Genomic DNA, 69233 nt, shown 5'->3' with positions numbered 1-69233 from the left:
CCCCGGGAGCCCCCCCCCTGCCCCCGCCGCCCCAGGACTATGCAGGAAGGCAGGCAAGTCCCAGCCAGGTGAGGGGGTACCTGATGAGCCATGGGGGGCGCCTTGTTGGTCATCCGACACATGAGGCCCTCGGAGCAAGAGCGGCCGCAGGCTTTCTCCTCCAGCTTTGTGTATGGGTTGCCCTTCACCCCATAATTTCCAGGGCCTGGGTAGTAGTTCTGTGGGGGGAGGGAGGGACAGAAAGGTCCTCAATCCTGCTCCTCATTTGGGGTGTGTCTGAGGAAGAGAAGCCCGTGACAGGGGAACAGGATGTTCAGGGCCCCTGTGTGTCAACCACCCCCCAACACACAACATGGTTGGTCTCAACACAGCTCCGCCACTGTTCAATCCTTCAGTTCCAAGTTCAGACTCTTCCCCAGGCCCCCCTGGCCTGTCCAACTGATTTCATACTGCTCCCTGCCTACATCCCACACTCCAGCCAAATTGGGTTCCTTGCTGGTCACCAAATACATACCATCCCGCCAACCTCCTAGCCTGTGTTTGCTTGTGCCATTACCACCACCTAAAATGCCCTACCTGCCCTCTTTGCCTTGCAAAATTTTAATTCTGGGGCACTTGAGTGGCTCAGTCGGTTAAGCATCCAACTCTTGGTTTTGGCTCAGGTCAGGATCTCCCTGTTGGGAGATTCAGCTCCTGGGTAGGACTTCTCGCTCAGAGGGGAGTCTGCTTCTCCTCTCCCTCTCCCTCTGCACCCCCCCAGCCCCACTCTCTCTCTCTCTCTCAAATAAATCTTTAAAAAGGAAAAGAAAGGGGCGCCTGGGTGGCACAGCTGTTAAAGCGTCTGCCTTCGGCTCAGGGCGTGATCCCAGCGTTCTGGGATCGAGCCCCACATCAGGCTCTTCTGCTATGAGCCTGCTTCTTCCTCTCCCACTCCCCCTGCTTGTGTTCCCTCTCTCGCTGGCTGTCTCTATCTCTGTCGAATAAATAAATTTAAAAAATATAAAAAATAAAAAGGAAAAGAAAAGAAAAACCTAATTCTGCAAAGCCAGCCAAATGTCATCTTTCCTGGGAATGAAATCTTCCTTATTACCCCAGACAGTCCCTGGTAGTCTTAGAAATGTCACCTATTACACCCTGCATTTGCATGAATGGGGTTCTCACTGTGCTACGAACAGTGCTATGACCTGGAAGAATCTGGAGTTCTGGGTTTAAATCCTGGCCCTGCTGCTTCATAGCTAAGTGACCTCGGGCATACCACTTAGTCCTTCTAAGCCTCGTGGTCCATAATTGTAACATGGAGATGGTAATACTTTTCTTCCAGGGTAATGAGGAGGAAATTAAATAATGCCTATAAGACCTCCTGCACGGTGCTCAGCCCATACTGGGCACCAACCCCTAAGTCAGGGAGGGCTGCCTGTCTTGGGGGCCAGGAGGAGAGGTTGAGTGGGTAGGAGAGATGGAGAACGGCAGCTGGAACGAGGGTTTGGGGGTTCCACTGCCAGGGTGGGAAACCTGGTCTCTGTAGGTGGAGTGAGGGGAGCCTCCTGGAGCGCAGGTGGGTAGGTGGGTGGGTGTGGGGAGGTAGTCCTTGAATGAAGACCTGAACAAGGTTTGCTGCTGCGCTGCACCTCTCAGCCACACGAGGTCGCTGTCGCGCCACGGATGGCTCAGCCCTGTCCATCTCCGAGGGGAACCAGCGCTGGGGAAGCAGCCCTACAGGGCCAGATGGAGGGGCAGGGAGCTCTGCTGTGGGAGTCGGGCCACTATGGCATTAGAGGACAGGATGACACGTTGCCTCCTTCCGGGGCCGAGGTTCCCAGTGTGCTCAGGAGAAGAGCCGCCGGGGAGGAAGCTGGGCGCCTGCGCGGTGTGTTAGGTGCTCCAGAAGCCTCAGCACGTTGGTCCTGGAGGTGACCCGATGGGATCAAATCAGCACCATTTGCAATTAGCAGATGGAGAAACTGAGTCTCAGAGAGTCAGACCTCGAGTCCAAGGTCCTACCTCCAGAAAGGAGCAAGAGCTAGGGTTCCAACTGCAAAATCCCAGCCCTTCCTGAGCTGTTTTGCAGGCACTTTGTAAGTCCCCGGAGCCAGAGGGCCATGACCTTAGAAGGGCCGGTTACAGCAGAGAGTGACCACTGCGCCTGGAGTCCACAGACTGTGCCGAGCCCAGAGCTCTGGGCTCATCTCTTCCCTCAAGCCTGCAGGTTTAAAGGTGCAGTAACACACCTGGGCTGATGTGAAAGTCCATGATTTTAACTGGAATGTTGGCTGTCAGCGCGTCGGGGACCCAGGCAGCAGTGATTAATTCTCGGGCAGGTGTGTGGGAATGTAGGAATTGGCACAGATTTTTTTTAGCTGGACCAGTGGAGGGGTCGGCACTCTGCACAGCGGGCATCTGTAGTCCAGAGGAGGCCATCTGGCTCCCAGCCCAGGTCTCACAGCAAGAAGACAGAAAACGAGTCTTGGACATGAGATTGCCTTCTGCACCCCCCGGGGCAGGGCCACCTCCTTGAGCTCGCCGTCCAGCCCTGAGCCCAGGAGGGCAGCTGGGAGAAACCCGGCAGGGCCTGGGGGAGGTTACTGCAGGAGCAGATAGGGGGACAAAGTGGGAGAAGAGCCAGCTGGAAGGGAGGGCAGGCCATGCAAACTTTCACCCTACTCAGACAACACACACAGACACCCCGGGGCTGGGGGCTGGGGACTGGGGGCTGGGGACCCGGGAAGAAAGCATTAGACTTGTCCCTCTGCCACCATCTGGGCCGGGTTCCAACATTAGACTCTGTCCTCCAGGGGCCGTCACGGAAGAAAATGCCAGTGAGCCCGCCTGTGTGTGAAGTGCAGTGCCTACGTGCGGACGCCCTTGGATTCAAATCCTGCTTGTGCCTCTCATAGCTCTGTGACCCCGGGGTGGTTGCTTGAGCTCTCTGTGCTCGTTCGCTCCTCTGTAAAGCAGGGATGATGATAGTGCCCACTTCGCGGGGTTGTTGGGGGGATTAGGTTAACTGGCACACTCCGGTGCTTAGGACAGCACCTGGAGCGCTGCAAGTGCTGCGTTAGGCGTCAGTGGTTCTTACTTCAGATTGGGAGGTAATGACTCAGGTTGAAATGCCTCGGGGCCTCCCCCTCCCTATGCTGCAGTGGCAGCTTCTGTGCCCGAAAACGCGAAGAGTCATTTCCAGGCTTCACGGTGGTAAGGCAGAGAGAAAGGGCCTGGCTTTGGGGATGGACAGTCCCTGCTTGCCAGCCGTGCAGCCTGAGGCAAGGGGCTCCCCCTCTCTGAGCCTCCAGGGCCTCATCTGGAGTGGACGCAAACACTTAGCATGTTTTGGGACAGCAAGTACTTAGTGGGCCTGCGTGTACTTATTCAGTCCACAAATACCAACTGTGCGCCCACTGTGTGCCCAGCACTGCTAAGACCTGGGAATCCCACAGTGAGCCGAGCAGGCAGACGTCGTCTACCCTCAGAGGCTGATGTCCAGTGGGGCAGAAACCCTAGACACACAACCACGATCGGGACTCCTAGGAAAGGGAGATGTCTGTCACCTCGTGGGGGTCAAGCAGGCTTCCTGGAGGAAGTGACCTTGGAGCTGACAGCTGAGGGTTGACCAAGGGGCAGCTGGGGGGCGGGCAGGGGGAGGGAGAGGAAGGACACTACTGGCAGAGGGAATGGCGGGAGCCAAGCCCCCGTTGAAAGAGCTTGGCTGGTTTGGGAGCTGGAAGGAGACCAAGAGCGTCCGGTGCGGAGAGCACCGGGGCGGGGGACGAGGGCCATTCAGTAAACCGCAGTGCGCGGGCTGCTCCAGGACGCGGTGACTTCTGCCTTCTCCCTCGTGCCCTTACTGAGCTTGAACCCCACTCTGTTCTCCCCACATGGGATGATCGCCCCCACTCACACGGATGCCACCCCACCCCTCACCACCATCACCTCCCATCTGGATGCCTCCAAGCTCCACCCCCAGGAGCAGAGTACTCCTCTGAAAATGTAAATGAGGCCCTTCCCCTGTCCATGCACTCCACTGTCTTCCCACAGCGCCCGGAATCCATTCCGAAGCCCCCACCTTGCTGCAAGGTCCTGCCCTCTGGCCCTCACTCCCTTGCCATCTCTTCTCCTTCCGCCTTCACCTCCCCCTCTGTTCACACTGGCCTCCTGCCCTCTGGTCCAACTCCAGGCCTACGCCTGCTGTTCCCGCTGCCTAGAACGCTCTCCCACAGCTGCCGTGACTCTCCAGAGCTCACCTCCTGCAGGTTTTGCTCAAATGTCACCTCCTCCCAGAGGTCTTCCCTGACCACCCTATAAATTGCACCCCCATCACTCTGTACCCCTTCCCTGTCTCATTTTTCCTCACGGTCCTGATCGTATAGGATTTGCTTCTCTGTACCATTGTTTCTTCTACTGGGGCCCCAGTTCCAGGAGGGGAGGGGCCTTGTCTTCATCACAGCTCGGTCCCCAAGCCCAAGAACAGTGCCTGGCACTTAGTGGGTGCTCATGCGTTATTTGCTGGCTAGACAGATGGACATATAAATGGATGAATTTGTTGAGCACCTAATGTATGCTGAACTCCGTTCTGGGGATTCAGAGATGAACCAGACCCATCTTTGCCAGCAGGGAGCTCCTGGGCAGGTGGGGGAGACAGGCACAGGGATATACAACAGTCCCTGGGCTTGAGGCTGTGATACTGAAAAGCAGAAGGCAGAGGGCTTTGGGGGACTCAGAGGAGAGCTTGGCTGAGCCTGAGGAGGAGATGGTGTGAGGAGGGGCATGTCCAGCACCAGCCAGGCTGCATGCTCTGCAGACAGAGGGGAGGGTACGTGGGCCCCTCCCCAGTACATGAGGACTCCTACCCCAATGAGTCCTCGGAAGCGAATCTCCCCTGAGCTGAGCAGCCCCCGGGTGCTGCAGGGTTTCTCCTTCAGCTGTTCTAAGAAGTCTTTGAGGTTGTAGGAGCCGGGCCCCAGCTTCTCCTTCTGCCCCAAGAGAAGAAAGCAGAAGGTGACAACCTGCAACTTGGGAATGTCCACCCGGGAAGGAGTCTGGAGGGTGGAGGCATTCCCTAAGGGAGGAGCTCAGCCGGGCCTGGGAGGACTCACTTGCAGCTGCTTCTCTTTCATGATGGCCTGGTACTGGAAGTGGGGCAGCTGGGTCAGCCGGACGGCTTCCTGCACCCTGGCCCAGCCTGTGCCCACCTCCTTTTTGAGCTTCTTCTTGCTAAAGCAGGTTTCCTTGGAGCCGTAGGTCCCAGGTCCTATGTGGGACTGAGTCAGAGCACGGTCACACCCACCCAGTCTGCCCACAGAGTGACTTCCTCCCCAAGCTGCCACCCTGAGCTGGGGGGGCGGGAACAGACAGTCCGACCCCGCTGTGGCCCCTACCCCTGGTCCCGAACCCGGCACCGAGGGGCATGGCACTCAAGGTACCATCACAACAACCTCTGCCATTGATCCCCTACAACAGGGAAGGGTAGCACCTCGTTGGTAGCCCACAGCCAGTTCTTGCAGGAAAGTAAATGGCCCCCCCCGGGCTCTGTGGCCCCAACCCATGCCGTCCTCACCCAGTCCTGCATTTATCAACACATCTATGGACCTGGCTCTGAGCCAAGCTCTGTACTCCCCACTGGGGGCTTAGAGAGGCATAAGGCATGCCCCTGACACAGCTCAGCAACACCCCAGCTCCGCGAGGCGCTCAGAGGGGCAGAGGGGACCGCAGGGAAGCTGTGCAAACTCACCAGGTCCACAGAATGAAGCCTGGAGTACGGGGCCTCCGTGAAGGTGCTGAACTTCTTCCGGTTGGGGTACACGGCGGAGACATCAAACCTAGGGAAGGACAGAGGCCCAGTGAGAGCCCGAGGCCTGGCCCCGGTCCTGGTGTGGGCAGCTCTGGGGGGTGGCAGGGTTGGCTTCCCAGGGGAGCTGGCCAGTGGAGAAGGAGCAGGGCTGCTCCGACCCCAGCGTCTCTGTCTTTCCGGCTTCTCTCTCCCTGGACACCACCCTTGCTGGTCCCTTCCCCTCTGCTGGGGGCCTTAACTCAAAAGTCACCTTCTCCAGTTCCTCCTCCAGCTTGCTTTCTCTCTATCACTACCCAGCATTTTTAATATATTTTCTTTCTGCTTTATTATCTACTCCAACCACCCCTCCCCACGAGAATGCTAACTCCGGATTACAGAGGTTTGCTGTTTGTTCACTGCTGTGTCCGCAGATGCTAGAACTGTGCCCGGCACACAGTAGGCGGTACACGTCGCTCCTATAAATGTTCGGGTGAAGGACCCCGGGGCTGCGATCCCGCCCACCGCTCTTCCGCGCTCTGCGCGCGGCCCATAGGAGGTGCTCCCAAAATGCTTTCAAATCTCAAGGATGGTGAATGAGCCCCAGGCACAGGTGCAGCAGGTGTGACCCGGAGAGAAAGGCGGGCCCCCACCCCTCACTGCCAGCCCCCTCCTGTCGCTCCCTCCTCCTCCAGGCTCCTGGCCCTCCTGGGGGGGGGGCGCACCTGTGGCTCTGCACCCCGAAGGGCGCCCCGCTGAACCACTTGGTGCCCATGGCCCCCCGCCCCCAGGCGAGGTCCTCGCCCGGGACTCCGGCCACGGGGACTCCTCTGGCTGAAGCCAGCGGCCACCGCTGCCGCGGCAACCCCGCCTTGTGACCTGTGATTCGCGCGGCCTGTGCGCCTGTGCGCGTCTGTGCCGCAGGGGCGCACCCCTGCCTTTGTGTCTCAGCCCTGCATGTTTCCCCGCCACCTTGCGGGAGATCCCCCGCGGAGCCCTGCACGTTTCACGGCCCCTCGTGGTGGTTAATATGGATGCCATTTGGTCGGGATTGGGAGTCGTCTGTGAAGGAACCCTTTCCGATCTCTTGCTGTATCCCGGCGCGCGGCGCGGAGCCTGGTAGAGCGAGGCTCCGAAATGCCTCGTACTGTTAACGGACGCTCATGGGAACCCCGGGGCCCACCGAGAGGGCTCGGCTTGGGCAAAGAGGGCATCCCCGTCCTTTCTCCACTTCGGGGAAGGAAGGAGGACAAAGTGGGAACCAGCAAGGCGAGCCAGAGCCTGGAGGGCTGCAGAGAGGGAGGAAAGGCTTGCCGGGATGGAGGCCGGGCTCATCTGTCCCCCACAGAGCCCAGACACCCACTCTGGGCAGAGGCTGTGTGGGATGACTGGTCTTGGGCCTGAGAGCCCAGTGGGGGAAACAGTGACCACGCAGTGTGGCCAGGCCTATGAGAGAAGGAGGCCTCTGACCCAGCCTGTAGGTGGGTAGGTCAGGGAAGGCTTCCTGGAGGAGAACTCCAAACTCATTAAATGTGTGTATGAAGTGCTAGGTAAAGAAAGGAGTTGAGTCCCCAACAAGGTATGGTCTGCTTTCTTCCCTCCTCCTCCTTTATCCCTGACCAGTGCCCCTTGGTCATGCTACATCTAATATCATCTCATGATTACCTCTGATCCCCCCAGGGGTCTTAGGCTGAGGCACAGCAGAGAGCCACACTCCATTTGATGATGACAGGACAGAAGTCAGAGACAAACGGGACTTGCCTGGGGTCCTACATCCAGTCCATGGTAGAGCCGGGCTCCTGGGACAGCGTGTCTCCTTTCAGGGTCCACCCAGTATCCTTCTGACATCCCAATATAGCACTTAAACAGGAAGTCCAGACCTGGCCTAGTGTAGCTGTGGGCTGGACTCTCAAGCCCCAGGCCAGCCAGGCACATGGCCATGTCTGGCACCATGCCCACCCTGCACCACTGAGCTGAGGGTCAGAGGTGTCCGGCCTGGGGACACACAGCCTTGGTCATCTAAGCACAGGCCCTGCCCCTTCCCAACTGTGCAGATGCGGGCAATTCGCTTTCTTTTCTGATTCTCCACTTTCTTACCTTTAAGAGGAAGCTAATCACCCATCTCTCCAGACTGCTAGCAGGATTAAGTTTGTTCCTGGCATAGCAGAATCTTAGTGAGAGGTCATTCCCAGCCCTTGGAAGGGGCCCTAGCAGAGGCCCAGAGGCAGAGACTGTGTCTCACCCGCTCCTGGTGCCGTACAGGGCACTGCTCAGTAAATATTTGTTGAATGAGAGTGAACAAATAAAGGAATTAATCTAGAGTAACTTCCAGTCCCACATAAACCCTCAAAGAGAGTCATATCTGAATCCTGGCTCTGCCGCTTTCTAGCTGGCAGCCTTGGGCACGTGACCCTGGTCAGAGTTCAGTTCCCTCATCTGTGACGTGGCCATTGACTGCTGCCTCGTGGAGGAGCTATTTAAATGGAGGCGTCAGTGAAATGGGCTTGTGTCCACTAGCAAGTCCTGCGCCCTGGGGAGGCCCTGTGACCAGCCCCGCCTCTCTCCAAGGGTTGTCGGCAAGCCCCAGAACCTGCCTGAGGCTGCTTGGCTGCTTCTCTCCCAGCCTGAGCCCCTCCGCTCCAGGACGCATGGAGGCGTGACCACTGTGTAGGCCAAGGTCTGTTAGGCTGGGAAACCTGGCTGCCAGACAGGCCAGAGCGGGTATAGGCTCCAGGGTGAGTCAGCTTCTCAGCAAGGCGGCCCACCCACGTCAGCCCGAAGCCTCCCATCCCAGCGACTCACTAACCCTAGCGACCAACTCGTTCTCTCTTGCAACCCCCTCCCATCCCATTACACAGGAGAAGAAACCAAGGCTCAGAGAGGGAGAGTAACTTGCCCTGGTCACATCTAGGGAGGTGTAGGGTCACACGGCGGATATGGGATCATCATTAGGGTGGGGAGCTCCCCGACTGCAAGAGGTTCTAACCATCCGGACTGTGGAGCCTGCTGTTAGGTCAGCGGAGTCGAGTCAAGATTCTCGGGATGCAGGCCTCCGTGAGGGTGCTGCCTCTGCTGCCTTCAGTCCCCACGCCCTCCCTCTCTGGCCCACGCTCTGCACAGTTCAGCCACAGGGGGCTGCCCTGCCCTCAGGCACCCCCTGCACCGCAGACCTCTGGCCTTTCCCTGTGCCCTTCCTGCCGGCGAAATGCACCCGCGATCTGCCCTTCGCATCCAGTTCCTACTCATCTTCTCCGGGGCAGATCAAGAGCCAAACCCGCCCATCAGGATGGCCATTACAAATCACAAAACAAAACAGAGAATAACAAGTGCTGACAAAGATGCAGAGACCTTGGAACCTTCGTGCACTGTTGGTGGAAGTGTAAAATGACGTAGCTTTTATGGAAAACAGTGTAACAGTTCATCAAAAAAAAATTAAACATAGAATTGATCTGAGCAAGCAATTCCACTTCTGGGTGTGTCGCCAAAAAGAACTGAAAGTGGGGACTCAAACAGGTATCCGTATACCCTTGTCCACGGCAGCATTGTTTCCTACGGCCAAGGTGCAAACAAGCCGAATGTCCCCTGATGATGAATGGAGAAACACGATGTGGCATATACATACATACGATGAAATGCTATTCCCCCTTAAAAAGGAAGGATGTTCTTTTTTTTTTTTTTAAGATTTTATTTATTTATTTATTTGACAGAGAGATAGCCAGCGAGAGAGGGAACACAGCAGGGAAGTGGGAGAGGAAGAAGCAGGCTCCCAGAGGAGGAGCCCGATGTGGGACTTGATCCCGGAACGCCGGGATCACGCCCTGAGCCGAAGGCAGACGCTTAACGACTGCGCGACCCAGGCACCCCAAGGAAGGATGTTCTGACACAGGTTACGACATGGGTGAACCTTGAGGACATGACGCTAAGTGACATAAGCGAGACACAAATGGACAAATATATTACTCTATTTATATGAAGTCATTAAAGTATTCAAATTCAGAGAGAAATTCAAATTCAGAAATTGGAACGGTGGTGACCAGCGGCTTGGGGAAGGAAGGAACAGGGGGTTACTGTTTAATGGGTACAGAGTTTCACTTTGAGGGAGATGAAACAGTGCTGGAGATGGATGGTGGTGATGGCTGCGTGACAATGGGAATATTGTTTTTCTTTTTTTTAAAGATTTTATTTATTTATTCAACAGAGATAGAGACAGCCAGCGAGAGAAGGAACACAAGCAGGGGGAGTGGGAGAGGAAGAAGCAGGCTCATAGCGGAGGAGCCTGATGTGGGGCTCGATCCCACAACGCTGGGATCACACCATGAGCCGAAGGCAGACGCCCAACCGCTGTGCCACCCAGGCGCCCCTATTCTTTTTTTTTTTTTTAAGATTTTATTTTTTTATTTGAGAGAGAGAGCCAGCACAAGTGGGGAGGAGGGGCAGAGAGAAAGAGAGAAGCAGGCTCCCCGCTGAGCAGGGAGCCCGATGTGGGACTCGATCCCAGGACCCCAGGATCATGACTCGAACCGAAGGCAGATGCTTAACCAACTGAGCCACCCAGGTGCCCCAACAGTGGGAACATTCTTTTTTTTTTTTTAATTTATTTATTTGACAGAGAGACAGCCATTGAGAGAGGGAACACAAGCAGAGGGAGTGGGAGAGGAAGAAGCAGGCTCCCAGCGGAGCCCGATGCGGGGCTTGATCCCAGGACTCTGGGATCATGCCCTGAGCCAAAGGCAGACACTTAACGACTGAGCCACCCAGGCGGCCCAACAGTGGGAAGATTCTTAATGCTACTGACTGTACACTTAAAAATGGTACAAGTGGTCACTTTTATGTTAAGTATATGTTGCCACAATAAAAAGAGGGAAAAAAAGTCAAGCACTCTGAGAATCTATTTCTGATGCCCCCAAGGGCAGAGCCTAAGTGTCATCTCATGATCACCAGCAATTTAGAGCAATAATTTTTTATTAAAAGTTATTAAATTTTATATTATAAAATTACAGGTGAAACATAACACAAGGAAGATATTTTTAATTTACCTTTTTATTGCTCTAGTCAATTTTTTTTCCAGGTTTACTAATTGGCTCTATTTCCGCTTTTGAAAACACTGGCATGTTTGTCAAGAAGATGAAGGAACAGGGTCTGAGGAGCCCTGTCCAGGAGGAATGAAGGGTGGGAGGGTCTCAGAAGCTCAGACTTGCTACACAGCGCAAGCTCGGGAGGACCAGCAGCGTTGCAGCAGGGAGCATAGCCTTGCCTTCTAGAGGGCCGGGAACCAGCACCAGTCCTGGGAGAAGGCTGGCAAGAGAAAGAAAACTGGGCCACGGGTGGGGTACAGGATGAAGTGGGAACCAAGGGGGAGCAGTGGGAGCTGACAGTTACCCAGAGTGACATTCACCAGCTTTACCCTGGATATCTACCCTGGGGGAGAGAATGTGACCCTCATGTCAAAGATGAAGAAAGTATGAAGTGTGAAATTATGAAGTGATTCATAATTATGAAGGTAACGGGTTATTAGGGATGGAGAACCAGGATTAGGACCAGCACATGGAGCCCCATAGTCTTTCCAAAGTGGCCAACTGCAGGACAGAGAGGAGTCAGGGGAACCCTAAGTGGGGAAGCCTGATAAATCATGGCCTCAGGAGGCACAGAGAGGAGTGGCAGCCTCCCTTCAGAGGAAGGAGAACACAGGAACTTCGGAGAAGATGGGAGAAGGGCAAGAGTGAGGGGGCTTCCACAGGCAGCTGGAAGGGCCAGCCCTCACCCGCCTAGTCAGCGAGCTCACACAGAGAGCGTGCGGAAGTGCCCACGGAGACAGGGCCTGGCTGGGGTTCAGCCATCTGGGTTCCGGGCTGCTGGGGCACAGCTCCCGTTCTGTGACCTGGGCAAGTCCTTTCCTCCTGAGCCTGTTTCCGCGTCTGCTGAGCAGAGAATAAAAACAGTCCTTTTGCCATGCGCCGTGGTTTGCGCGCCCGGCAGTTGGCAATGCACCTGTTTTTTTGGCACACCTGGTTGTGCAATGCAGGCGTCTAAGAGCCGCTGAGCAGCGAAAGCCGACACACCCATCGGGCGCTCCCCGAGCCGACGCTCAAACCCTCCCACCAGAGGGAGGCGCCGCGGGACCCGGAGGCGGCAGGACCCTGGGCCTTCGCGCGCGGTGCCCCTAGCCTTCCGCGCGGGGCTCGCTTGAGGGCGCCCCAGCCACGGCACCCCACCCCCCGCAGCCGCCGGGGCAGGGGAGAGGCCCGGGGAGCAGCGGGGCTGCCATGGCGGAGCCGGAGGCCACGGCCGAGGACCTGGGCGCCCTGATCGACGACCTGGACTATCTGCCGGGCCACTTCCACCTGGAGATGCAGCTGAACTTCGAGCCGCGCTCGCCGGCCTCTCTCCGCGCTCGGGACCTGAAGCTGCAGCGGGATGGCTTGCAGCAAGAGCTCGAGCTGGCGGCCGCCCCGCAGCGCCCCGCCGTGCGCCACCTCCTAGGAGCCTTCGCCTTCTACCTGGACCAGCTGGACGAGGCCCGCGAGCGCTTCCTCGAGGTGGCCCGCGAGGACCCGGGCAACCTCAACGCCTGGGCCAACCTGGCGCACGTGTACGGGCGGCTGGGCCAGGAGGAAGAGGAGGAGGCCTGCGCGGGGCGGCTGGCCGGCCTCATGGGCCTGGCGGCGGAGGGCGAGGCACCTGGGGACCCCCAGCTCCGTGCCGCGCGCTGCCTGGCAGAGCAGGGCTACGCGCACGGCTTCGACGTGGGCTGCGCCAGCCCGGAGGAGCGAGCACAGGTGCTGGCTGCCGGCATCGCGCTCTACGACAAGGCGCTGGGCTACGGGCAGCAGGTAGGGTGACCCGCCCCAGGTCGGGAGGGCTGGGGTCGTGGCCCCCCACGTCTGCTGGATGACCCCGCATCCCACACTCTCCCCAAACCCTGGCCCTTTGGCTTCTGGGATACCCTTCTAGGGCGGCCTCTCCCAGACGAGGCCTGTAGCTTTTTTCTGCTAGGGCGTGGACCTGCTTCCTAGCGGGACAGTCTGCCTAGGTTTCTTTTCTGGCAACGCTGCAAAATCAGCGTTGGCCAAATCACCCTTCTCGTCTCGCTTCTCCCAGCAAGTACCTGTCCACGAGCCTGTGCATATGGCCTAAGAAAATGGCACAACCAACCTTACAACCCAACTTGGGCAGCATTCTTACCTCCTCTCTCCCCCTCACCCCAACTGCCACTAGACCCCCAATCCCTGTCCATTCGGGCCTGCCCATATCTCTAAGATCTAGCCACTCCTCCCCAGCCTCCCTCTGCAGCCCAGCCTCCATCATTTCCTGCCTGACTAGTGTAGTTGCCATCATTCTGCCTGGGTCCCTGCCCTCCTGCCTGACCCTTCTGCCTCCTCCTCCACCCTGCTGCCAGCATCACGTTGCTCAGTCTTACTGGCCACATCCCTGAACTGCTTACACCCCTGGTAACTCCCCACTGCCTGCCAGATAAGTCCAAGACCCTCCGGCTGGCACCTGAGACCCTCCATGCTCTTCTTCTGCTCTCTCTCTGCCATGTTCCCCCTTCCAGCCACGCTTTTGCAACAGCCTGAGTCCCTGTGTCCCCCCAGTGGACCAAATCTCCTTAGAGCTCACCTTGCCTCTCTCTTGGCCTCTTTCTATGATGCTCTTCTGCCCTACCTTTGACTGGGAGGTTCTCCCCAGTCTTGGGTTTGTCTCAGGCATCCCCTCCTCTAGGAAGCCTCCCCTGATGTCTGCAGGCCGGGTCAGGTGACTGCCCTGGGCTCCCACAGCACTGCTCACACTGGCCATTCACAAATCTGTCTCCTTAATTCAGCCTTGAGGTCTTTGAGAGTGGGGAAAACATCTGTCTGGTTTATCACTGCAAACCCTATACCAGGCACAGTGCCTGCCACACAGTGGTGCTCAATTAATGTATCTTAAATACTTGTATGCGCAGAATAGGGCCTGGCACTGAGTAGAAAAACACCAGGTATATTAGTTACCTATTGCTGCATAATAGACACCTTCCAGAACTAAGCAGCTTAAAGCAAAAAGCATTTATTACTTCGTAGTTATCGTGGATCAAGAATCCAGGTATGGCTTAGCTGGGTGCCTCTGGGCTGAGTTCTCATCTGAAGGCTTGCTCAGCTGGGGGAAGACCTGCTTTCAAGCTCACTCAGGTGGCACTGGCTGTTGGCCAGAAGTCTCCCTCAGGTCCTTGCCTATGGGTATCCCGTCACTTTCACTATATTCTGTTCACTAGAAGCGAGTCACTAGGTCTAGCTCCCACTCAAAAGGATGGGGCTATACAAGGACATGAATACCAGGAGATCGGGGTCACTGGGAGCCGTCTCAAGGGTTACCTGCATTGGATGACAGATGAATGACGTAGAGGGCGTTATCTTCCTGTTACAGAAGAGGAAACCACAGTTCAGAGAGGTACCAAGACTTTCCGTGAAGGCAGGATTTAGCTGTAACAATGATGTTTTATAATGGCTTAGATTCGTGATATTTAAATAACAACAAGCCTTCACTCAGGGCTCCATTCATAAAGCTTCAGCACACGCCCTCAGAGCCTTTTCCACCCAAAGCCTCTTCCAGCTTCAGAGAGGAAACGTGGAGTCCAGACCTCAGGGAATGCAGGTTTGAGGGCACAGACTTGAGTTCAACAAAGCAGCGTGGGGTAGAGGTTAAGGCGGGAGACTCTGGGTCAGACAGGCCAGGTAGGTCCCTGAATGCCTTCCACCCTCAGCGGGAGTCCTGGACAGCGTAGCATGCGTTGAATGTGGTCCCAGCAGCAGAGGAGGGCCGAAGGGGCCCTGAGCTAGGAGCCAGGAAGCCTCTTGGGCCTTCCTTTCTGGGCTATGGTTTCCCCCTCTGTGAACTGGGGGCAGAGAGGGGGAACTGGATGGTCCACAAGGCCCCTTCCTGCTCTCAGGGGAGGAAGGCTTCGTGGAGGAGGTGAGCGTAGAGGCAGAAGTTTGGGCATAGGAATCAGAGTCCAGCATCTCTCTTCCTACGCTGGTCAGCCTAGCCATGGTGGGGGCCCCCCCACCCTCCTCAACCCCCCACCCCTGGCATGAGCCACCTCCCAGAGGATGGAGTGGCGAGCAGGGTGCCGCCCAGGGCTGCTTCAGGTGGGCAGTGGCTCTGTGCTGTGTCCTTGGGTCTGGGTAGCACAGCTATGGGCAGTGCTCCCATTGCAGGAGAAAGTTGGGGACTTGGAGCCCCCATTTTGCCATCCGAGACTTGGAAGAGACCGTGCCTCTAGGGCACCTGGCATGGAGTAGACACTCAAGAAACAGCCACATCGGGTAACAATGACGATTTCATTGCAGTTAGAGCAGGAGGCCTGGGTTCACGCACCTAGCTCTCTTATCTTTTGGCTGTGCGGCTTTGGACAAGTCACGTTTCGTCTCTGGTCTTGGCGTCTGCTTCATGAACCTTAACAATAGTGATCTCTGCCTCCGATCAAATCATGGGGTGAAAGTGCCCGTAAACTGGCAGATTCTGGGCCTGTCTGAGAGGCAGGTGCTTGGCGTCTTAACGTTTGTTGAACATCTAGTGTGTGCCAGGCCCTGTCTTTAAGAAGCCTGTGGACAAAGGGAGGAGCAAACATTTGTTCTTTTATTTAGCCTTGCCTGAGCTCTCCAGATACTGGAGTCCACAGTCCAGTCCAGGTCCTGGGGGTAGAATGGCAATGACCGAGTATCAGAGAAGGAACACTTCCCTTCATCACAAGTGAGTGACAGAGGCTTCCGGAAGAAGCAGGAGTGTACCGGCAGGAATGAGGCGAGGGCTCTCCCAGCAGGGGTGTGGTGTGTGCAAAGGTCCTGCAGAGGGGGCCTGCAGAGCCTGCGGGCGTTAGTGACAGCTGAGTGGCTTAGAAAGAGGGCGGTCAGAAGCTTCCCACGAAGAGCCCAGGCTGGCCTGGGAACTGCTGACACGGTCTCTGAAATCTGCTTCCCGCCCTCCTCTTCAGCTGCGGCTGACTTCCCAGCAACTGGAAACCGCTTCTGCTCCTCCCAGCACACTGTGCTGTTTCATACCTCCCCGGGCAGCTACTGTTCTCCCTGCCTTGAAAGTAGACTCCATCCATCAAAACCCTGCTCAGATGTCACCTCCTTCTTGAAGCCCTCCTTCACTCAACACTCCACCTCACACAATAATACTTAGGAATGTCTTCTGTGAGTGCCTTCCAGACACGATCTTAGTGCCCACAAGAACCTTCTGATCCCATTTTACAGATGCGGGAACTGAGGCATAGCTGGGCTCAGTAACTTGCCCAAAGTCACAGAGCTAGTAAGTGGCCGTCGAATCCACCCCACTCTGTCTGACCTCAAAGCCTTTGCTCTTTCTGGGGAGGTCAGAGAAGTGGGGGCACGCTAAGTGCAGATGGTGGTGGGTGGTGAGGGCCACTCTGCGTGGACCACCTCCTGCAAATCTAGGGCAGAGGGCGTGTCAGAAGAGAGGCGGTGGGTTGCCGGGTATGGAGGGTAGGGGCCGGGAAGGAAGGGGGCAGAGAGGAGGTCAGGACCAGGGAAGGAGGAGGTGGGACCCCTGCTGAGAATGTCTGCCCCCCTCCCTGGGGGGGGACAGCTGGGGGTGGGCAGCTGGTGGTCTGGCCCCACCCTGTGCTGTAGCTTGGAGAGATGTCCCTCCCACGGGGCCGGGACTGTCTCCGGCAGGGAGGAGCCTCTGGTGCCCAGAGGATAAAGAGTGGCTGAGGAACGAGGACTCATCCGCTAGCGAAAATGACAAGAGAAAACCTTCCAGAGTTAATAATTCAGCCCATAATCCAAAAATAAACCGTGTGTGTGTGTGGGGGGGTGCTTGTGACTTCCGTTCTCAGCTCTTCACTTCCTCCTGTTTTCTTTAAGTCACAACAATGTGAGGAGGCAGGTTGCTCTTACCTGTCATTTCTACCCTCCTGGCAGCACCCCGTTCGCGCAGGCGCGGGTACGCGCACGCACAGAGTCACGGGTAGATTCTTGTGGACGGACCTCAAAGTGGGGGCGGGGGGGAATGTTAGGAGCTTTGGAGGTAAACAGACTGGGTTACAATTCTGTCTCCATCCCAGGTGGGACAGGTAAGTCACTTGACCTCCCTGAGCCTGTTTCCTCATCTGCCAGGTGGGATTCTAAGGCCCATCTCACTGGGTGGCCGTGAGGACTGAGAGACCACGGAAGGCTGCAGGCAGGGTGCACATCGCGTCAGGGCCCAGCCTTCTCCCTGCGCCCTGGGCCTCTCTCTAGCCCCCCACCCCTCAGTGTCCAGCATAGGGTGGGACATCCAAGAGCTGTTTGGGACTGTTGTTAAATTTCATTTCATTGAGTCACTGGACTTTAAGTCTTTTCTGTTGTTGTTGTTAAGATTTTATTTATTTATTCATTTGACAGAGATAGAGACAGCCAGTGAGAGAGGCAACACAAGCAGGCGGAGTGGGAGAGGAAGAAGCAGGCTCATAGCAGAGGAGCCTGATGTGGGGCTCGATCCCAGAACGCCGGGATCACGCCCTGAGCCGAAGGCAGACGCTTAACCGCTGTGCCACCCAGGCGCCCCTGGACTTTAAGTCTTTAAATCCCTCTTTTTTTAAAAATAAGGTAACTTGAACCTCTGTTTCTCCTCAAAAATACCCATGTCCCAAGCTAGCTCGGGTATCTGATTGTCTTCCCCTTCACCCAAATACTGGTGGCTTGACACACACATGCCCACGCACACGTGCACTCACGCAGGCCTTCACCCCTGCTCACGGCCCGGGGTGGCAGCACAATGGGTGCCAGGCCAGAGTTCAGAATTTTACATTCATTAGTGCATTTGATTACTATTCAGATGTCACAGACACACTGCCAGTTGAGAAGTGTGATTCCACATCCCACCAAGGACCTAACAGGCTCAGGGAGGGCAGCGGCTTGCCCAGGGTGACCCAGCGCACGGCGGACGTGCGGATCGCACCCCCGGCCGGGGCGGACAGGGAGGGAGGCAGAGCTTACCGGCCCGACAGACAGCCTCACAAACCAAGGTGTGGACATTCCAACCGGCCACCACACCCAGCGGGGTGGGGATGTGCTAGGAAGGGCCGAGAGGGCACAGCGGGTCAGTAGCCCCAGGATCCCCTGTGCGCGCACGCGCACGCACACCCACCCTCTGTACCTTTGCAGCCACCGGGGAGGCGGGCTCTGGAGCTGGGAGTAAAGAACTGCCCTCCTTGCAGGGCTTCGGCCTCCCACGAGACCCTGGGCCCTCGGTGGGTGCACTGTGCTGGGCAGATGCACTCGTGTGACTGTGGTCAGAGCATCCGCATGGGAGTCCCCAGCCTGCAGGGGTCCCTGCTCAGCTGGCCATGTCCTGGGTGCCCTGGGCCATCTGTTTAGTCTGAGTGTCCATGTCTGTGAAATGGGGACAGGGGTACCTGCCTGACAGGGCTGTGGGAGGTGTGACTGCTCACAGACAGAAGGCCCAGCCCCAGCGACATGGACAGTCACGGGCTTCCAATCCTCATCCCCCGAGGGGACTGCCAGGACCCAGGATGCAAGGGAGCCCCAGGTGCTCCTTCTCAGTGAGTCCCCACCCTCCCCTCTGCTTCCTCCTGCCCTTCCTGCGGTCTCCCTCAGCCTAGCCCCAGCCAGTCTTGGGAAGAGAACAATGGCATTGGGGAGGACCCCGCTCCAAGCTGGGGGCCAGGATGGGGTTTCTGCCCCAGCCCTGCCCCAACTCACTGTGGGTTAGTGGGCAAGTCACCTCCCCTCCCTGGGTCTCTGTTTCCTCCTCTGTCAAGTGCGAGCACTGGGCTAAGGTGGCGGCCAGAGTGATTCAGGGACAGGAAGGACTTTGAAGCAGAGAAGTGGGGGAAAATGAACTCCCGGCAGGAAGAAAATGCATACACACATGCGGGAAACCACAGCTTGGGGAACGTGGGAGACAGTATCTTGAGGACTGAAGAGCTGCAGATCATGGGCAGGGTTTCTGCTCCCATGGTGCTTGCAAACACACACACACACACACACACACACACGCACACACGCACACGACTTCACAAATCTGAGTGGTTTGATTGGGTTCAGCGAGGAAAAGAGATGGGAAACACTGGGCAGTGAGCTAGGTACTGTGCATTCACGTACTTTTCATAGATGATCTCATCTGGTCCTCACATGACTGCTGGGAAATCAGAACCAGTATTAGCCCATTCTACAGATGAGCAAACTGAGGCTAGAGAGGTGTAGTGACTTGCCCAAGGGCACATAGCCAGGAGAGGCTGGTGGGAACTGAACCCAGGTCTCTTGGACTTGAAGCCCAGGCTGGGGGATGGCTTTCCTGAGCTCTGGCTCCAGCCTTCTGAGAGCCTTGGAGCCACTCACATTTCTGAGTTTGCTGCTGGCTTCTCCCCCTCCGTTCCTAGCAAGTTTGGGACCGGGTTTCCCCTCCTCGTTGATATCGGATCTCAGAGTCCAACCTGCCTTTAGCATCATCTGGCCAAGCCACCTCTTTTTCCAGGAGAAAAGAATGTTAAGGGCACACATGGCACAGATCCGTGGGAGGAGCTGAGAACATTCAGGCATCACCATTATTACTGCAGAAGGCAAGAGACTTCTTCAGACCCACCCGGTCTCTTCTGGTTCCAGGGCTAGGTTTGGACCCAGGACTAGACAGCGTCCCTTCTCTCTAAGGACAGTGGGATAGAGAAGAGGCTCAACACAGTCCTGCAAGTCTAGGGAGCCAGTGCGAGGCAAAGATGACCTGCGTTGGTGGCATGACAGACCTAGGACAAGAAGGGGGGTGACAGTGGGAAGCTGTGGTCAATCTGCTCAAATCTTACATTCCATGAAGACCACCCAGGGAAGCCAGGACAGGGAGGCGTAGGTGACTTACTTCCACGGCATAGCACCGCCCCTTCAAATCCCCTCCACCAGTCACACTGACCACGCCCACCAACCTGCCTGTGACACAGGCCGGCCAAGTGGGGTCATTCCGTTTGTGCCTGCAGAAGCTGAGGCCCGGGCTGGGCTGGGGGCCTTTCCAGGATCCCCGGGGGAGGCAGAGGCAGGAATGGGACTCCAACCCCATCCCTCCGTTGACTCCGCACCCCCTGTGGCAGGAGCTGGGTGGGGGGAGGGAAAACCCCAGCCCTTGCCTTTCTGGTGCCTGTCCCACAGCTGGGGTGGGGGCAGGGCTGGGTGTGCAGAGCCGGGAGGCTGCTCTGTGTCATCACAGAGGACATTCCAGTTGTGCAGGAAGAACATATTCCTGAGGCCTGCCACCTTGTGACTTTTATTTCTGCAGCATCAGCCTTCACAGGGTCGGCGTGATGAGGTGGAAAGAACAGGGGCGTTGGAGGGAAGCAGATGTGAACTTGAATCCTGGCACTTCCACCCCGGGCTGTGGGGCTGGGCGGTGGCTTTTTTTTCTTTATTAGGCTCTGTTTCCTCCCCCAGAAAAGGAGGTGGAAGCATTGCATCTTCTCAGGCTGCTGTGAGTTGCCAGTCCGCGGAGGCACTGCCGCGCCCAGTGGAGAGCTGATGCTCAGGAATGTTCCTGCTCCTTGCTCCGTCACATCCCCCCTCTCCTGAAGGAGAACTAGTCAGCTGTCAGGAAGAGAATCAGAAATGGAGAGTACAGTGTCATCAGGGACACAGTTCAAATTGCAAGGCAATTCTTTTCCTGAAGAACCAGCAAGGTCTCTGTAGCCTATCCAGATGTATAAAGATTCATGGCTCATTTGGCATATTAAAAGATCTTCTACTGAAATCCTTTAAAATAGCCAAGCCCCACAGCACTTCCTTCTTCAGGGGCCACCTTATGAAATAAGTGGAATAGTCAAGATCCACCCCTGTACCCACCAGGTTCACACAAGCCTGCCCTGTAATGGTTTATCCTGACCCTCTTCTTTGCCGGTTCTGCCAGGTCACCTATCTTTGTCGTTGACCCACGCAGCTGTAGGAACTTGGGTCTTCGGGCTTTTCTGAGGATCACAATTCTGATCCTTTGGCTCATTTAAAAAAGAGATTCACCGACCAGCCCATCATCACTGGGCTCCCCACAGTGCAGTACCCCAGGATCAGTGCATCAGGGGGCCTATTAAAACCCTGGTTGCCCCGCCCCCAGAGTTCCTGATTCAGTGAGTCACGAATTTGCATGTCTATCAAACTGCCAGGTGATGCTTCTGCTGCTGCGGCTGCTGGTGGTCCTGACCACACATCCAGAACCACTAGTCTAGCCATTAGGTGCGGGAGCTCTGGGGCTGAGCTGCTGGGGTCCCAGCTCAGCTGCCTTCAAGCTGTGCCACTCTGGGCTACAGTCACCTCTTCCGTAAAATCGGGGTAATCATAGTCATGACCTCATAGGTAACCCCATGGGGTTTGAACAGGTTCACATGTAAACCCATGGCTATCTTTGAGTAATTCAAGAGCCTCGTTATGGCTTGTACTACGCATGCAATACCGCCACCTGGTGGCAGTGTGCCTGAATTGCAGGGGTTACTCCTCTCTCCTGGTTCCCTTCAACTTGAAGGCTAGATTTCCAGATTTCTGTCTGGGCTTACATTGGCTGTGTGACTTTGAGGACATAGTCCCATCTCAGTTTTTCCATCTGTGCCAAGAGAGTAATGAGAACTAACTTTACATTCCACACGGCGTGGTCTGAGGACCAAATGAAATCTGTGTGTGTCCACTCTGGGAAGCGCTGTGCAAACACTTGCCGCTAGATGTTGTGGGAAGAACACGAACTCAAAGTCAGAGGAACCTGGCCTGAAATGTCAGGTTAAGTGGACAAGCCTCTGCCTCCTCGAGCTTCAGTTTCCCCGTCCCTAAAATGAAGGAGATAACAGCGCGGGCCTCTGGGGAGCAGGGGAATGTGCTGAGGACCTCTTGCCTGAGGGCTGCGCCTTACTCATTGAGTCCCGGGGTCTGAAGATTTCACTCGCAGGTCAGGGCTGGTGCCTGGGCCTTACCCACTCTCTCCCACAGATCTGTCATGGAGTGGCGGCCTAATGTGAGACCCCCTCCAGCCTGCAGCCTTGGCCGGCCCCCTCTCCAGGCCCCAGAACCCCCAGTTCACAGGGTTGTGAGGAGGACCCAACAAGAAAGAGAAAGGGTGGTGTGCTGCCCAGAGCCCATGCTGGGCAGCCTCTTGGGGAACCCCCCTCCTCTGGCAGAAACCCTCTCCGGGCCTCCCAGGCTGCCTCCCACACCTTGCCTCTGGGAGCTGTCAACTCTGGAAGTGAGAGCCTCGCAGCCTAAGATGTTTCAGGGCGATTTTATTCTTCAGCAGAGAGGTGGAACAGCCTCTCCCTTCTCCAGGAAAGGAGGGGGGGACCAGAGACCTGTTTAATTTAATTTAACGCACCGTGGCTTGCCAGGTTGCCCCTGGTAACAGCCTCAGCTGCTGCTTTAGTTACAACCAGAAGGATTTTTAAAGAGACAGCCCATTTTCAGGCCAGGATCGCACAGCAGAGTGAAAGGCGTCCACGAGCTTCATTGGGGGTTAGAGGATTAAATTTCAAGGGAGGCGAGGCCTCAGACTAGATCTGTTTGGGCCATTAACTCCACTTCGAATCTGCAACCCCATAAGCCCACCTGCAAATGTCACTCTTCAGCAGAATATGAGGAGGGACTGCGTTTGGGATTTGTCATAGAGATGTCACTCAGCTAGCGACTTTTCTGGAAAATCTGTTTTAGCCTTCAAGTTGAAGGGAACCAGGAGAGAGGAGTTACCCCTGCAATTCAGGCACACTGCCACCAAGTGGTGGTATTGCCTGTGTAATAAAAACCATAACAAGGCTCTTGAATTATTCAAAGATACCTTAGGGCTTTAAGCCCTGATACTAACTAGCATGTTACTGGGTAAGTTGCTTCACCTCTGTGGTCTCAGTATCCTCAGAGATAGAATGAGAGTGATCAAGGAAACGGTGCTGAGGACAACTCTTGGGGCTAGCATTATGAAGGCGTGAATTTAAGTGCCAGCTCTGTCTGGTACTAGCTAACTTATTTCCTGTGGCTTGAACGCCAAACAAGAGGTACAGGGAGACCCCTGATTACACCACATAACTCTCCAACACTGGGGGTCTGCGGAGGGGAGAAAGGTGCTTGGGACCTCACAGGGGATCCTAGGTAGGCCCTAGTAGCACGGGGCGGGGGGCGGGGTTGGAGAGAAGGGTGAGCCAGGACCTCTCTGGACTCCTGAGAGATTGTTGCCCCAGAGGGAACTGAAATAAGCCCCATGGACAGAGCAGCCTCCTGGACACCCCAACCCTGCTCAGCTCTAACCCAAGCCAGGAGCAAGGGGTCCAACATTTACGGAGCACTCTGGGCTGGGCACTGCCCCCGCCATGCCTGTGAGCTCTACATCATTATCCCCCTTTGCAGATAAGGACACAGCCTTCTAGAGGTAACTTAGCCATCCGAGGTCCCCTGCCTCATAGGACCAGGCCTGTCGGCCACCTGAGCCTCTGCTCTCGCTCGTGGCCATACCTCCTTGTCCGAAGCCTGATGAGGCAGCAGGCTCCATCTCTCCCTACCAGGACTCCACTGGGCCAGCCTCAAAGTGGGCATGGGGCCAGAGATCATGCGATCATACCTCTAGAATGCCAAGAAGCCTGAGGCACTTATGCTTCGGTCCTTCACACGATCAGGCACTGACATTGCATCCCGGTCTTTGGCCAGCGTGGCCCACAGTAGTGGCCCCGTGAATCTGAGTCCCCCTTCCTATGTCCCAGGTACCGGGTAGGTAGAACAGGTAAGGTTATCCAGCAGCCCATCCTAGCTTTTTTGCTTTGGCTAATGTTCCCCATTGAGCCCTCGAGGATGCCCTTCAACCCTTGGCAAATGCCACCCTCCCCTTCGGAGAGCCCTGTCCCCAGCTAAAGCCCCATACACGTATTCCCCTCTAACTGACAGGAGGGCTCTCCGTGCTGATGTGAATGTAAAAACATACTGGATCTGGGCACTGCCCTTTCTAAGGCTCCCCACTGCCCTGCACATGAACCCCGGGGCCTGAGCCAGGCCCTTGGGGGCCTTTCCTGATGTGGCCCTGCTGGCTCACCCTCCTGCCCCTGACAACACACCATGCTCCCTCACCTCCGACCCAGCTTTGGCACACGATGTCCCTCCATCTGACGCCTTCTCTCACAGTGTCCCCCTGGGTGGTTCCTACTTGTCCTGGAGAAGCCTGCTCCAGCCGGTCCTCTGGAAGCTCTGTGGGCACGCCTGTATCATGCAGGATACTTCCTCCCATAACCCCTGGCGTTGCCTCCACTCATACTGTGATACGATCTGGCTTTCGTGCCAGACTGGGAGCTCCTAAAGCTGGGACCTGCCTTTCCTCTCCTGTGCCCATTGCCCAGCCTGGGCCAAACAGAGAAGATACTTGGTGAATAGTGGCTAAGAGATGTGATTAGCGGGGCCTCCTCTGGGTGATCTGGCTTGGGCCCCAGGTCAAGACCCTGCCTCGGTGGGCAGTCACGCCTCTCAGTGGGATCAGACTCACAGGACCCCCTTTCTCTCTTCTCCCTGCAAGCTCATCCACAGCCTCCCCAGAGCAGCCACAGCATAACTTCTGACACTTGCTCCCCCCACGCCCCCTTCACACATACCAGGCTCCATGCTTGCCAGGCACGCCACACGTCTCCACACTGAGCCCTCCATCTGGAATGCCCTTGGCCCGCATTCCACCCTCTGAAACACCACTGCTATTCAAGACTCACCTGACAGCCCATCCTCTGCAAGACCTTCTCAGAGTCTTTTGGCTGGGACTGGCCTCCCCATCCTAGTGCCTCTCTCCACATCAGTCTCATGGCCTTGTTCAGACTTTGCCTCATGCTAGCGCTATGGGCAACCTGGTGGGGTAAGGGGAGCCATGGGCTTTGGAGCCTAACAAAGGGAGTTCAAGTTCCAGCTCTGACACCCATATGCTGTGTGACCTTGGGCAAGTCACTTTACCTCTCTGAGCCTCAATATGTTCACTGTAAAAGGCAGATGATACCTACCCAATAAGTTGTTGAGAGATTGAGAGGGTGGGTGTCAGGATCCTGGCACATGGCAGGCACCAAGTCAAGCTCTACTATTTATGCCTGGACCTGTTTTCCTAGCTAGATTGTGAACCCATCTGGGCCGGGATGCAGGTCCAACTCAGTGCCATGTCCCTATAGCACTCAACACAGGGCCTCATGCCACAGATGTCCAGAAATGCAGGCTGGACTGAGTGCATTCACCTGGCTGCTGGGAGTCGGGGTGGAGGGATGATGGGGGTCCTGAGCTGAGGAGGCCATGGTGGGAGTGCAGAATCCAGCCTGGGGATCCATGCCAGCAGATGAATGTGGAGGGAGGGACCAGAGCCCGAAGCAGAGCTGCCGATATGCACTGGGGGTTTTATTGGTTTTCATTAAAATTCCTTCCTGAGGCAGCAGCAGCTACTCCCATAAATAACAGCATAAATATTTTATCTGGTGCCCAAGTCGGTCTAAATGCCTGGCGAGGTTGGCAAGAATAACAGCGGGAAAACCGCTAGGGGGGGGGTCCTGGGCTGCAGCTGAATTCCATCAACAAGCCCGAAAGGGCTTTCTCAGGAGGGCAGAAGCTGAGGGGTGGCGCCAAAGGGAAGAAGCGAGTGGACCATGGGGGAGAAAGGTGACCAGTGGCGTGTAGGCCCTGGAGTGGGGGGATCCAGGGCACAGGGCGAGGAGCCGGGGGGAGGGGAGCTTAGCTTGGAAAGCAAGATGGTGGGAGAAAATTCCACTCCTGCTCCATGACGGGCCCCTTACTTAGGACATTCATACAGGTTATCTCGTCAAACCCTGTGTAGTCGGAGAAGAGAGGTGATTCGGCCAAGGTCACTCAGCCACCAGTGGCAGATCCAGGACCATGGTCAGCGGTGTACTTGGGGCTTCTCGGGGTTCAGGGCAAGTGTGGGGATCTACGGACGATGGACGTGTACCGCGATAACAGCACCGCGGGCCATTCTCTGCTTTCCTAGATCCCAGTGGAGGAGAAAAGAGGCTGGTACTTCACCATGGCAACGCTCTTCATCAGGTCAGGCGGGGGGGGGGGGGTGCGGGGGAGGGGGACTCCCTTTGCCCTAATTCCTGCCATGTCTCTCCCCCCTCTTCTCCATATACCTGTCTGTGCTCATTTCTTCTCCTGGCTCAGGGCGCGCGTGGGACTGACTCCAGGCCTGGTCACGGCAAGGGCTCCCCAAGTTCCCTTCCCTGCCGCTGGCCTGGGGAGAACTCACAGCACCCTAGGGACACCTGGGATGGGGTGCCAGCTACCCACGTCCCCTTCTTGGCCACAGGCTAGATGGCATCTTCCTGGAGCTGGGCAGTGAGGAGCAGAAGAGGCTGCCTGCCTTCAACCGCACTCTGGCCCTGCTCCGGCAAGTGCTCAAGTCCTCGGACCCCCACCACCAAGGTAGGGCTGCCTGGCTCCCCCTTTACCTGTCACTAGCCCTGCCTGTCATTGTCATTGTCCTCACCTCTGGTATTGTTTTCCCTTCGGAGACATCCTGTTTCTCTCTGTCTCACCCTCTGTCCCATATACTCATTCGTTCATCTCACAGAACTCATGCACCTTGCAGCTTGCTCAGTGACTTTGCCACAGGCCCTCTCGTCTTCCTGGGGACTGACAACTTGCATGGGGCTGGCCCCGTCCCTTCTCCTAGGCCCTCTCCCTCTCTCCACCCCGCTGCTTCTAGACACCCTTCTCCCACACTTTACCCCCAGCTCTGGCCTGGTGCTACCTCGGGATGCTGCTGGAGAGGAAGGACACCTTCTCCACCACCCCCATGGGTGTCCATGACTGCGGGTACTCGGGAACCGACCCCCTGGACTGCTTTGGCAAGGTACGTCCCCTGGCAATGCCCACTCTCCAAACTGGGATGGAGTGTGACACCCCAGCCTCCTCTCCTGGAACTTGCTGCTTTTCTACGTGTCATCCTGCCTCCATCCCCCACAGTGTGGCCCACCCAGGAAGTGCCCCGGCTCTCCTTCCTTTCTTCATTCAAAACAAAAGTGATTTTTGTCATCTTTCCTCTTTGCTTAAGAATCAGACCTTCCCCACGCCCAGGCCCCAAGCCTGCTTCTCCAGCCTTGTCTTCTGAGCTATTCACCATGTCTCAGATATACCCTCAGACTTCTCCCTTTCAGGCCGTGGTTCTCACTGTCCCTCCCCACCCCCAATGACATAGTGAGAAAAAGATGGGTTTAACTGGGGTCTCATGCCAGCTCTGCCCATGGGTCATGTGACCTTAAGCAAGTCACTTCCATCCCTGAGCCTCATTATGTCTTTTTTTTTTTAAAGATTTTATTTATTTATTCGACAGAAATAGAGACAGCCAGCGAGAGAGGGAACACAAGCAGGGGGAGTGGGAGAGGAAGAAGCAGGCTCATAGCCGAGGAGCCTGATGTGGGGCTCGATCCATAACACCGGGATCACGCCCTGAGCCGAAGGCAGACGCTTAACCACTGTGCCACCCAGGTGCCCCTCATTATGTCTTAATTACATCATCTGTCTACCTTCCAGGTCATTGAGAGACTTAAAGGAGGTAATGCTTGAAATTCACTGTAAACTGTTGTTCAAGCCTTGCTCTTGGGCACCTGTTTATGTGGTAGTTTCCACACTTAGCTCAGTTTTGAAGTCTTTCCTGGAGGCCAGGGACCCTGTGATATTCACTGACCTGTGCACTCAGCACAGTGCCCTGCATGGGGCACATGCCCAATGTTTGCTGGTGGGTAGATTAATGAGCAAGTCCTTGATGAGAGATCTTAAAACAGAATGGAAAAGGAACGCTGGCTCATGAGGATTCTGAGAGCTGTGTCCAATTTAACAAACATACTGCCTTCACCCCTTCTTGAGAACCTACCTTGTGCCAGGCACAGAGATGAGTCCCTGCAGGAGTTCGGTATCCCAGAGGCAGCAACACATACTGGACAGGCAGTGGTCATTAGCAATGTGGAGGGGAAGTGCTGCGGGCCTGATAGAAACACTGCACTGTGTAAATATGGGGGAGGTAAAGGCCGATGCTGGCCCTCCTTCCAACAGCCCTGGGAAATTGGGGGAGCATACACTAGATGTGTCCGAGGAAGAGAGGTGTGCCTGGGGCACGGAGGGATTCACTGGACAGGACACATGAACGTGGTGGGGAGCGTGGGAGTCGGGCTCTTGGGAGTTGAGTGCCAATGAGTTGTATCCTTATGTATTAGGTTCCATGATATGGCCAAACTTACTGGCAGGTGGATTTAGGGAAGAAGAGCATTGCAGTGCCATGGCTCTATCCAGAGATGGGGGACCTGCAGGTCGGGCAAATAACCAAATAGTTTGCTCTTACCTTTCTTCCTTCCCTAGGCTATTGAGATAGCCAAGGACCAACCCCCCATCCTGAATCGCCTGGCCAAAATCTTCCACTTCCTGGGAAAGCAGGATATGGCCATTGGAACCTGCAACATGGCTCTAGATATCCTACGAGATCCAGAGCTCAACTGGCAGGCATACTGCACAAGGGCCAAGGTGAGTCAGCCTGCAGGCTCCGCCTCACCCTGCCATCCGGAATCCGAGAACCAGGGCCAAGGGTTAAGACTGGGTTGCCAGAGCCCAAAGGTCATAGAGCCTTCATGGTGGAAAGGAACTTAGCAGTCAAGACACAAGATTTGTGTTCTATAAGGTTGAGTGAAAGAATGAAGGACATTCCCACCCACCGCAGGCACCCCTCTACAATGACCTGATCAGCGACCTCCAGCCTATACTCAATACAGGCAGACTGACCTGGGTTGAAATCTGGCCTTTCCACCTATCACTGTGGGACAGGGGAAAACCCACTTCTCCTCTAAAACTCCATCCCCCAAACTGTAAGTTATGGATAATGATCTCCACCTACAATGCTTCCTTCCTCACTTCCTGGAGGTCTGGACGAAAAGGAAGCTATTAGCACCATCTTCCTGAAAATGTCAACCTCTCACCAACATTGTGTGTCTTCCTTCTTGGTTTACTTTTTCTTCTTAGCGCTTCTTACTTCCCAAAATGCTATGTATTTATCAAGCATATTGTCTTTCTCTCTCCCACACTAAAATATATGCTCTGTGGGGGCAGGGAATTTTGTTGTTTTGCTCTCTACTTTATCCTGGGTGCCTGGAACAGTATTTAGCACATAACAGGCTCTTGATGAATATTTGTTGAATGAATGAATGAAAACTGAGCACCTACCATATGCTAGATCTTGGCTAGAATATGTTCTCTCAATCGTCATGGGAACTCTCCAAGGAAGATATCAGTGTACTAATTTTTCAGATCTGGAAAATAAGGCTCACAGAGGTTGAACAACATTCTCCCCAGCTCACTTGCTAATGGGGGGGACATGGAATTCAGCCAAGGCCAACTGGCTCCAAAGCCAGAGCTCCCTCCTCCCCACCTTATGATGCTGTCTTAGAACTAGAGCCCATCCGGTTGGCTATAAAGCATTAATACCTTCAGCGACAATGACCCCTTTTACCTACTTCCTCCTTCTCATGCCTCCCCTTCTGAACTTCTAGATTTTTTTTAATGCTCCAAGTATGGGGGGAAAGGTGGGGTGTGGATGAAGGCAAGCGTCTGGAATCATTTGTAATTTGATGCTTGTAAGTTGGGGCCACCTTCCATTCCTTCCAAATTGCTTATGTGGACTCTCACAAAATCCATGCTGCCATCCTATCTAAAATAGCCCCCTCCCCCAGTCCCCTCTAGCCCATCACCCTGTTTATTTTTTCATAGCCATTTGTCACCACTGCACGCCCAATACCTGGCGCTGGGTCTGGCATATGGTGGGCACTCAATACATACTCGTTGAATGAATGAATTTGTTAACTTCATCCAACCCCCTCATTGTACAGGCAGGAAACTAAGGCCCAGAAAGGGTGTCTTTAGCACAGCTGGCACAGAACTAGGACCTAGGACTCTGGGGTCCCAGTCTCAGGGGCCTTCTGCACCACAGAACTTCCCTGAGTTGCTGCTGAGAAAAAGACTGGCATCATTTAGGGTAGAAAGGAGGACAGAGGCCCTTGCTCGGAGCATCATCCCTGAGCGGACTCTCTGCGGCAGATCCACCTCAGAGCGTACCTGCACGACCTCGAGCGGGCCAAGATGGGGCTCGGGGGCATGCCTGACAGGAGCCACCTGTCCTGCGCCAAGGCTGACCTGGAGGAAGTGGTCAAGGTGTGTCCGAGCCTCGAGACCTATCTGGACATTGGCCAGGTAAGGCAGCCTCTTGGCTTGAGTAGCCAGTGGCTTACTAGAAACCTATTTACTCTCTGCCAAGGCAGGCCTGGGCACTGAGAACTCAGGGAGAAATACAGCTACCTCCCGCCCCTGCCTGATACCATACCCACCTCCTACACCCATGGTGAGGAGTATATGAGGAAATGCACATACAGCATTTAGAACAGGGCCAAGCTCTTTCTAAAGCACTCAGGAAGTGAGGGCCATTACTCTCTATCCAGAAGTGCTCTCTGGGCACAAGGAATGATTCCCAAGAGGTGACAATATCCTAATTTTACATACGAGAAAACTGAGGCCCAGAGAGTGCCTCGTTCAAGATAATATGGCCAAGAGTCGTGGGGCTTAACTGGAATCACTATTTCTTCTCCTTTTCCGGGCGCGGGACCATTTGCGAAGAATTGTCGGAGGGAGGGTGGGGAATGTATGAATGGAATTTTTTAAAAGCATGTATGGGAGCGGAATGCCCAGGGAGAAAGGCTCAGGCCCCCCATACTCCCCACCCAGGTCTACTACTACATGGGCGTGGACGCCGTGCAGGAGCTGCTGGCGGTGGACGAGGCGGCGCTGAACCAGGCGCTGGTCTTCCTGGCCAAGGCGGGCGAGTCGGAGCTGGGCGCCACGTTGCCCGAGCTGCAGCTGCTGCGCGGCAAGTGCCTGCGCATCAAGGGCGAGGAGGCCAACGCGGCGGCCTGCTTCAAGCGCGCCGTGGAGCTGGACGACGCGGGCTCCAGCCACACCGACGGCTTCGGCTGCCTGCTCGAGGTGCTGCTGGCGCAGTGGAGCCAGGCGCAGCTGAGCGACACCGAGCTGGGCCGCGAGGTGGACGCGTGGCTGCGCCACGCCCAGGGCAAGTACCCCGCGGCGCGCCTGCGCCAAGAGCTGCAGCGCGTGTGGCGCGGCCACACCGGCGAGGTGCTGGGGCTGGCCCGGGCCTTAGTGGCCCAGGGACGGCCGGCGCTGGTGCGGCTGCTCTTCGAGACCATGGAGCGGGAGGGTGACGTCCCGAGCGTGCCGCGGGGCTGCCGCGCCCTCTCCCTTTGAGGGGCGTCGAGGCCCCGCCCCATCGAGGCCCCGCCCCACCTACAGCTGATTGGGCGCTCAAAACGGGCCTGCCCTGCCATAGGCCTGGCTGTGGAGCAAAGCCAATTAGATTCTCTTTCGGGAATTGGGGTGGGGCGGTTGAGACCCGAGGGCAGGAGGCCTGACCGCGGAGTCACAAAGGCCTGATGAAGGAGACCAGGGGTGGCTGGGGCACACGCGAGGGACCACCGGGAAACTGCCGTTTGAACCACTGAATTGTGCAAATACGCAAAAAAAGTAAGATGGCTGCAAGATACAGAAAATAATTGTCTCCGGTTTGGCGGCTTTTTAGTCCCCGTTCGCGATCCTTGAGGCCGGAGTTCCAGTCTTTGGATTGCCGTGAGTCACGCTCTACTCTTGCATAAAGGCGCCTTTACATAAATTGACTGGAATGGGTCTCGGGCCCCGCAGCCGGAAAAGCCATGCCAGAGCGGAGGCCAAAGCGGCGCAGTGATCAGATAAGGATAGGGTGAGAGTCTACACCTGAACGCTCAGGCCTTTTGCCTGCCTGCCCAGCAGTCTTCCAGCGGGCCTCATCTTTGGCCAGCTTGGTTTGAAAGGTCTGCAGACTCCCTGACATAAAGCCCATCCAGTAGAATCTTTGCTTGATTTCTCTGTTCTTAGGAGACCCCAGGGTCCCCACCCATCAGAAAGTGCAACCTGCACCCAGCCATGAACCTTCCACAAAAGCGTGAAGAAAAGTCTTGGAATTTTAGACTCTTGGACTCGTAGTCGTGGAGTCCTAGATGTGGAACTTTATTGTCCAAGACTTAGGCTCTGATTGCCAGATAGAATGGCCACGCTGGATTCTTGTGGCCCTACGTACAAGAGCCAATTTAACCTAAAATTCCAGATGAAGGTCTTGCCAGACTCTGGGAATGCTCGTTGTTCATAACTGCAAGGGCAGGACCCCCATAACGGTTTGTGATTTATTTTGCACTTTTTCCCTTTCTTTGGAGAGTTATACCCATTGCTTTGCTCCTGTCCCTAATCCTCAAACTTTACCAGGGAAGGACCAGCACCCCTGAATTGCTTCTCATGTCTCCAGCGACAGATGGAGAACAGACTAAGAGGTCCTTAGAGATCATGCGCTCCAGTCTCCTGTGTAGATGAGGGTCCCGAGACTCCTAGAAGGGAGGTGGCTTGCCCGAAGTCACGCCTCCTAGCCTCCTAGCCTCCCACCGCTGTACTTCATACTACTGTCAGCATTTTGCAGGTTGGAAAAATACTAATAAACTGATTGACACTAAAGTGTTAAGGGTTTATGTGTCAGCTGTCACATGGGGCACGCTGATATCCATTAGGACGATGCTCTAACATCAACAGTGGCATCTGTGAAGTCTGGGCAATGAGATCCCTCGAAAGCCCCCAGATCCCACCTCCTTCTCATCATGTTTCATTGCCGTGGATAGTGACCTCTCCCTCCCTCCTTCCTCTTACCCCCACTGCAGCGGAGTCCCACAGCTGACTCCAGGGCCAGCAGCACACACAGCCCTGTCCGCTCCTCCCCCCACATCTTTCTCCCCCCACAACTGTGACCTGTACCCTTCCCTAGGACAGAAAACCAGCTCTTTCTTCTGCTTCCCCAACAGACAAACAATTCAAGGCAGTTTGCTGGCAAAATTGGGAAGCTGGCAAGGTTTATCTGCGTCCCCAGGCTTCCCAGTTTGCTGCTTTCTTCACTTTTCCTGTCTGCCAGGTCGTGTATGTCTCCCTCCATGGCTTCCTACTCTTGTTGAACCTTTTCAGTAAACTTTCTTTCTGATAATCTCACCCATAGCGAACTGTATAAACCGGCCAACATGCACACACTAGAGCATCTTTCAGGGGTGTCTGCATACTGGCCAAGAGCCAAAAAGAGACAGGAAACACCATCTCCAGGACTGCCTCCTATGTGCAAGGCAGTTCATACATGTGAGCTTACTAAATTCCTCACCAGCCCTGAAGAACAGGCATTACAGTCCTCACTTTACAGATGAGGACACTGAGCCACTGAACAGGGTCACAGATAAATATGGGAAGGGCCAGGATTTGGACCAGATCTGCCCTGTCGTGCGCTGCCTCCTGGGACAAAGCCCTTCCTTGAAGATGTGTCCTTTGTGGTCTAAAGTTAGGCCTGTGATCACCACTTATCCCATCACTACCCTGGCTCCCTCCCCACCGGGTACCGGTCTCCCTGCCCAAACTGCCTTACCTCTGTGCCTTGTATAGCCTATTCCTCTGCTCACTGTTTTTCCTGTAATTTCTGTCCCAAGTGCTTGGCTCAAAGGTGCCTCCTCCAGGGAATCTTGTCAACTCCTTCCAGCTGTCATTAATCACTCTCTTTTATGCATGGATTGCTCTCAGGGTATTACATTTATTCCCCTCTCCTTGGGTCATAAGTATCCCAACATGAGTGTTGCCCCCACTCAGCTCTGGAGTCTTTATGGCCCCATGATTCGGCCCCATGGCCCTGCACTGAGCCTGGCACACAAGATAGGCCCAGGTTTGTTGTTGTACTGAGTAAACTCACAGCAGTGACATGGCTACCGCAGTCCCAAACAGGTGACTCCATCACCACCAGGTCCACAAGGGCTAAGGTTGGGGCCAGGTCTGCAGCCCAAAGACCTTGGAGACCTCGAGCTCAACCAGAAAGCATCGGCTTTCTCTTCACCTCCTTGCCACCTTCTGCCAACTCCCCCATTCTGCGATTGGCAAGAGAGCAGGACTTGGGCACGATTGAGCAACAAATTGATGACAAATGCACACTTGAACCCCACCCCTCCAGACTCGTCTGCCAGTTCTCTCTGCCCTTTCCACACTGCCTCTTCTGCCAGGTTTACTTCCGGTAAGTCCAGGAAGACTCCAGGCTTTCCATCCATTCATTCAGCAAATACTTACCAGGCTGGCCCAATGCCAAGCATAGTGCCAAGCTCCGGGGCTGCAGTGCGGACTAGAATAGGCCGCTGCCTTCAGGGCGCTCGCCGTCTAGACCAGGCGGAGCAGGTGATGCAGGGTCTTGTGGGCCACACTGGGGACTTCGGAAGACCAATGGAAAGCTAGCAAATGTTTTAGCCAGCAGCGCTGGCTATCCCTACCCCTCCACACCAGTCATACTCATCCTGCGTTAGTGGCCTTTCCCCACTCCCCTGGCCCTTGGCTCAACCTGTTCAGCAAGTCACTGCTAAGGCCAGGCGTGGAAATCCCCCAGGAGGAGGCTAGTGGGTGGGTGATATTGACTTAATTACATCTTTGAGCCCTGCAGAACACCTCTGTCCACTAGGTGGCTGCGAGGACAACTGTCATATCGCTGAAGCAGCAGGAGCTCCTTAGGGCAGCATTGCAGAGTAAAAGCCTTAATGACCCCATCATCAGAGTAATGAAGATGAATCCCAACTCGTGCTGCCTGCCCACCCCTTCCTCTGGGTCTAGCAGCCAACATCAGGCAGCTAGAAACTTCCGTTTAGCCAGCGTGAGCAAAGCCCATTAAAGATCGTGAAAACAGGTAAGATTTTTTCAGTCACGGGTTTCTAGAATCTCAGTGTTGGAAAGAACATTAGCCATCACCTCTTCCAGCCTCTCCATTTGGATCAGAACTCCTCTCATGCGTGAGCGTTCTGAAAGGAGTGTCTAACCCATGTACATGCCCCTGGGAGACAGGCAACTCACTACCTATTGAGGGAATCATTCCATTTTTCAGCAGATCTTAAGTCTGCAGAGTGTGTCCCCCTATTGAGTTGAAATCTTCTTTTTTGGGGTGCCAGGGTGGCTCAGTCAGTTAGCGTCTGCCTTCAGCTCAGGTCATGATCTCAGGGTCCTGGGATCGTGCCCTGCATCGGGCTCCCTGCTCCTCGGGGAGTCTGCTTCTCTCTGCGTCTCCCCCTGCTCGTGCTCTCTCTCTCTCTCTCTCTCGCTATCTCTGTCGCTATCTCTCTCTTTCTCTCAAATACATAAGTAAAATCCAAAAGGAAGGAAGGAAGGAAGGAAGGAAGGAAGGAAGGAAGGAAGAAAAGGAAAGAAAGAAAAGGAAGGAAGGAAGGAAGGAAGGAAGGAAGGAAGGAAGGAAGGGAGGGAGGAATCTTTTCTGTCATTACTACTATCACTATCAAGTTCACCTTCAGGGCACAAGGAACAGACCCTGATGAGCAAGGTGAACTTGGACAAGTCACTTTGCTCTGGCTACTCTGCCAGTGGGCAGGCTGAGCTCTGACCCAGCCTGCAGCCCAGCCTAGAGCCTGCACAGAGTGGGTGCTGGCAGCTGAAAGCCGAACAGAACAGGGCTCCTCCTCATCCCTAATCAGGCCCCAAGGGAGCACCCTGTGTGGATGATGGTGGCTGGATGCCAAATGAAGTGAAATATCTCCTTTTCTCAGGCTGTTAACTTTTTTTCTTGTTTAAGGAAGGGGAGGATAATGACATTTAACACTTTACAACTCAGCAGTAAAATGAGCAGATGGAAACAGATCCCCAGCATTGCGGGCATGCTTCCAGGGAGAAACCCTCCCTGCTCCAGCTCCGGCTGGGCTCCGTGGGGCCAAATCACTGGCAAGGCCTGCCGGTGGAGTTAGCGTGCACCCTAACAGCCAGCTCTTCCTGCCCCGGCTCCTCCCCACTCCAGGCTGCACGTGGGTGAGCCCGCCACGGCTCACGGCAGGCTCACCCTGTTCCACCCTCCCCAGGGCACCTTTCCTACCTCTCCAGCGTGCCCAGGAGGAGGAGAGGCGGAGGACGTTCTTGGCGAGACAGAGGTGAGCAAAAACTCCCGTGGAGATGTGGAAATACTGCACCTGGCCTCTGGGTGGCCATAGAAGAACAATGTGACTGAGCAGGGGAAGTTCCCCGCAGGGCAGTCAAAGAAAGTCATCGTCATCACCATCACCATCCATGATGGTGGAAAGAAAAAGAAAGAGAGAGAGAGAGAGAGAGAGAGGAAGAAAGAAAGAAAGAAAGAGAAAGAAAGAAGAAAGAAAGAAAAAGGAAAGAAAGAAGAAAGAGGGAGGGAGGAAGAGAAAGGAAGAGAGGCAGGGAGTGAGAGGAAGAAGGAAGGAAGAAAGGAAGGAAGGAAGAAAAATTTTGTCATTACTATCACTATCAGGTTCACCTTGAGAACTTGCCATGGGCCAGTCATCCTGGCACACGTCTCACACACCTTGCCCTGCGTAATCCCCACAAGCCCATTAGCTGTGTATCAGCACTGTCTCCATTTTACAGATAAGGAAACCGAGGCTCCAGGAGGTTAGATGACTTTCCTGAGGTCCCTCCACAGCACCTGGAATGTAGGCAGCCTAAAGAGTACTAACAAATGGCTCTTGAACTATTTGGGTTCTAGATTACTCTCCCCTATTACATATGTGGCTCTATAAACTGAACACTTAAAAAATCTGAACGCATTTTTCATGTTTCTGTTTTCAAAAACTGTCAATAGCTCTGTGATGGGGCTTGTTCTATTTTGGTGTGTCAATTGTTTCATTAAACTGGGGCTCCTCTGTGAGTTTTATTTGTCATCCCGAAGTGAAAGAAACAAACAAAAACACCCCTACTGGGGTTGGGATCTATTGTTTCTTTTGCCCAGCACCCTGCCCTGCTGGGGACGCCACACCTCCTCTTCCTGGGCTTCCAATGGGTCCTTCCCCCCTCTGAGTGGTGGCAGAGGGCTGCCAGTCGTAATATCCTGCCCTCCCCCTCAGTGCTGACATGACCCAAGTTGGGCCAATCAGAGTCCTTCCCACAGAGTTTTCCATCTGGGTGCAAGGGACAGAAGACACTCTCTGTCTGCTGGAACAGCTATCAGCAAGTGTCCCTGTTGGGATTAGGCTTAGCCACGGGCATCAAAGTCCTGAAACAGTATCCTAAACAAGATGGCGTGTATTTCTCTTGCAAGGCGGGCTCAAGTATCACCTCAGCGCCCGCCCGTGTTCCCTTCTCCCCTCACCCACCAGGTACCCGCCAAGATCGTCCTACTGCCTGCACCTGCCACTCTCCACCTGACTGGAAGCACTGGGTACGTGATGCCTCTCGGAGCAACCTTCAACCAGTGGGGAGAGAAAACTGGAGGATAAACACCCAGCCTCCTAAGCAGGGGTGGTGGTGGGGAGGACAGGACAAATCTGAAGCATGTTCCACAGTCACCCTGTCGTCCTGTTGATGCCCCATTGTCCACAGCCGGAAACTGCTAGTCCATTACCACACCCTGTACTCACTTCCAGCGCTTTCTGCTCTCACTTCCCCATCCTCCTTCCAGTGCTTCCTGGGATCACCGCCCAAATAATCTACTTGCCCTAGCGTCCTTGACTCGAGGTCTGCTTCTGGGGGAGTCCAGGTTAGGCACCTTCCAAGTCCTCCCTCATCCCGAGAGTAAGACTCTACCACCGCAACATTCCCAGGGCACTGTCTTCATACCTCCAACGCCGTACATCATGGCCCATCTTGTTGTGTTTATTAAGAATAAAATAGGAAGGAATGTGCATTTATTAAGTACCAGATGTGTACCAGTCACTGTACCAGATGTTTTGTGCTCCTCCATTCATTCATTTATTCACTAATTAATTCATTATTAAGCATTTGCAATACGCCATGCAATTATTTAGACCAGGGGTTGGCAAACTATGGCCCACAGGCCAGATTCGGTCTGCTGCCTGTTTTTGTAAATAAAGTTTTATTGGAACACAGCCATGCTCATTTGTTCACAAGTCTCTATGGCTGCTTTAATGTTATAACAACAGGGTTGAGTAGTTGTGACAGGGACCATATGGCCTGCAAAGCATAAAATATTTACTGTCTGGGCCTTTACAGAAAAAGTTTGGTGCCCATTGGTCTAGGCAAGTAAACAAAAAAAACCAGGTAAGGCATTTACTATGTTAAGTGGTGATAAATGCTGTGAAGGAAAAAAACAGGGAGAAAGAGAGGATCGGGAGTGAGGGGGCAGGGGTGGGGACTGCAGTGTAAATTAGGGTGTCTGGAAATCCTGGCTGTGAGTGTGACGTTGGAGCCAAGACCTGGACGAGGGGAAGGAGGGAGCCCCGTGGATGTGGCAGGAAAGAGCTGCTGGCTGGAGGAGCGGCAGATGTGAGGGCCACACTGAAGTATTAACAGTAGTTAATCCTACATTGAGTGCTATGTACGAGACACCCTTCCAGGGCTTCACATACATAATCTCATTTAATTAGTTAAAAGTCATCATCTCATTACACATTTAATCCTACAAAAGAATGATCTGAATATATTTCTTTTTTTTTTTTTGAAGATTTTATTTATTTGAGAGAGAGGGAGAGCGCAAGCATGGGGGAGCGGGGGGAGGGGAAGGCAGAGGGAGAGGCAGGCTTCCCGTGGAGCAGGTAGCCCATCATGGGGCTTCATCCCAGCATTCCGGGGACCCCAGGACCCCAGGACCCCAGGACCACGACCTGAGCCCAAGGCACACACTCAACAAACTGAACCACCAGGCGCCCCGGGATATATTTCCATTACTACTGTTCATATGGAAATTTCAGTTTACAAAGTTGTTCTGTAATGTTGTTTGCTTGCTCTTCATAACATTTCCAAGAATTTACTGACCCCATTGTATTATAGCTGAAGACCAGAAAGGTCAAGTCCTTTGACCCAGGTCACACAGCCAGTAAGTTCCAGAACTGGAAAGCAAACCCAGGCGTGTTTGGATCCTGACGCTGACTCCCTCTCTCTGAGCCACCAGCTTCCAAAGGCACAAACTCCACCTCATTCCACTCGCACCTAACTCAGACACCGCACCAGAGAGAAAGGGTGAGGGCCTGTTGGAAGGACCTCAGTCCCCTCATCCTCCCAGATGAGAGTGACCAGAGAGCCTGCTGGAATCACACCCACACGCACAGATGTGTGATCATTCGCTCTGTCCTGGGGCACCTACGCTGTGTCCCAGTCTCGAGGCTGTGCCCGGTGCTCTGCGGAGCTCACCCCAAGCAGGTGCTGGGAAAGGACTTATGGTTGACAGGTTAGCTATTGCTGGGATTTTGTTCTGCTGCATTTTTAACAAGGCATTCCTATGAATTGAGGGAATTATTTAAGAAGACATTAATTTGGCAAATAGGTATTGAGATTTACTGTGTGCAGAAAAGAGCAAAACCTTTTAACACAGTAAGCGGATTTACTGTGGCAGGGCTAGCAACGGACATGACATGTGCCCTCCCCTCTGGGAGCTGGCGGGCTAGTTGGTGGGGGGGTAGAGAGGAATTTTTTGCATGTGCTACTGACCTAGTGTGTGCCAGGCACTGTGCCAGCCAGGGCACCTTCGTCATCAATACTAAGAATAATAATAGCAAACACTCCTGAACCCTGACTCTGCACCGGGCGCCGTGCTGAGCCCTTCACAGCTTCATCAAACTCCAAGGGAAAGCTGTCTCCGTTACTGTAAGGCTGCGGAATGTGAGCCTCGAGGGTGTGGAGTATCCCCCACAGGCACAAGGTGAGCAGGTGGCAAAGTGAGGGCTGGCACTCGGGTCTATTTGCCCTACTGTGTGTGCACACGCAGCTGTAACCCCAGAGAGCGAAGAGATGCAATTCTGAGGGGTCTCAAGAGAGGGAGAGTCCCTGCCAGTCGGGGCTTCATGAAAGCGTCCCTAACAGGATCCCCTTGAGCCAGGGCATGCCCTGAAGAGTGGGCTTCCGGACAGAGGGGAATGGTCTGTTTGGGTGATCGCGCCTACAAATCTGGTTATGGGTCAAGACATGTCTGATACAAACAAGTTGACATTGGAGGCTGAGTGTGGAGATCAGGCTTTGCACCAAACAGACCTGGAGATGATCCTTTCTCCCCCTTTTACTAGTTGTGCAGACCAATCTCTCCAAGCCTTGGTTGCCTCATCTGTAAAATGGACATACCAGTGATACTTATACCTCACAAGCCTATTGTGAAGATTAACTCAGACATGGTGTAAAGCGTTTAGTATTGCCCCGGGCTCAGGGCAAATGCTCCGTAACTGTGAACGATGATGACGATGACGATGACGGTGACAACTACTGGCAGTCACACTCTTCAGTTCTGAGGATTCTGGATAAAAAAGGGGCCCACCGGGGCATCAGTTAAGCATCTGACTCTTGATTTGGCTCAGGGTCATGAGATCGAGTCCCACGTTGGGCTCCACGTTCAGTGAGAAATCTGCTTGAGAGTCTCTCTCTCCCTCTGCCCCCCACTTGCTTGCACGCTCTCTCTCTCAAAATAAATAAATAAAATCTTTTAAAAAGGGGGAGACTACCTTCCCAGCCTCCTTCTGGTCTCTAATGACCCTAGACTTAGGCACCAAGCACGTGAACAAGTGATATACTCTGGGCCCAAGGAGAAGAGGCCACTGAAGACAAAAGGGCTCAGTATCATACATGGTGGCAGGAGTAGGGAGCCTGAAGGAAACGGGCGGCAGCGGAAAGATGGTTCTTTCTTTATGGTAGGTGAGGGGAGCCATGGGGTCTCCCGAGTTGGAATGAATTGAAGGATGAGCCAGACGCTTGCCATTACACCTCTCATTGAACCTTCACAACGGCCCTACGTGCGCCCCGTGATTCCTGTGTTACTAATGAAGAACCGAGGAAGCAGGAGACCCCAGGTCCCATCGCTGGAAGTGGCCGGCAGCATTCCAAGTCAAGGCCCCCTCCCCACTCCAGTCCAGTCTGTCTGGGCCAGGCGGGGCTAAGGGGTGGGGGTGGGGTGTGAGCTCAGGAGTCCATCCAGTGGCCTGTCCCAGGGCCCTGTACTCTGTTCCCTCCTCTCCCACCCTCTGCCCTGGTCTGGGCCGTTGTAGGAGTCACCCACCCTGCCTCTCTCGCCATCCTCTTCCTCCCATCTGAGTTCACAGCTCACTCAGGCGAGGAAACACAACTGCCCGTGTCCTTCCCTGGTGTAAAGCCCTTCCGTTTCCTGCAGGCTGCCTTCTTGCACTGGCCCGCGTCTTCAGCAGAGGAAGCAGCCATCTTCTTAGAGTGACAATCATACTTGTTTTCAAATTATAACAAACACATGCTGTAGGGTGGGACGCGAAATGCCCAGGATTTTCTCAGAGGAGTTGTTTTGGGCTAAGCCTCAAATAGATGCGCGTGTGTTGGTGGGCAGAGGAGTATCACTCTTCAGGAAAAACAACTCGCTGTAGCTCAGAGATGAACAGAAACTTGCAGGCTGGTCCAGCAGGCTCTGGCGCATGGCATCCATTGCCTTTCCAGTTGTGCTTCCATGATGCCTGGTTGTGCTCCGTGCTCCAGCCAGGCTATCTTTCAGCCTTCTTCCTTACAGCGCCAGTGGTCACTTGCTTTCCCTGTGACTACATTGTCTTTCTATCTCCCCTGTCATCCTGAGAAGTTCCTAATTATCCTTTAAGGTCCATGTCCATGTCCCCTCCTCCAAGAAGCCCTCCCTGATCCCACTCCGCCTCCATGCAGTACAGCTCTTGCTCTCCTCTCTTCACAACTTCTTACCACAGGATTCTGGAACCATTACTTTGAGAGACAGACTCTCCAGGAGATTATGAGCAACTTGAAGTTGGGAAGTTCATGAACTCTGACTTCACTTGTTCATTCAACACATACTCACAGTCCCTCTGTACCAGGCCATGGGCTCTGGATGAGGGAATGACTCAGTGTGTCCTTGGAAGGAGTCTGACCTGAGGAAGAGACCATTCATTCATTCATTCATATGTTAAAACAATCAAAAAGCAAAACTTTTTGCTAATCCCCAAGGGGATCAGGCCCTCTGGGTCAAGGTTAAGGAGACAGAAAAGATCAAAACCTGTGCCTCCCCCAGGGAGCTCCCAGTCTGTCCAACGGCCTGTGGAAGCAAACTGCTAAGTGCATGGCGTGTCCCCAGAGCTGTGGGGCACCAGGGCACGTGCAGGGTGTGGAGTGTGGTGTCCTTTTGCTTTGGGTTTTTTGTTTTGTTTTGTTTTTTGATGACATTAAATGAATGAATTTTTTCTGTTTTTTTTTTTTTCCTGCTTTATGGAACTTGTAGGGGTCTAATCATAAATGAACTCTGTAAATCAGATACCCAATAAATAACTGATTAAGTAATTGATTGAAATGTCACACCAGAAGTGGCTGTGGCAAAAGAGCTAGGTTCTGGGTCTCCACCACCCCCGGACTTTCTCACTGGGGAGCAAATCTACTCTGACCACGGCTGGCTCCACGCTGCAAAACCTCCTGCAAACTCACAGTAAAATGCAGCGGTTCTCGGCCTGCCTCCCAAGGGGGTCCTAAGCATTAATTAGTTACCATTGGTAAAGTGCTCTGAAGATGTGGGGGTGTATAAACACGGCAAGTCATTAGGCCTCTCCGCACCACTATGCTCTACAGCCTGGGAACTGCTAATTGAGAAATAATTAACACCTCAGGGTGCAGAGGACGGATGCCTGGCGTTTCCAGGATTGGAAGCGATGTAATAACATGCACTGGAGCAGGGAGAAATATAAGGTTACTGTGGATCCTGATACTGAAGATTATTCACCTCCTGCCCCCAGAGAGGAGGCGTGGGGAATATTGCTTTTAGCATTGCACTCCTTAGGGAAAGCCTGGACCACAGTGCTGAACTGCAGGGGCCCAGTGACAGTCTTAGAGCAAAAGAGCTCAAGTCCAGCCCAGCTCTGCCTGGCCTCCTAGGTGGAAGGCAGATGCCAATCATGGGGTCAAAATACCCAAGCTGTATTTTCTTGCACCGTAGGACCAAGGTGATGACACGCACTGACACCACCCCCTGCAACCCAATGCCCCACAGGCCGTCCAGTCCCTTTCCTGTAGACCAGCAGAGCTAGCCCAGACTGCACATTAGGATCATCTGGGGAATACGGATGCTCAGGCCCACCCCAGGTTGATACCCAGCATCTCGGGGCTGGGGGACTGAGGCACAGGGTAAGTCCAGTGTCAGGTTGAGAAGCACTGCTTTGGCCTGTGTGTCAATCACTGTGTTAGGAGCCCTGGGAGATAAAGATGTAAACTCTATGACACCCCATGATTCCCTCATACCAGCTCATCATTTCCTGATTCCCTGCCCGAGTGTCCTGGTCCTTCAGCCTGGCCATTCTATTCTGCTCCCGCTACCATTCTTGCCCTGGTAAACCCAACTCATCCTTCAGGCTCAGCTCAAAGATCACCTCCTCAGTGAAGTCCCCCTTCCCTGCACTCCCACAGGACTTTCTTCGGCCCCTATTACAGTGATCATACTATGTTGCTCCTGGCCGATCTTGGGGTCTGACAACATGTTGGGGCCAGCGTCTTGCCCTGGGTCTGGTACATTTTAGGTGCTCAATAGACCACAGCTGTTCTTAGTTAAGTGGAGTTACATGATACACAGCTCCCTCTTCAGGACAGGTGCGGTTTTTCCCTGGGTCTAGAACATTCTTGCCCCAGAGAGCTCCAAGGCTCTCTCAGCTGCAGGTCTTTACCGAAATGTCACTTTCTAGATGAGGCTTTCCCTGATCGTCCTAAATTGCAACCGCTCTACCTCCAGTCCATTCCTTTTTCATAATTTTTTCCCCCTATGGATGGATAGTGATGGATCCTGTCTTTATTTAAAACTTTGGTATTCTGTTCACCATGGATTTTTTTAAAGATTTTATTTATTTATTTGACAGAGACAGAGACAGCCAGCAAGAGAGGGAACACAAGCAGGGGGAGTGGGAGGAAGAAGCAGGCTCATAGCAGAGGAGCCTGATGTGGGGCTCGATCCCATAACGCCGGGATCACGCCCTGAGCCGAAGGCAGACGCTTAACCGCTGTGCCACCCAGGCGCCCCCTCACCATGGATTTTTTAACATTAATATTTTAGGTTAATTGCATAAAAAACTACTTACTTTGGTTACTGAGTTCCTGCTCCCCTCCCAAATTTCACTGTATTGATTTATTGACTCTTTTCACTAGAACGTAATCTACCTTGAATTCAGGGAATTTTGTTTTGTTCACTATTCCCAGTTTCTCCAAGTGGTTGGTACATGGTAGCCGCTCGAAAAAATGTTTTGGAAATAAAAGTTTGATTTAGTATCTTAAAAACCGTCCTGGGCTTTGTAATGAAGGTATTGTTTTCTGTTTAAAAATTTTAAATGTATTTAAACGGAAAGCCTGTAAAAACCTAGAGGAGATTCCGAACGGAAAGGCCTACTGTTGCCTTGGTTACACCACCTCCAGCCTTTCCATTCCGAGAGTAGGAAGGTCCCGGGCAGGGGGAGGGAACCCCGGGCTTCTATCATAGAGTTACACCTCTCTAAATCCTAGAGGGCACTTCCGGAACGGTAATTTACTCTTCGCTGTCCAAGCCAATCTGTGGTGCTGCAGTATAGCCGGGCTCTTTCTCCTTAGCTAAACTTCCGGAAAACCTCTCACAGGCGCCCAGAGTGGGGTGGGAGGGGCCTGTCCCCGTGAGAGCGCTTTGTGATTGGCGAGAAAGGCAGGAGGCGGGGTTGGGGGGGGTGGGCACGCCCCTGGCGCAGGCGCATTGGGCCGGCGTGGCGGACGCGCGGGCGGCGTTGACTGGCGCTTCAGTTGGTGAGCGTGGGTGACAGCAAGGATTGGGCGCGGGCGGCGCGGGGAAGAGAAGGCTGGGGCTCGGTGTCGGTTCTAGGCGCGGAGACGTAGGACCTTGGTGGCTGTGCTTCCCTCCGTGGTTTGGGGCGGGGTCGCAGTCACCTGAACTCTCGGATAATGTGTTTCGTCTGTTGTAACATGAGGGCCGACCTTCCTGCCTTGTGGACCTCGGGTCTTGTGAGTGTCTCGGTGTTCCTGGAAGTGCCAGCCCTGGAGAGACCCTCTGGGAACGCCTGGTGGCCCGGCGAACCTTCCCATTTTACGTATGGGGAAACTGAGGCCCGGAGACTGAAGTCACTTGACCAGGGTCACGCAGCCAGTGAAGGCCGAGCCGGTTCGTAGAACTAGGTCTGGAGTTCATTGCTGTTTTTTGCAGCACGGTCCGAGACGGAAACCGTGGAAATTGGAGGCGAGGACCTAGCCTTCCGGGAGTGCGCCTGTGCTCATCTGCAGTGTGGCTGGTCCGGTGACCGCACATCCCTGAGTTTACCCGTCTTGATGACAGCAAACACTGTGGCGCTGTTGGAAGCGCTGTAGGCACCGCTTCCCTGATTGGATTGCAAGGCCATTGTGAGTTAACTTAAAAGAGGCCTGTGCCCCAAGGGCCTGAGTAGCTGCTCTTTAAAAGTTTGTTGAATGACTGAACGATTNTTGATGACAGCAAACACTGTGGCGCTGTAGGCACCGCTTCCCTGATTGGATTGCAAGGCCATTGTGAGTTCACTTAAAAGAGGCCTGTGCCCCAAGGGCCTGAGTAGCTGCTCTTTAAAAGTTTGTTGAATGACTGAACGATTCAGAGGCTCTTTGCCTTAGTTGGAGGTGTAGGACACGTTAATTCCTGTGCCGCTTTCGAGGTATTGTCTGTAGATAACCTTGAAAATTTGAGATAATAGTAATTATTCTACCGTCTGTGTAAGCTGAGGGGTCTGAGGATGGGGACACATTGGGGGTGAGGGCAGAGGGCTCAGGTCTCTTAAACTATCCAGATAATTGTCATATTGCACCTCTTCACTTAGCTTTTCATTCACTAACATATTTGATCAGCAAACATTATTAATAATGGCCTAAATACTAGGCATTGTGCTACGCCCTGAAATTTAACAATGTAGAAAACATCTTAACTCCTCGTTTAATGGAGAAATAGGACATGAAGCATTGCTCACTCCCAGTGCCTGGCACACAGCAGTTCCTCAGAGATATTTTTGAAAATTATTCCAGAACAGCAAACAAAAAAGAGGTGTGTGCAGTGAGGGCCCAGAGAGGGAAGTGATTATCTCTGGAGGGGCTGGAGAAGCTTATTGCAATAAGGAGCCTTGAATGTTGCAGTTGCTGGGGTGCAGCTGGCCTCTTCCTAGAAGGATGAGCAGTTTGGGGCATGTTAGGGGAGTGGTAGGATAAACAGCTGAAAGAGTTATGTTAGGATCAAAATATGAAGAGACTTCCTGTGGAAGTACCATCCCAAGAAAATTATGATGGGGAGCCGTTAATGGGTTATAAGCAGGGGAGTGATTGGATCAACTGTCTCTTTAGCTATAACCTGGAGACGGGACAGACAGGGTTCAAAAGTCATTCAGTTCAGTCACTGATGGACATTTATTGAGTGTCCACTGTGTGCAGGCACCGTGCGGGATGCTACAGGTGCGACTTGGAATAAGACACGGTTACTGCCCACGTGGAGTTTATCGTGCTTTTCCCAGTGTGGTGCCTCGACCAACAGTATCAGCATCACCTGGAAACTTGTTAGAACTGCAGTTTCTCTGCCCACTCCCCAGGCCTACTGAATCAGAGACTCTGGGGCTGAGGCCCCACAATCAATGTTTTAGCACGCTGTCCAGGTGATTCTGGTGCTCACTTAAGTTTCACAACCACTGGGCTACTGTAATGGACTGAGCATTTTTGAGGAGCTAACCCAGGATAGAGGCAGTAGGAGCCAGAAAGGAGGTGGGGGGGGACTGTAAAGGAAGGTCAGAGACAGACTTGTCTGCTCTAGGAGGAGTCAGGGGTGAAGGAGTTTCTCGCCACTGGCCTGAGGTGGGACCTGAAGTGAGGGAGCCAGATGTGGACCATGTGGGCTCACCTCTGGGGCCCACACTTTTCCACTCATCACATTAGGGCTCTGTGGTAGTGCGTCCCAACCTGTCTCAGGCCACAGGCCATGTAGGAGATGGTAATATTTGTACTGTGTACGGGGGAAATGGATGAGAGTGCCTGAGGTGGCAGGGGACCAGCTGGAGGACTTGAGGCCACTGGGAGCTGGAGGGGCCTGCCCAGGGGTTTCAGGCTCCAGGGGTGAGAGGAGGCAGCAACTCATAGTCCGCAGACTGCAGGGCAGCTCTGCTTCATGGGGATGCTGAAAGGTAGAGGTGCTCACTGAACGTGGCAGTATAAATCAGGAACCTTAAAAGAGTTCATATGTGTTGACTCAGTAATTCTGTTCCTGAGAATCTCTCCCAAATGTACCACAAAGAAAAGCCTTCTGTTGTAGATTGTGTATAACAGAGAAAATGACAACTCTCCGTTGTAGGAGAATCATTTCCGATATGCTTAATGGAATGTTATACTGCCATCAGGAATGTGAGTGTTTTGTAAAATCATAGAGAAACACATGTGCTCATTCAGTAGACAGTGTCTCGTAAAGCCCTGCTCCATGCTGAGTGGCAAGTAAGTTAGATATGGTCCGTGGCCACACAGAGCTGCGTGCCTGGGGGGAGAACAGTCACTCTGAGGGTGATCAGTGACCAGTAGGGGCTGCTGTGGGAGAAGCTGGCCTTCTGGGTGTGGGCCTGGAACAAGGAAGGCATCTTAGAGGACAGGACGGCGTCCCGAGCTACACAGAGTGCAGTCAGCAAGAAGCACACTGGGAATCCAGGCTGTCTGATTCCAGAGCCTGTGTGATTCCATGCAGTGCAGTGGTGTCTCTCTACAGTATGCTGTTATATTTTTATAAATGGAAAAAAATACTGATTTTTTTAAAAACGAGAAGTAGGACTTGAATCTGCTAGAAAATTAGAAATGAAAGGGTTTGCATCTGCAAAATCGGTGGCTGTCTTAGAAGCGTCTTGGAGACCAGACTGAGCTGGCTACGTCGCAGTGTCAGAACACAGTTAACGCTTATCTCCGCATGGCTCCATTCTCTCCAGGCACAGGTGCTCCTCTGGACCGGGTGTCATGGAAGGGCTGCTGTCAAGATGCAGAGCACTGCCCGTCCTGGCCACCTGCAGCCACCAGCTCTCTGGGTACGGTCCTCATAGGTTTTACCACTGTGACCCTGAGAGAGGGAAGCGCTTGGTGCTGTCCCGTGTGTTCCAGCCCCAGAATCTTCGGGAAGACCAGGTGCTCCCTCTCGAGGACAGATCTGGCAACCTGACCTGTAAGAGCCAGCGGCTGATGCTGCAGGTGGGCCTGATCCACCCGGCAAGCCCCGGCTGTTACCACCTCCTGCCTTACACCGTGCGTGCCATGGAGAAGCTCGAGCGGGTGATAGACCAGGAGATGCAGGCCATCGGGGGGCAGAAGGTCAACATGCCCAGCCTCAGCCCAGCAGAGCTCTGGCGAGCCACCAACCGGTGGGACCTGATGGGCAAAGAGCTGCTGAGACTTAGAGACAGACACGGCAAGGAATACTGCTTAGGACCCACTCACGAGGAAGCCGTCACGGCCCTGGTTGCCTCCCAGAAGACAATGTCCTACAAGCAGCTCCCGTTCCTGCTGTACCAGGTGACAAGGAAGTTTCGGGACGAGCCCAGGCCCCGCTTCGGTCTTCTCCGCGGCCGGGAGTTTTACATGAAGGACATGTACACCTTCGACTCCTCCCCAGAGGCCGCCCGGCACACCTACGGCCTGGTGTGCGAGGCCTACGGCAGCCTGTTCCGCAGGCTGGGGCTGCGGTGCGTCAGGGTCCAGGCGGACGTGGGCAGCATCGGGGGCACCGCGTCTCATGAGTTCCAGCTGCCGGCCGACATCGGGGAGGACCGCTTTGCCGTCTGTCCCAGCTGCGGCTTCTCAGCCAACACGGAGACGCTGCGCTCGTCGCAGACCGACTGCCCGGCCTGCCGGGGCCCACTGACCAAAGCCAGAGGCATCGAGGTGGGGCACACGTTTTACCTGGGCACCAAGTACTCCTCCATTTTCAATGCCCAGTTCACCGACGCCCAGGGCAAGCCGTGCCTGGCCGAGATGGGCTGCTACGGCCTGGGCGTGACGCGGATACTGGCCGCCGCCATAGAAGTGCTGTCCACGGAGGACTGCATTCGCTGGCCGGGCCTCCTGGCGCCTTACCAGGTGTGCCTCATCCCCCCGAAGAAGGGCAGTAAAGAGGAGGCGGCCGCCGAGCTTATGGGCCACCTGTATGACCTCATCACGGAGGCGGTGCCACAGCTCCACGGGGAGGTCCTGCTCGATGACAGGACCCATCTGACCATTGGAAACAGACTGAAAGACGCCAACAAGTTTGGCTACCCCTTTGTGATCATCGCGGGCAAGAGGGCCCTGGAAGACCCCGCACATTTTGAAGTTTGGAGCCAGAACACCAGTGAGGTGGTCTTCCTCACCAGAGAGGGAGTCACGGAATTTCTGAGCCAAGTGCGGGTTGTCTGAAAGCCCCCGAGCCATCCCCACCCCGTCCTGCAGCCTTGGTGTTCATTCTAGTGCTGCCTTTTCCTACGCTCCCTTCCAGGGCCGGTCTCTCCAGAAACAAGGCAGCTCATGGAAGGGGGGAGCGTGTTAGGGAAACTGACTTTTATCCAGTCCTTTGTTTAGACTGTTTGTATTTAAAGTCCGTGATTCCATTCTCTGGGCTGACCTTGCTGCCACATACCATTCCTCTTCTATTCCAGCGTGGAGGCTTCTGTGAGGAGGCAGAGGGGCAGGAAGGAGCTGCTTCCCTTGGCCCTTGGGTGAGTCACTTCCCTTCTCTCTGCCGAGTTTCCTCTGTGGAGGGTGGGAGTGGCCGGCGCCCAAGACCCTCCCAGCTCTGGCAGTCTGACCCCTGGCCTCTTGCTGTATTTGGTCTGGAGAGCAGGCCCACCAGCCCTCCTCCACTTGGACATGTCCCTTCTCCTGCCGGGGCCTCAGATTCCCCATCTGTGACATGAGAAAATGGAACTAGATCTGTAAAGTCCTTACAGCTGTCACCGGCAGGTTCCACAAGAGGTTTGTGACAGGCAGATCTGGTTCCTCTGGTGCCCCATAGTCTAAGCTACGGAGGAAGTTGATAGAATTGGCCAGTGGCCCGAAAACTACCTCCAGAGACCTGGCTCCGCTGAGGCGGCTCAGCGCAGAGGTCATGCTCTATGGATTGAATAAAGTCAGACTGCCAGGACGAGCCTCGCCCGTTAGCGCACGGCGGTCACGCCTGCCATTTTAACTGTGCAGCGGCTTCCTACCTGAGACCCTTCTGTCCTTTCTTTTTCTACCATTTCTGCAGTCCACTCAAAAACAAAAAAACCCTATTTTTGTTGGCTGGGAATATGTTTGAAACATTTCTTCCCCCCAAAGGTGAGGGATAGCAGGCTTCAGGTGTCACGGTGAGCCTGTCCTGGGAGCAGAGCTGGGTGCTAGAGCCATGCCAGGGGCACATATCAAGGTCTCTGCCTGAATCATGTGGGAAACTAGGATCAGACTTGAGCCGCCCCAGCGTACTGCACTTCTTGTCTTGGCCAGTTCTCCCACCTGCCGAACAGCTTCCGAGCAGCGGGTTTCCTAGTTATTGTACATGCCAGGCCCTGATGGCCCCCAGGCCTACCACTGGTGCTCTGGGCCCAGCGTTCGGGTCAGGAGATGTGCGTTCTGAGAGCAAACCTAGAAAGGCTGGATTGTAAATGAGGGGACCTTCCCCTTGGCTGCACTTTGGTCCCACCCAGTCCCGGTTAGGGTCTGGGGTGTGGCCTAGGCTTCATGCATTTTAAAGCTTCGTAGATGATTCTACCGGTTGCAGCGTACTTCTGGGCAGTGGCCGTCCCTGAGCGGCTTCGTAGCTGAGCGTTTCTTTGAGTAATTTGCTCTGTACGTTATCAGACTGCTGCGAGCTCTCTGCTTTTAATGGTCTGCGCATTTATTTGTGGAGGGCCTGCCACATACCACTGTGCCGTGAGGCACTTTTATAAATTATTTTCATACCTTAAACTGTGAGAGGTGGGTGCCATTCTTCTTTTACGGAGGAGGGACCTGAGGCTCCATCCGCAACTTACTCGAGGACGCCCAGCTATTAAGTATCAGAGCTGGAATCCCAGTACTGACCAACACCTACGCCATTCCCGTGACAGCTGCGTGGCTGTTGCCTAGACAAAAGTGACTTCCGTAAATAAACTGAATTATTTGTGTGTAGCTAATCAAATTAGCCTCAACTAGATGAGCACTTAGAATTGTGCAAATTGGTGTTATACTATTTTTAAAAATTTAATTCTTACTGAAGTATAGTTGACACAGAGGGTGACATTCGTTTCAGGTGTTCCACAAAGCGATCCAGTAACCCTGGACTTTACGCGGTGCTCCCCAAAAGTGTAGCCTCCGTCTGTCACCGTGCACTATTCAGTACCACTGGCTCTATTCCCTGTGCCGTACCTTTCATCCCTGTGTCCTAGTCATCTGTAATTGGAAGCCTGTACCTCCTACTCCCCTTTCTTTAATTTTAAATTTGTGCGCCATAAGCTGATTTATGGAAGCTGGAGGGCTAGCCTAATGTAAGCACTTTCTAAAACCAGATTTCAGGAAGAGAGAGCCAATTAACTTTAAACTCTTCATAAATGTTCAAGTTACAAAATAATTTGAGAACGATACAGAATCATGTAAGTTTAGAACAGGACTTGGAGCCCGCCTGTCCACCCCTCATATTTCACAGATGGGAAGCAGGCCTGGAGTGGGAGTTAACCTGCCGCACACCATCTGACTGGCAGAACACCTGATTGCAGGCCAAGAGCTATGCCCCGAAATCAGGCTAGCTCCAGTCGATCTTGTTGCATCAAGAGGTCTGGCTGGATCGGCCTCTGAACTACAAACGCCTTGTAAGTGTGAAACAGGTACTGTCCTTTATTTTCCAAGGGCGTGCAGTGACTGGCCCGAGGGCAAGCCAAGTGGGAACCCAGGTGTCCTGATTACTAAGCCAGTGTGTCTTCAGAGGCCAGGGGCAGTACACTATGGTGGAAAGACCAGAACCCGGAAGAGACACAATCCTGGATCCACCATGTACCAGGGACATGGTCTTAGACAAATTACTTGCCCTTTATGCGTCTCCGCTTCTTCATCTGTAAGATGCACTCATGGCAGTGTACCTCCCCGGGGTTGCCTCAGCTCACTTGTACGTGAGATGCTTAACCCTGTGCTGTCAGGAAACACTTCCTGCACACCAGACGACAGGACATGCCACCGTGGAGCTCCGGATCTGCTGGTAACGTAGCTCAGGACCCGGATCAAGTTTTCTTGATGCGATGTTTTATAACCTTCCTGGGGCGTGCCGTGGGCAAGAATTAAGTAACACCGGTGGAATGGCTCCATCTCCTTAGAGGAAAGACAGATATTCAGACTGTCTACCTTATTCTCTTCTGTCCGAATTTGCCAGTTATCTCTTGCCATAAATTGATGAAATGGGGATGCTGGCAAAATAACAGGCATAGGATTTGTTATCATTGCTCATTCCTTGGGGAGATCTGGAAGCACCTGGCCAGGAGATATTTAGCAGAATTAATACTTGGGGACAAAAGCTGGTGCATAACAAAACCATTGTGTAACTCAAGCTGAGAATGTAAATCAAGGGCTCCATTAATATTCTGTGTTTTAATGGAAGAAACACCTGCTGGGCTACCAATAAAGGCATTTTGCAGAAATCTGTTGAAATTGTTGTTTACTTAACTACGTGAGTGCCAGGGAACTTCACAGAGTTCCCAGCGTCCATTTCTACACCAAGATGACAGAATGCTTTTTAGAATGTATTACTATGCATCCAAGGGCATGTAAGGTTTTGTTTTAGAGTTAGGAAAAGTTCTGTAATGTGGAAAATGGGGAACTTTTTATGATGTTACTGCAAACTTAGAATATACTTGAAAAAAAAAATCAAGATGCTGCCCTTAATTTAAAATAATGACTTCCATCATAGCGACCCACACTAGACACAGGAGTCAGACTGCCTAGGCCACCCGATAGCTGTATGACCTTGTGCGAGACGCTTCCTCATGCTTCCTGCGCGTCCTCGGTAAAACAGGGACACCAGTGCCTGGCTCACAGCAGGGAGCGTGGCAGCTGCCCTTACACTAGGCCAGTTAGCCCTTTGCATATAGTGTTCGGGGCGGGGGGAGGGGGGTTGCACGTGGGCCAGCGGAATGGGGTGGCATCTTTAGGGTCCCCCTGTTGAGATACCACTTTGGTGCAGGGATGATCTCCAGTCCTACTAAGCCAGCCACTCTGAAGGCTGCTAAGGAACTTCCATAGTTAGAGCCTAAGTGCTCTTGGCTAAACGAAACTGTGTAGGGCTAGGAGAGGGAGGAGGAAGCACCGAGGTTAATGGTGACTGAGGACAGGCCATTTGCCAGGGAAGAACTTGTCAGCCAGCCTCACCCAGACAGCTTGTGGGCTGACGGGAGCCCCACCGGCAGGGTGTCGAGTGCCATGGGGAGTCAGCTGTGGGCTCTGGCTGTCTGGCTCTGCAGACTAGACTCTTCTGCCCAGGCAGACAGTCTGGGGACATTGCATGACACTGAATGCCAAGATGTTACCACAACATTGGCGTGAATGGCCAAGGGCAACTGGGTCTCATGCCGACTCTTCAAAGGCAGAAGCCCAGTCTTGTTACAGATACCTGCTAAAGGGCTTAGAGGAGGCATGAATTCAAATCCTGGCTCTCCTTTTCACTAGCTAGCTAACTTTGGGCAAGTTATTTAGCCTCTGTACCGCTTTCCTTGTCAGTAAAATGACACCGTAAACTACTTGCCAGCTCGCGGTGTCAGGCCGAGTGACAGGCCGAGTGAGCGAGCCGGTCCGCAGGAAGCACCCTGGATACTGTCTGGCGCGGCTGCGTGCTCAGTAGATGGCAGCTGTTGCTAGTGAGCCAGGCCACCTGTGCACGCCCCTGGAATATGACCCTTGCCTTTGCTTGGGGGTCCTTCCAGCCCACATTCACCACCCTTCCCCGGTCCCTCTCCCAACTTCATGGCCCATATCCGTCGTGTGGTGGCTTCCACCCGTGATCTGTTTAGAATTCATCACCCCTTCCTCTGGGCCAGCAGTTAGTAATTGTTGTGTACCTGCTGTGTTGAGCAGGTGCTGTGCTAGGTGCTGGCAGTATAAGAGTGCACAGTTCAGGGTCCCTGACTCAGTTTACAAAGAAGTGGGAGGAACCATCCATTAAGCAGACAATTAAAATGCAGCATGGCGAGTGTGGTGATGGTACAAGTGCCATGGGACGTGTGAGAGAGGGGGCCAGGAAGGCTTTCTGGAGGAGGCAGCCAGGCCTGATTAAAGACTAATGTTGAACAGGAAAGGGAGGAAGAGTTGGGGGTGGAAGCAAGGGTGCAAGTGAGAGTAAGAATGCTCCAGGCAGAGGGAGCAGAATGTGCAAAGGTCCAAAGCTGAGAGCATGGCATGACTGGAGAATAAAATAAGTGTCATGGATTGAGCACTTAGTTTGAGGCAGGCTGTTCCATGGACATCACAGAGATTAATTCATGCAATCCTCACAGTACCTGCCTGAGGTGGGTGCTACTGTGCTGTTCGTGTTGCACACGAGGAGACTGAGGCCCGGAGCCTGAGGCCATCAGCTAATGAGTGCGGGGCTGGAATTGGAAGGCAGGCAGCCTGGCTCCAGAGGTTCCTCCCGGCCCATAGCTGAGCCGCGTCCAGGATGGCTGGGCTAAGGAGATTGGGGAGAGGAAGCCGCCAGGTGGTTAGGGCCGGACCCTGAAGCGCCTTGAGTGCCACACCAAGAGTGTTGATAAGGGAACGGGGAGCTGCTGAAGGCTCCGAGCAGGGGTGAGGACTTGCTTGTTGTGGCTTTATTTCTTCTCCTTGGAGCAGTTTCCAGTCAGAGTGCGATTTCTGATATCTCAACAGCATGACCTTGAGGGCAGAGGCTGCCTGATACACTTGGGCCTTGAGGCCCTGCCCTTGATTGGTGCCAGTTAGGTTAAATGTTTGTAAAGCAAATGGAATGAAAGGAACACAGAAGAGGAGGCAGGTGGGCTCCGGAGGGAGCTGCTTGGGTTCAAATCCTGGCTGACACTCAACTAGTGGTGAGACCGCGTGGCCCCATCTCCTTTATAAAATTAGGATCATAGGGGCGCCTGGGTGGCTCCGTTGTTAAGCGTCTGCCTTCGGCTCAAGGCATGATCCCAGGGTCCTGGGATCGAGCCCCACATCAGGCTCCTCCGCTGGGAGCCTCCTTCTTCCTCTCCCACTCCCCCTGCTTGTGTTCCCTCTCTCGCTAGCTGTCTGTCAAATAAATAAAATCTTTAAAAAAAAAAAGATTTATAAAAAAAAAATAAAATTAGGATCATGGGCCTGAGTGCGGGGCTGTCATGATGAAGGGAAGAATCCAGTATGTGGTTTGTACAGCGCCAGAACTCCCGTGTTGACAGCCACCGTAATTTCTGTCCATTCCCTGCCTGCCCTCGTGTACCTGCCAGCAGTGTTTCAGGGGTGGCTTAAAGGGGCCTTGTCCCCCTGCCCTAGGTCTCCAGCTGCCACCCCAAATCCACAGAGGTAACCACACAGAAGTCGGGTGGTCCCACCTGTGTCCCTGACCCCTGACCCTGGGAAGGTACACACCAGTCCTGTGAGGAGGAGGTGCCTGCAGTTCGTGGGAAAGGCTCTGCCTCACATCAGGGTTGTGGAGAATGTTGATGCCTTGGCCTTGCCCTTCCTTCCCTGAGCCTCAGTTTCTTCATCTGTAAAATGAGGCGGCGGATGGCTGGGTCTTTGAGGGAGCTCTGACTCGGTTCTGCTGGTGTCCCAGGTAGGGGCAGGCGGCTCGGGAGGCAGTGGGCGAGGGCCAGGCCCATGCCCCATGGGACTCAGCTCCCTGCAGCCGGGGGGCCAGGGGGCGGCCAGTGGGACCCCCGCTCTTAACCCCAGCCAAGCTCTAGTCCTAGCTTTCATGGCCGGCTCCTAAGTTGGCACTCTACCCACTCCTCTGGAGACCAGAGGCAGAGAGGTCAGAGAAGGCAGGGCCCATGGCCAGGAGGCCAGAAGCCTTCCTGGACGGGATACAAGGCAGGCACATGGGCTTGAGCCCAGGAATGCCCTTGCTAATGCTTGTGTGTGTGCAGATGGGTCCTTGGAACAGGACTGTGGTTTATTTTTTTCATTCATTAGTTCCTTCCTTCCTTCATTCATCCATCCAATCATCAGCCCCCACACAGCTCCCTGTGTGTCACACTCACCGTGTGTCAGGCCTGGGCACTAAGACAAATCCCCACCTGGCCTCTGTCCATTGAGAGCTTGCCTTCTGGAAGTTTTCGTGCAGTGTTCCTCAAACTCAGCCCTGACAGTCTGCCAGACGATGCTGTTGTGGGGCAGTCCTGTGCACACTACGGTGCTTAGCAGCACCCCTGGCCTCTCCCCATAGATGCCAGTAGCATCCCACCAAGTCGTGACAACAAAAAATGCCTCTAGACATTGGCAGGTGTCCCCTGGGGTGCAAGTCACCCCTGTAGAGAACTGCTGGTCTGATGCTGGGGATCTGCACAGAGGTGCCATGCACAAGCCTAGGAGGTGGGTGCGGTGACTCATTTTAGAGGGAGGCTCAGAGCAGCCCGTCCTCACAGGCACAGCAAGTCAGCAGCCGCCAGGGTTCCAGCTGTGGTCTGCAGTCAGCCACGCTGTCACTTTCCTCCCCTTTGTTTCTGCCCACCCGAGCCGGACAGAGAGGCAGGGCCTGAAGCTGGCTGATGATAACCAGGCCTGCCAGGAGCCTAAAGAAAGGACTGGGTGGTGGGGATGAAGGTTCCAGAACTTGGTTTTTCAAGGCTGTCCAGGAAAGAGGCAGGTAAGCATCATTCACAGATGAGTGAGGTGGCACTGGGACCCGCTCCACCCCAGGACATGAGGCTGCTGTGCCACGGAACCCTGCACTGGCCGCCAGGGTTGCTGCTGGCCAACTGTTTGGCTTCGTACACAGAGTGCCGAGTTCTTACAAAGAGAGCCAAGCAGTGCGTCTAGCTGGGGAGAGCAAATGGTCTCTGTATGGCCTAAGCCAGGCAAGGGTGGTGGTGGGACTTCAGCTTTCTGGCCACAAGCCACATGCAGGGACCCGCACCTGGAAGGAAAGCTGCGTGGTTCTTTGTCAATATTGCACAGCAAACTGCCCTTCAAAGACAGTGAAGCGCACGGCACAAAACCTCAGATTAGTGCACCTTAAGGACAACAGCTGGTTCCAGTTTAATGACGCATTAGTTAGCTTTGCTACAGTAACAAACCACCCCCAAATCTCACTGCTTACAACTACAACAAACATTTATTTCTCATTCATGTTACAATGAACGGCTGCAGGCCAGGTCCTTCAGCTCTGCTCCACATCCTACCATGCTGGCACCCAGGCTGAGGGAACAGCTGCTAGCTGGGAAATGTGTTCTCATGGCAGAAGGAAAAGAGCATGAACTCACCACGCGATGCTCTCCAACCTCCTGTCTGAATGTGTCTACCCACATCCCTTTGCCTCCCCCGGGGGATGGGGCAGGTACTGCAAGCAGTCCCGTGGCTACAGGTAAAGATATAGCCTATCCTCTAGGAAGGAGGGAGCAAACAGCTATGACAATGACTCAGCTGCCAAAAGATGTTTAAAAGGCACAAAATCCTAAAATGTGAAAACTGGGGAGGAACTCAAGAGTCTACCATCCAAGTCCATCAGTTTCCCCTACTGCACAGAGCAAGAAAACTGGTAAACTTTTTAGGGGATTTGCAGGACCCTGGTTTGTAGGTCTTCAGGGTGCAGAAACAGGAGCCAGGTTTCCTGACCTCATCTCACTCCAAGGACCTACAGCATGCCCACAGAGCAAGCCTCTCTGCTCGTGAGACACCTGGAGGTTGGAGTCCCTCAGCCTGAATGCCTTAAAATTATTTGTGTGCTTTGTGTATATGCATGGTTTGAGGGGTGGCTTCTCTGAGGCCTCGAACACCATAAAGGTCCAGCCAGAACCATGGCACTGGATCCTGAGTCCGTGCCCACAGGCCAGGACCTCCTCAGGTCAGTTGCTGTGGTAACTGTAAGATGGTCCCTTGAGGGATAGAGCTGGTGATAAAACAGCTCACAGTGAGTCCAAGGATGTCCTGACCAAGGTGCTGAGTTTTGTATCAAAAGAAGAGAGTGGAGACCAGCTGGAGCTTGGCAGTTTGACCACAGAGAATGTAGTTCAGGGAAGTCAGCAGCTCTCCCCCGACCACGATGCACGGAAGGACTGTCCCCAGGGTGGCAGAAATAAAGTGTAAGGCTCCGCTGATTCAAGTGTGCTGGACTCCAGGCAGAGGCAAGTGAGGGAGGAGACCCAGGAGGCCTGGCTCCGCCTGGCTTGGTTACTTCACCTGGTGCACCTTTTTTCCCTGGAGGTAATTCCTACAAAAAGCAGAGGATCCTACACAGACCAAAAACGCGGGTGTCAGGGCTTTTACGAAGTACCTGCAGTGAACACAACAGAAGAAGGGCTTAACTGAACTGTGATCTTAATCACCCGTGCACCTTCCCAACCACATTCAAGGTGAACCTTTGGATGCCAACATTAAAATGCAAGTTTAGCATGTTTATTTGTTTGGCTGTTTACATATCTGGCAAATTAGGATGACCCTCTCCCTCCTACAGCCTAGCCAGAACATTTGGGCCAATCCTCTAGCATCATGTATGCCTGTGACTAAACATGGAATCAAACTATAAGAACATGCAGCACGCATTCATTCATTCATTCCACAGTGCGTGCCCAAGGTAACTTGGGCCCTGTGCTAAAACAAACAAAAACCATCATCCTGCTTTCAAGTCCTGAGGGGAGGGAGATAAATAATTAATGACAGCAAAACAATCGCAGAAGCATTTGTGAGGTACAGCATTAGCCCAAAGGGCACGATTCCCTCTGTAGGAAAGGGGAATCAAGAAAAGCTTCCTGGAAGGTGCCTTCTCCGTCTGGACTTTAATTTAGATATGGGTAGTGATGAGGCACGGGGGAGCAAAAGCGAGGAGGTGCAGGTCACCAGAGCATTTGCTGTTGTTGGGGCATAAAGCAAGTGGAGTGGAGCAGGTTGGAGAGGTGGGCGAGACCTTGGCCTCCCAGATTGAGGACTGTTAGCATTATTCAATGTGCTTGGATCTGGACAGAGCGGTCTGTATCTTAGCTCCACCCAGTTCAAGGTCTGAAGTTGCCAGAATCCTATCCTGGATAGCCTCTTACCTATGCCAGTCATTTAAAAAGTGAACAGTTCCAACAGCATTTACATTTTCTGAGAAGCATGAAATTGGCTTTCCTCCACAGATCTGCTTTCTGTATAGATTTCTCCCCCATTTTTTGGTGATGGGGAGAGTGGACCTCAGGACTTTAAAGAATTGTGGTAATAATTTGCTAATAATGGAAAAAATGAACAGCTAAAAAATTTGTCTATAAACCAGAAGGGAGATAGAGTGCCAGAAAAAAATCCTGCTAAGAGAAGTCATCAATCATATCTGAAGAAATCTTCACCTCCTGCCTAACAAGCCAAAGCAGAAGCATCAAGACCAGCTGGACCCCCTACCAAGTCAGTCACCACATCACCAATTCCCATCCAAGCTGCCTCTGAAATCTCTCTCCGATCCACCCCTTACCTCATGCCTCACCATCAACTAGTACATACAAAATCTGTACACAACTTTGGAAATTTTACCTACACATACTCTGTGGCTCCACTATCAAGATAAAGTACGCTGCTGAGCAGGACGTTCAAGGCTTTCATGAATGGCCCTAGCCCAGCTCTCCAGCCTCTTTCCTACCATGCCTAACCAACCCTTATGCCCAACACATCGGGCTCCTTTAGCCTAAACGCAACAGCATTTGCTTTGTTCAAAGCTTAGGGAAAAATAGTCTAAGAGTCTACTTACAAATCCACTGAGGGGATTCCTTTATGGTCCAGGAACACCCCAAAGTTGAACAAAGACACAAAAGCCAAATCCAGCTGGCTGCCACAGTTCCTAACAAAGATTCACTCTTACAACAAGACTGCCCTTTACAGTTTACAAAAGCACTTTGACTCCTCCTCTCTCACTGGGTCTTAAATACCTGAGAAAAATGTAGGCAAGAATTAGTACTCCTATCCTAAAGATGAGAAACCTCCCTAGGGAGGCAGTATGGCCTTACAGTAACACGGCCAGTAAATGATGGCGTCAGACTTCACAAACCAGTGTTCTTTCCATATGACAGTCGCAGGGGCCACAGGCACAACGAGGAACACGAGTGCCGACCCTGCTGTTTTCAAGTACAACAGCCAGGCAGCTTGTCCCTGCTCAGACCAGCCCCATTCACGTCTCCCAGTCTGAGGGTGTCCTGGCTGCAGAGCAACGGGCTGAGTCACACTGAAGCCTGTTTGGCCAATGACCTGGGCCAGGACCCATGGTTGCCATCTCACACTTTTGTGTCCAGGGCAGAAGAGAGGGGAGTACAAGGGAGTCCAGCAGCAGTGGAATGAGACCCTGGCTGGATCCCTGGGCTGGCGCCTGAGCACCTCCCCTGGCCTACTCAGCCTCATGACGGTGGCTCACCTGGGGTGCTGCAGCACCTGCAGCAGGGTGCTCTTGGGAGGCACCCAGTAGAGTTCTGTCCCATCTTCATCCTCAAAGTAGACCTGCAGAATAACAGAGGAGCAGGAATCAGATACAAATACAAGGCCTCAGCAGCACTAGACATGTTGAGGCCAAGCCTAGGGAAAAGCTAAAGAGATGGCAACTGTTATTAGTTGAATGACTTCTCTATAGAGTTGTGGAATATAAAGCACTCGGTCCTCGCCCATAATACTAAAAAAGGTATTATGGGCTCCATTTTCCAAAGATAGAACGAAGGCTCAGAGAAGGGAAATAACTCACCAATGACACCCAACTAGCAAACAGAGGAGCCAAGATTCAAGCCCAGGCCTGTGAGCCTTCACTTCCCTAGCAATACAGTCCTAGACCCCTGAGATGTTGGGGAAGCAAGCTATCTATGGTGGCCCAAAGCAGGGGAAGAGCCCGAGGAGGATGAGAAGGATGTCCATACAGGATGGTCCTGTGCAGGTGTCAAAACCCACTCAGGGTGAGGAAGCTGTCTATACAGGAGGGCTGGCAGGGAGTGAGGGTATCAGAGCCCGGTCAGTGGAGGGCAGTCTGGCTGGAAGCTGGCCAGCCAAAGCCAGGTGATAAGGGCTACCTGGTAGGATGGCGGTCCAAGATGAGGTGTCAGAGCGCATATAGGTGAGAAGGGTATCCTTGCATGGGGACGGCTGATACAGGGTGTCTGAGAATTAGACGGTACTAATGTATCAAAGCTAATTTCCTAATTTTGATGGTTGGGATTATGAAGGAAAATATCCTTGTTTGTAGGAAACTGACACTGAAGTATGACACTGAAGTATTCAGGGGCAATGGGGCATCAGTTGGCATCTTACTCTCAAATGGTTAGTAGAAGAGAAAGTCCTTGTACTGTAAGCTGTGATTTAAACAAAGGAAAAAAAAAAGTCCCAACAATGGAATATTATTCAGCCTTAAAAACAGGCTACAATATGGATGAAACTTGAAGACATCAAGCTAAGTGAAATAAACCAGATACAAAAGGACAAACGGTATATGGCTCCACTTATATGAGGTTCCTAGAGTAGTCGCATTCATAGAGAAAGTAGAATGGTGGTTGCCAGGGGCTGGAGGGAAGGGAGAATGGAGTTACTGTTTCACGGGTGCGGAGTTTCAGTTTGGGATGATGAAGTGGAGACGGATGGTGGGAATGATTGTAGAACCATGTGAATGTACTTAATGCCACAGAAGCAGGCACTTAAAAATGGTTCAAATAGTAAATTTTATGTTCTGTATCATTTGACATATTTAAAAAATTTTTTTTATTTTTTGAAGAGTTTATTTGACACAGAGACAGAGAGAGTGCAAGCACAAGCAGGGGGAGTGGGAGAGGGAGATGGAGAAGCAGGCTCCCCACCAAGCAGGAAGCCCAATATGGGGCTCCATCCCAGGACCCGGGATCATGACCTGAGCCAAAGGCAGACGCTTAACCCACTAAGCCACCCACAATTTTTTTTTTAAGGCATTAAAAATTTGCCCTATCCACCCCCCCACACACCCTCCACCGCAAAAAACATCCCATCTAGGAACAAGGTAACACATCTCTTACCTCTAAATTATCAGGGCAGTATTTCCGCTCTAAGTCCCAAGAAGGCGTTTCACCAAACATCACCATTAGATGATCAATAAGCCTAAGGATGTAACATGTACTTTCTGGGTATCAATAACTCATGATCTATTTTCTACCTTGCAGTCCCTGGACACCCATTCAGAGAGCTATCAAAAATGTACAAAACATGAAATGCAGGCCTAAGCTATTTTGAACCAAAACCATCTGACTTAAGCTAAAATGTGTATGTATGTGTATTACTTGTCCTGTTACGACATAGTAATTTCCTTTAAACTGACTCAGGCTTAACATTCCTTATATTTAGCCACATTCTAAGCATTAACCCTATGAAATCACATGTTAAAATTGCTAGTTGTATTTTTTCTAATAAATACACACTTCAGTTACTATGCATATACCACCTAGAATGACTTCGTATCTCACCAGAGATATGTGTCAGTGCTTGACAGACGGTACTGTGGTGCTCTACTTACTAGCCCAGTTAGGATGATGGTGAGACTTGTGTCTGTCACTGCAAAGCTAGTTATGGTTAGTAAAGGGAGAAATCAGCTCCAGGATAGAGAGATTATGCCAAACCAACTGTTAACCCTGTATTCTCTTCCCTCCTCAACCAAAAATCCACTTGTCCCTCTGCCGAGACAGCAAGGAAAGAGCATGCCAGCAAGAACAGAGGGCTCTTAAGACAAGTAAGTACCTGGAGTCCTCGTGAAAAGCAGCGATGAAGTCCGACTGGGCGTGCTCTGGGTACAGAAAGAGCACGGGCCAGCTTAACCTGCCCTGCTCATCTACATTCAGCCTGGCTCCACAGGGGTTCTCCGAGCTGAGCCCATCCAGGAAAAGCTCACCTGGACCTTCTGAGTCTGAATCTTCATCCTGACCGGCAGCTTCAGAGACTAGCCTGATGTTCCTAGCCTGGATTAAAAACAGAAATACACACAAACCTTACTGTGTGGAAGGATGCAAGCCCATTTCAATAGCAGGGAAACCATCATACTATGAGCTCCCTGAGGCCAGCTCTCCACAATTCATCTTCATTACCCCTAAGGCTGAGCACAGCAGGGATAACTCACCTTCACCAGGATTCTACCACATGCTGGACCCTGTGTCACAGAGACAAGCTAGACATGGTTCCTGCCCTCAAGACCCTGCTCGTGGTCTAGTGGACAAACAGGTATGGAAATAAGTACAACATAAGGTAAGAAGTGGAGTTGCAGAAGTGCAGACCATTGATAATTAATTCAGCCTGGGGGCTGGAGATGACTGGGGAATGCTGGGCCCTGAGCAATGACTATGAAAGGCAAATTAGTTGGAGGGGTGGGGGGGTCATGGAAAGGCATTCCACCCCCGAGGAACAGCATATGCAAAGGCACAGAAAAGATCAGAAGTGTAGCATATACAAAATGGCAAGTGTGTTGGTTTAGCTAGGACATGGAATACTAAAAATAATGCACAATGACCTAATCTTGACTGCCTCATGGAAATAAAGATAAATCAAAGGTCTGAATATAAGAGTTGTCTCTTTATGTATGTGTGTGGAGGCTAGCACCCGATGGGAAAGTTACAAGTAATCAAAATTACTGTTGATACCTCCTACCATCAGGGGTTGGCAAACTTTTCCTTAAAGGTTCAGACAAATATTTTAGGCTTTGTGAGCCAAATGGTCTCTGCTGAAATTAACTACTTGACTCTGCCACCACAGTGTGAAAAGAGCCATAAGGGCTGTGATCCACTGGCTACAGATCCTTTGACTCCTGCTTTAAACCATCAGTAAAATAGGGTTCTGTGTGTACGGCTGTTAAAGTAATCCTTACGTACACTGAAGCTTGAGATGCATGGTCAAACTGAAGGAGAGAGCCAAAATCAGGTCTGTATGCGAATGGGCATTCAATATTCCACATTTCAGAAAATGACCAAATATCTCACTGTGAATGAGGATGACCAGAGAACCTGGAGTATTCCATCCTGCTTAATCTGTTAACAAGAGTTAATAGACTGCTTGTTATGGGAGGGACTAGTGGAGTGCATCTTAGTAGTGTGAAGTTCTCGAAGTCAATGAGTAACTTGTATGGTGCATAATTTAATTCAAACAAAGAATGAAACCAAGAGCCTTCTCCACAATCTCATGGTGGTGTCATCTCCCTTGGGAAACCAAGCAAGCCAAAGCTCCACAGGTGACTTGCTGGGTATTCAGTATCCAGGTAAAAACAAGATTTGGCTCAGACTACATCCATTTATGTGCAGGGAAGAAAGGACAGGGTCAAATTTTTGTTGTTGTTAAAGGAGCAACATCCTAAAAATTCAGATTTTTTTCAGGATGCAGTGGCTAAGAGCAAGGACTGGGCTCTGATACACATTAGCTGTGCGAGGTTTCTTCACCTCCGAGACCACATCACCATCCGGCAAATCAGGAGCTAGAAGATCTACTCAGAAGGCTACTATGAAGATTAAATAATGCTAACCCATAGCAACTATCCAGTGTAGCTTACCCGAGGTCAACATATGCACACGAGCAGGAGAGCCGACTGAACTCAGGGGGCCCGACCCCAGAGCCCCTTCAGCATACTGCTTCACCAAAGCAAAGAGAAAATGAACAAATTCATTCAGGTAAAGAATCCCAAGACAGGTTCCCATCAAGCTGGAGGATTAGCAAGACCGTATGGGCCTGAGGTTTGAGAACTCACCTTAATGGCCTGGAGTAAAGCCTCGTTCCGATTCTGCTCCTTCTTTTCTTTCAACTTTGCTTTCCTGATATCCCTCTGCTCAGTTCTCTAAAAATGAAATTGAGACCCATCAGCTCTACGGAGTTTGTTTCATCTTCTGTCACCCCAGCCTGCTTCTTACTATCTCCAGTATCTGTCCAACCCAGGCTCCTCCGTCAAGCAATACCAGCAGCCTGATTCAGTTCAATTAACACTTTAAGAGCACAGGACTGGTGGCAGCAGAAATTTAAAAATGTATAGTTCCCATACCCATGGAGCTCAGTCTGCTGAGGGGGACAAACAATGAAATGTCTGTTATGTGTAACCCTGGTGATGTGATCCAGTGCTATGAAATAGAGAGGACTGATGGCCTATGCCCCCACGGGGTTTAGATGGACATGGAACATTCCACCAGATGGAGGACAAAAGGGCATTCTAGGTAGAGGGACTGACATCAGGGTCTATGGGGTATTTCAACTTCTCTGGGATGGCTGGAGTATAGGAAATACTAGAAAAACCCAGGGCAAGAACTTATCAGAGGCTCTGCCCTTTGCACCCAATTATAATCCATGAGAGAAAACCATCATCAATCTACTTAATCTGGCGGAAATATAATTTAGATTTCCTTTTCCTGCAAATTTGCCCCAAACCAGCTGATTCTGCTCTTATCCTCAGGATCGTAGATTAACAGAGGTCAGCAAACTTTCTGTAAAGGGCCAGAGATTAGTATTTTAGGCTTTGCAGACCATGTATGCTCTCTGTCATATATTATCTACTTTTGTTAGTTGTTTATAACTCTTTAAAAATGGGAAAAACATCTTCAGTTCACAAAATGTATAAAAACAGGCCACAGGCTGGATTTGGCCTGGGGGTCAGTCTGCTGACCTCTGATCTGAAATATAGTACCAGGCATCCCTCATCCTCCCCACAAAAAGTCCCAAAGAGGCTAACACAGATCTTTTACTTCTTGTGAACAAAGTCTACCCTTCCAGGGAGACAATGGCTGATAACTCTTGTCCATTCCTTCTCCAATCCAGTCTGCCAACAGAGCTGCAAAACTCCTTTCTGCTGTCAGGAAGTTTGATGACATCATCCAGAGTACTCCACCCTACGGATACCACTAAAAACTATGTCCAATTCTGCGTTCACAGTTGAGCTACATCCAACCACGGTCCACATTAGAGAATGATTAACGACACTGCAGACTCTGTCCCCTGCTGTTTTTACTCTGATTTACATGACACATGTGAGTGATGTAGCTTATGAAGTCTCCTGAAGTTTGGGGTCTTGGCAGTCACATAAAGTAGAATGACCACCAGGTCAGAGGAGCCCTGAACTGTGGAGTCTGCTGCCCTTTAAAAAAACAAAAACAAAACAACTTTGTTGAGGTATAATTTACAGATTATGTTTTCATTTCTCTTGGTAAACACCTCAGAGTGAAATTGCTGGGTCACAGGACAGGTGTATGAAACTGCCAAACTGATTTCCATTATACGGACCGTTATATATCCCACTAGCACTGTGGCAGAATTTCAGTTGCTCCACCTCTTCACCAACATTTGGTATTGTCAGTCTTAAGAAATGGAATCCCACTGAGGTTTAAATTGCCTTTCCCGGGGCGCCTGGGTGGCACAGCGGTTAAGCGTCTGCCTTCAGCTCAGGGCGTGATTCCGGCATTGTGGGATCGAGCCCCACATCAGGCTCCTCCGCTATGAGCCTGCTTCTTCCTCTCCCACTCCCCCTGCTTGTGTTCCCTCTCTCGCTGGCTGTCTCTATCTCTGTCAAATAAATAAATAAAATCTTTAAAAAAAAAATAAATAAATAGCCTTTCCCTAATGACTAATGATACTGTGCATACTTTCATGTGTTTATTGAAAATCATCTTTTGAGAAGTGCCTATTCATTTTTTAAAAAGATTTATTTATTTGAGGGGCGCCTGGGTGGCTCATTCGTTAAGCATCTGCCTTCAGCCCAGGGCATGGTCCCAGGGTCCTGGGATTGAACCCCGCATCGGGCTCCCAGGGAGCCTGCTTCTTCCTCTCCCACTTCCCTGCTTGTGTTCCCTCTCTCACTGGCTGTGTCTCTGTCTGTCAAATAAATAAATAAAATCTTAAAAAAAAAAAAAAGATTTATTTATTTGAGAGAGAAAACAAGCAGGGGGAGGAGCAGAGGGAGCAAGAGAATCCTACAGCAGACTCCACACTAAGCGTACAGCCTGATGTGGGCCTCGATCCCAGGCCCCTGGGATATGACCTGAGCCAGAATCAGGAGTCAGACGCTTAACTGACTTAGTCACCCAGGTGGCCTGCCTGTTTGTTTCTTTTGCCACATTTAAGATTTTTTTCATAGTGAATATATTTCTTCACATATTCTGGATATAAATCTTTTATTAGATAAATGCATTACAAATATTTTCTCCAATTCCATGGCTTGCCTTTTAGTCTTAACGATGTCTTTTTTAAAGTTTTGACTAGTTCCTATAATACTTTTGTCCAATAATTTATCTTTACCAATAATCTTGTCTTTTATGGCATATATATGTATTTCTTAATTTTTTAAAAAATTGAGGTGAAATTCACGTGACGTATTAACCATTTTACTTTTTTTTTAAAAGATTTTATTTATTTGACAGAGAGAAAGAGAGAGCACAAGCAGGGAGAGTGGCAGGCAGAGAGGGAGAAGCAGGCTCCCTGCTGAGCAGAGAGCCCGGTGTAGGGCTCAATCCCAGGACCCCGGGATCATGACCTGAGCTGAAGGCAGACACTTAACCAACTGAGCCACTTAGGTACCCTGATATTAACCATTTTAAAGTATACAATTCATTGTCATTTTATACAGTCACTGTACTATGCAACCATCACCTCTATCTGGTTCTCTTTTCAGTACCCTTAAAGGAAACCCCAAGCCCATTAAACAGTCACTCCACACTTCCCGCCATCCCCAATCCCTGGCAACCACTAATCTTCTTTGTCTCTATAGATTTGCCTATTTTGGATGTTTTATATATATATATACACACATATATATATATATATTAGAGAGAGAGAGAGAGAGAGAGGGAGAGAGTCATACAATATGTGATCTTTTATAGCTGGTTTCTTTCACTTAACATAGTGTTTTTGAGGTTCATCTACACTGCAATGTGTATCATACTTCATTCTCCTTTATGGCTGAATAATATTCCATTGTCATTTTGTTTATCATCAGTGAATGGACATTTAGATCGTTTTCTACTTTTCGACCGTTATGAACAGTGTTGCTATGAACACTCATCTACAGGTATTTATTTTACTACTTGTTTATTTTTCTTTGGGTATATACCTAGGAGTGGAGGTGCTGGTTCATATGTTAATTCTGCGGTTAATTTTTTGAGGAACTGTCAAAATGGTTTTTTTTGTTTGTTTTTAGATTTTATTTATTTATTGAGAGAGAGGGAGAGGGAGCACGAACAGGGGGAAGGGCAGAGGGAGAAGCAGACTCCCTGTTGAGCAGGGAGCCTGATGTGGGGCTCAATCCCAGACCCCTTGGATCATGACCTGAGCCGAAGGCAGATGCTTAGTTGACTGAGCCACCCAGGTGTCGCTGTCAAACTGTTCTCTGTAGTGGCTGTCATTTTACGTTCTCACCAGCAACACGTGAAGGTTTCCGTCTCTCCACATCCTTCTCAATATTTGTTATTTTCCTTTAAAAAAATTATAACCATCCTAGTGTGACACAGTATCTCACTGTGGTTTTGATTTACATTTCCCTAATGACTAAGAATGTTAAGCGTCTTTCATGTGCTTTTTTGGCCATTTATCTATCCTCTTTGGAGAAACGTCTGTTCACATCCTTTGCCCATCTAAAAAATGGCGTTGTCTTTTAATTATTAGGATGTTAAGAGTTCTTTATACATTCTAGATAAAGGCCCCTTAACAGATACATGATTTATAAATACTCTCCCATCCTGTGGGTTGTCTTTTCACTTTCTCAGTGGTAACCTTTGAAGCACGAGTTTTTACTTTTGATGAAGTCCAGTTTATCTTTTTTGTTTCTTGTGCTTTTTGTGTCATATGTAAGAAACCACTGCCTAATCCAAGGTCGTGAAGATTAATGCCAACAATTTCTTTGATGAGTTTTATAGCTCTGCTCTTCCATTTAGGTCTTTGATCCATTTTGCATATAGTATGAGGTAGGGGTCCAAATTCATGCTTTTCATGCGGATATGGGAAAGACTATTTCTTCCCCACTGAATGGTCTAGGTACCCTTGTTGAAAAGCAACTGCCTATAAATATGAGGGTTTATTTCTGAGCTCTCAATTCTGTTACACTGATCTATATATCTATCCCCTTCTGCCAGTACCACAGTGTCTTGATTACTATAGCTCTGTAGTAAGATTTGAAATTGGGAAGTGTGAGTCCTCTTTTTTTTTTTAAGGATTGTTTTGGCTATTCTGGGTCCCTTGACTTTACGTATGAATATTAGAATCAGCTGGTCGATATTCTGCAAAGTGGCCAATTGGAAATTTGATGCAGACAGAGTTGAATCTGGACACCAATTTGGGAGCACTGTCATCTTAACAATATTAAGATCTGATCCATGAATGTCTTCCCATTTTTTTAGATTTAATTTCTTTAAACAATGTTTTGTATTTTCAGATTATAA

At 52.4% G+C, this 69233-nt stretch overlaps 4 protein-coding genes across 8 annotated transcripts in view; 2 read left to right on the top strand and 2 right to left on the bottom strand.

Annotated features, from left to right (window-relative positions):
• Window positions 1-6536, bottom strand: part of LEXM (lymphocyte expansion molecule) — a 23630-nt gene extending 17094 nt beyond the window's left edge. The window contains exons 1-5 of the mRNA XM_019795828.1: window positions 6487-6536; window positions 5726-5813; window positions 5091-5255; window positions 4845-4967; window positions 81-218 (exon numbers count right to left, since the gene is read on the bottom strand). Of these exons, the coding sequence (XP_019651387.1) occupies window positions 81-218; window positions 4845-4967; window positions 5091-5255; window positions 5726-5813; window positions 6487-6536 (564 nt within the window). The remainder of the gene's footprint in view (window positions 1-80; window positions 219-4844; window positions 4968-5090; window positions 5256-5725; window positions 5814-6486) is intronic.
• A 5165-nt stretch (window positions 6537-11701) lies between these two features.
• TTC22 (tetratricopeptide repeat domain 22) lies at window positions 11702-32310 on the top strand. Its single transcript, XM_019795827.2, has 7 exons — window positions 11702-12591; window positions 25712-25767; window positions 26030-26145; window positions 26457-26575; window positions 28078-28239; window positions 29803-29955; window positions 30484-32310. The coding sequence occupies exons 1-7, from the start codon at window positions 12025-12027 to the stop codon at window positions 31018-31020; spliced, it is 1710 nt and encodes a 569-aa protein (XP_019651386.2). The 5' UTR covers window positions 11702-12024; the 3' UTR covers window positions 31021-32310.
• Window positions 32311-44469: 12159 nt separating this feature from the next.
• On the top strand, window positions 44470-52385 carry PARS2 (prolyl-tRNA synthetase 2, mitochondrial). Of its 4 annotated transcripts, none has more exons than XM_019795858.2 (3): window positions 44471-44526; window positions 44942-45135; window positions 47706-52385. In XM_019795858.2, the coding sequence occupies exon 3, from the start codon at window positions 47734-47736 to the stop codon at window positions 49159-49161; it is 1428 nt and encodes a 475-aa protein (XP_019651417.2). In that variant the 5' UTR covers window positions 44471-44526; window positions 44942-45135; window positions 47706-47733; the 3' UTR covers window positions 49162-52385. The 4 variants fall into 4 exon arrangements, with proteins under 4 accessions (XP_011218714.2, XP_019651417.2, XP_034509074.1 ...); XM_034653183.1 differs by lacking the exon at window positions 44471-44526 and adding an exon at window positions 45217-45279 and having other exon boundaries at window positions 44535-45060; XM_011220412.3 differs by lacking the exon at window positions 44942-45135 and having other exon boundaries at window positions 44470-44526.
• The window catches only part of TTC4 (tetratricopeptide repeat domain 4), a 30140-nt gene continuing 12535 nt past the window's right edge, over window positions 51629-69233 (bottom strand). Inside the window, exons 6-10 of one of the 2 annotated variants that reach the window (XM_019795860.2) lie at window positions 64571-64657; window positions 62584-62801; window positions 61869-61950; window positions 60260-60342; window positions 51629-52059 (exon numbers count right to left, since the gene is read on the bottom strand). In XM_019795860.2, coding sequence (XP_019651419.1) covers window positions 52029-52059; window positions 60260-60342; window positions 61869-61950; window positions 62584-62801; window positions 64571-64657 — 501 coding nt within the window. In that variant the 3' untranslated portion in view covers window positions 51629-52028. Of the gene's footprint in view, window positions 52060-56985; window positions 58163-60259; window positions 60343-61868; window positions 61951-62583; window positions 62802-64570; window positions 64658-69233 lie in introns of those variants that run through there. The other variant, XM_002915768.4, reaches the window with a different exon arrangement.

Source organism: Ailuropoda melanoleuca, chromosome 2, assembly GCF_002007445.2.
Source record: "Ailuropoda melanoleuca isolate Jingjing chromosome 2, ASM200744v2, whole genome shotgun sequence".
In the NCBI taxonomy this organism is placed as follows: Eukaryota; Metazoa; Chordata; class Mammalia; order Carnivora; family Ursidae; genus Ailuropoda; species Ailuropoda melanoleuca.
Note: the sequence above shows the minus strand (reverse complement) of the source record. Positions and strands in the feature narration are given on the sequence as shown.

Bases quoted from the DNA above. Each gene is read 5' to 3' on its own strand.
- TTC22 (XM_019795827.2), top strand. From the start codon at position 12,025: ATGGCGGAGCCGGAGGCCACGGCCGAGGACCTGGGCGCCCTGATCGAC. The intron at 12,592-25,711 runs GTAGGGTGACCC...CTGCTTTCCTAG, and splicing joins CGCTGGGCTACGGGCAGCAG to ATCCCAGTGGAGGAGAAAAG. The intron at 28,240-29,802 runs GTGAGTCAGCCT...TCTCTGCGGCAG, and splicing joins CATACTGCACAAGGGCCAAG to ATCCACCTCAGAGCGTACCT.
- PARS2 (XM_011220412.3), top strand. From the start codon at position 47,734: ATGGAAGGGCTGCTGTCAAGATGCAGAGCACTGCCCGTCCTGGCCACC.